The sequence below is a fragment of the Trachypithecus francoisi genome, unplaced genomic scaffold (assembly GCF_009764315.1).
Source record: "Trachypithecus francoisi isolate TF-2019V2 unplaced genomic scaffold, Tfra_2.0 Lachesis_group17, whole genome shotgun sequence".
Classification (NCBI taxonomy): Eukaryota; Metazoa; Chordata; class Mammalia; order Primates; family Cercopithecidae; genus Trachypithecus; species Trachypithecus francoisi.
This window is the reverse complement of record NW_022681462.1, coordinates 69,400,729-69,472,817: the sequence shown is the minus strand read 5'-3', so window position 1 is coordinate 69,472,817 and position 72,089 is coordinate 69,400,729. Positions and strand designations below refer to the sequence as shown.

At 38.8% G+C, this 72,089-nt stretch overlaps 1 protein-coding gene and 1 non-coding gene across 12 annotated transcripts; one reads left to right on the top strand and one right to left on the bottom strand.

Moving 5' to 3' along the window:
* Window positions 1-19,000: 19,000 nt before the first annotated feature.
* On the bottom strand, window positions 19,001-58,541 carry HNRNPLL (heterogeneous nuclear ribonucleoprotein L like). 11 transcript variants are annotated; one of them, XM_033175974.1, is made up of 14 exons: window positions 58,206-58,541; window positions 57,203-57,365; window positions 46,048-46,166; window positions 41,066-41,303; window positions 39,334-39,419; window positions 37,235-37,331; window positions 37,076-37,148; window positions 32,773-32,844; window positions 28,356-28,573; window positions 24,687-24,808; window positions 24,023-24,224; window positions 23,282-23,339; window positions 23,095-23,193; window positions 19,001-19,731 (listed from the first exon to the last, which is right to left on the bottom strand). In XM_033175974.1, the coding sequence occupies exons 1-14, from the start codon at window positions 58,259-58,261 to the stop codon at window positions 19,676-19,678; spliced, it is 1,659 nt and encodes a 552-aa protein (XP_033031865.1). In that variant the 5' UTR covers window positions 58,262-58,541; the 3' UTR covers window positions 19,001-19,675. The 11 variants fall into 11 exon arrangements, with proteins under 11 accessions (XP_033031865.1, XP_033031876.1, XP_033031868.1 ...); XM_033175985.1 differs by lacking the exon at window positions 58,206-58,541 and adding an exon at window positions 57,872-58,043; XM_033175977.1 differs by lacking the exon at window positions 58,206-58,541 and adding an exon at window positions 57,621-57,858.
* Window positions 58,542-71,467: 12,926 nt separating this feature from the next.
* LOC117063206 lies at window positions 71,468-71,574 on the top strand. The gene has a single exon (XR_004428805.1). It is a non-coding gene; the product is annotated as a U6 spliceosomal RNA (small nuclear RNA).
* Window positions 71,575-72,089: the final 515 nt, after the last annotated feature.

Sequence of the window (72,089 nt, the reverse complement as noted above, 5' to 3'; positions counted from 1 at the left end):
TCACTAGTTCTATCAATCTTCTATGTGATTAGCAGACATTCTTCAGTAGAACAGAGATTTTTCTTCATTATCTGGGACCATTTAGTTACCATGAAAAGCAGTTCCTACTGGAAAGGCAAGTTAAATGTTTCTTTTCTTTTCTTTTCTTTTTTTTTTGTTGTTGTTGTTGAGACAGAGTCTCACTCTTTCGCCAAGGCTGGAGTGTAGTGGTGCAATCTCAGCTCACTGCAACCTAAGCCTCTGGAGTAACTGGGATTACAGGCATGCACCACCATGCCCGGCTAATGTTTGTATGTTTAGTAGAGATGGGGTTTTGCCATTTTGGCCATGCTGGTCTTGAACTCCTGACCTCAAATGATCCAACCACCTTGGCTTTCCAAAGTGCTGGGATTACAGGTGTGAGCCACTGCACCCAGCCTGAATGTTTATTTCTTACACTTGGATTATTATTTTCAAAATAAGGAACTAGTTTAATAGCCCCTTGGGCCCAATTTCTGTGGTCCATTTGCAGTATCTCCATCAAGATAGCGAGCACCTTCCAGAAAAGTCTAGTGGTTATAGAAGAACTAAACAATGCCAAAAAGTTTGGCCACACTACACATAGATACGACTGGCAACCGGAAATACTCCACTGGAAATGGTAACCCTGATGAGAAGCTGTGGCCTAAGCTAACTAGTTTTTCACATCTGATCCTCTAGTCACACTATATATTGCTTTTTTTTTTTTTTTTTAGCTCCAGAAGTTCTCGAAGAGTGCTTCGTTTATGATAGAACACACTCTCTTGCCTCTCCAAAAAGAGCTTTCATTAAGCAGAAACAGAGCTGCTCTAGTGAATGGGCTCTCAACAAACAGGAGTACTGTACCATGCAATGGGACAGTGATTCTTTGTGTTCCCCGAATTTGACACATGGTGTAGGACTTTTCAAAAGGGTATTTCTGGTTGGGCACTGTGGCTCACGCCTGTAATCCCAGCACTTTGGGAGGCCAAGGTGGGCAGATCACTTCAGGTCAGGAGTTCGAGACTAGCCTGGCCAATGTGGTGAAACCCCATCTCTACTAAAAATGCAAAAATTAGCCAAAAGTTAGCTGGACATGGTGGCAGGCACCAGTAAGCCCAGCTACTCGGGAGGCTGAGGCACAAGAATCCCTTGAGCCCAGGAGGCAAAGGTTACACTGAGCTGAGATCATGCCACTGCACTCCAGCCTGGGCAAGAGAGCAAGACTGTGTCTCAAAAATATAAAAATAAAAAGAGTATTTCCAAAGGACATACACCTCAGACTGTGGTATATTTTATTTTCCAAAGATGATAGCTATAATCTCTCTTATCCCACATACTCTTCTTAAAACATAATTTTGACGCTTCTCCCAGTGGGAAGTAGAGTGCCCTTAAATCTGGAAGGGTTATGGCATGGATGAAGTGACACTATGTAAGGATATGCCACAATTTGTTTATTTATTCACTTTTTTTTAGATGGAGTCTTGCTCTGTCACCTAGGCTGGAGTGCAATGGCATGATCATGTCTCACTGCAGCCTCAAACTCCTGGGCTCAAGCAGTCCTCCCACCTCAGCCTCCCGAGTAGCTGGGACTATAGGTGCATGCCACCACGCCTGGCTAATTTTTTTTATTTTTTGTAGAGATGGTTTCTCATTCTCTTGACCAGGGTGGTCTCACATTCCTGGCCTCAACCAGTCATCCCCACTTGGCCTCGCACCTCCCAAAGTGCTGGGATTACAGGCATGAGCCACTGCACCCAACTTATTTATTTCCTTTTTGATGACACTTAGTTGTTTCTAGTTTGGGACTATTACAGATAAAGTTGCTATGAATATTTATGTACGAGTCATTGTAGAGACATATACTTTCTTTAGGAGTGAATGGCTGGATTATATGGTAGGTATATGGTTTAACTTTTGGAAACTGTCAAAATGTTTTTGCAAAGTGGTGGTACCATTTTACATTTCTATGAAAAGTATATGAGAGTTTCATTTCCTCCACATCTTCACCATCACTTAGTATGCTCAGTCTTCTTTTTTTGTTTTTTGGGATGGAGTCTCATTCTGTTACCCAGGCTGGAGTGCAGTGGTATGATCTCAGCTCACTGCAACCTCTGCCTCCTGGGGTCAAGCAATTTTCTTGCTTCCTAAATAGCTGAGACTACAGGCACGCGCCACCATGGCCAGCTAATCTTTGTATTTTTAGTAGAGATGGTGTTTCGCCACGTTGGCCAGGCTGGTCTCCAACTCCTGACCTCAAGGGATCCAACTGCCTCGGCCTTCCAAAGTGCTGGGATTACTGGCATGAGTCAGTGCGCCTGGCATCAGTCTTCTTAATTTGGCCATTCTAATACATATAGAGAGGTATCTCATTGTGATTTTCATTTCTATTTCCCTAATAACTAATGAATAATGATGTTAAGCATTTTTTGCATGTGCTTATTGATCTTTTATGTATCTTCTTCATTCTAATCTTTTTGCCAAGTTTTAATAGGGTAATTTTCTTACTGAGTTTTGAGAATTCTTCGTATTTTCTAGATAGAAGTCCTATATCAGAAAGATATGTTGCAAATATTTTCTCTTAATCTGTAGCTTGTCTTTTCCTTCTCTATTAGAGCAGAAGTTTTACATTTTGATGAAGTCCAGTTTATGAGTTTGGGTTTTGGATTTTTTTAATAGACCAATGTTTTTGGTGTCATAACATAAGAAATCATTACCCAAAAAAAGATCACAAAAAGTTTTCATCTATAAGAGTCATAGTTTTAGCTCTTGCATTTAGGTCTTTCACCCACCTTGAGTTAATTTTTGCATATGGAACAGAATATGGCTAGAAGGGGTCTTTTTGCATATGTATTTCCAGTTGTTCCAACAACATTTGTTGAAAAGATGGCCCTTTTTCCACTGCATTATCTTTTCATATTTGTAACAAATCAGTATGCATTATCAATATGTGTGGTTTTATGTCTATATTCTGTCCCATTGATCTATTTTTATTTTACACACCTACCACAGTCTTGATTACTATAGCTGTATAAGTTTTGAGGTGGAACCTTCATGAATGGGATTAGCGCCCTAATAAAAGAGGCCCCAGGCTCATTCTGCCATGTGAGGTTACAATAAGACAACCATCTATGAGGAAGCAGACCCTCACCAGACCCTGAATCAGCTGATGCCTTGATCCTGGCCACTCTAGCCTCAGACAGAGAAATAAATTTCTGTTGTTTAAAAGCTACCAGTTTGTGGTATTTTGTTATAGCAGTCCATCCAAACTAAGACTTACTCCAACTCTGGTTTGTTTTCAAAGTTGTTTTGGCTATTCTAGGTCCTTTGCATTTCATATTAATTTTTACAATCAGCTTATAAATTTCTACCTTAAAAAAAAAAAAAAAAAAAGACCTGCTGGAATCTTGACAGAGATCGCATTAAATCTATAAGTCAATTCAGGGATAACTGACATTTTAACTGTATTGAATCTTTTGACTCATGAACAAGATATATCTCTCAATTTATTTAGGTCTTTAATTAAGCAATATTTTATAGTTTTCCAGTATACAGGTCCTGCGTATCTTTAACTTTTTTAATTTCTATTTTTTGTTGTTGTTGAGATGCAGCCTCACTCTGTCACCAAGGCTGGAGTGCACTGGCACAACCTCAGCGCACTGCAGCCTCCGCCTTCCAGGTTCAAGTGATTCTCCTGCCTCAGCCTCCCGAGTAGTTGTGATTATAGGCGCCCACCACCACACCAGGCTAATTTTTGCATTTTTAGTAGAGACAGGTATTCTCCATGTTGGCCAGGCTGGTCTCAAACTCCTGGCCTCAAGTGATCCGCCCACCTCGACCTCCCAAAGTGCTGGGATTACAGGCCACCATGCCAGGCCTATTTCTAATTATTTGTTGCTTATATTCATTGACTTTTTAATTCTTTTAATTTTTTTTTTTTTTTTTTTGAGACAGAGTCTCGCTCTGTCGCCCAGGCTGGAGTGCAGTGGCCAGATCTCAGCTCACTGCAAGCTCCGCCTCCCGGGTTCCCGCTATTCTCCTGCCTCAGCCTCCCGAGTAGCTGGGACTACAGGCGCCCGTCACCACACCCGGCTAATTTTTTGTATTTTTTTTTTAGTAGAGACGGGGTTTCACTGTGTTAGCCAGGATGGTCTCGATCTCCTGACCTCGTGATCCGCCCATCTCGGCCTCCCAGAGTGCTGGGATTACAGGCTTGAGGCACCGCGCCCAGCCAATTCTTTTAATTTTTATCGTTTACAGTTCTTTATGGTTTTCTGTCCTTTTTTATTTATTTATTTATTTTGAGATGGAGTCTCGCCCTGTCACCCAGGCTGGAGTGCAGTGGTGCAATCTCGGCTCACTGCAAGCTCTGCCTCCCGGGTTCACACCATTCTCCTGCCTCAGCCTCCTGAGTAGCTGGGACTACAGGCGCCCACCACCACACCCGGCTAATTTTTTGTATTTTTAGTAGAGATGGGGTTTCACCGCATTGGCCAGGATAGTCTCAATCTCCTGACCTCGTGATCTGCCCACCTTGGCCTCCCAAAGTGCTGGGATTACCGGCGTGAGCCACTGCGCCCAGCCTCTTTTTTATTGTTTAAAAGCATCCCATATTTATTTCAATCATGTAAAATCATCTCATCGAAGAAGGTAAACGTTTTTGCTTTTTAATTTTTTTCTGCTCCCTGCATAGTCTGTTTTCTCTAGGTTTCTGTCTTTCATGTTAAAGGATTAATTTTCAGCAGTCCATTCATAATTAAGAGGGACACACTAAAAAGCCAATTAGCAGCTCTGCATGCATGGGCAAGGAGGGTTCAGTAGTAGCTATCACTATAACTGCCCATTTAACAAGAAACCCTACAAATGTCAGAATCCGTAGTATTTTTGCCTTTGGCTAGACAGCTTCTCCAGAGAAAAATCCTCCAATCTGCTTAATGAGCTATAAGCTGATGGCCAGAATTCTGGGAGCCTAAGGGAGCAAGAAGAATGAGGGTGGGCAGTCTCAGTCTTCCATGTATAGATTCATTTTCATTTTCCAAACGGTGCCTCAGCGCTCATTCTGTCTGCCTTTGTTTCTGAATTTGATGCTTCTCTACTTGAATTTCTCAAGAAAATAAGCTTCCTTTCTTGTTCAGAGGTAAGGAAGAGGTAGCCATCTGGCAGGGTCGGATATGGAAAGGGATCTGTGGTTTTAACTCTTCCTTATGTTCTTTCAACAAGACTCTGTTATGAGCCCCTCTCACCTCCAGCTAGTTAACACAACGGAAAGGTTCCGATTCTTGAACCTCTCAGAGTAAACTTTGTAGACTGGCATGCCTACTGGCATTTTCTCTGCAGGCTACTTTCCATTTTTCATCGACCACATTTTTCAGTTTGTTGACAGCACTAATTTGCTGGTTTCTTCTATCTTAGGTGGATTTTAAAGCATGCTTATTTTTTGCACAAATGTGCAATCCACAACATTTATCTAGAAGTCGAAATAGTTTTGAATTACCAAGTAATAACCCAAAGTAGCAGTCCTGACCCTTCATGCCAGCGAGTGTGGCTGCAGAGTTCTTACGTCTAAGGAAGGGAGGGAGGCTGAAAGGTGGGGTCGGATTCACTCAAATTAGTAATTTTAAAACATATTGTCATTTGTAAAGATATATAAGAAAGTATAGATGACTATTTTCTTTTTAAGAGATAGTGTCTTGCTTTGTCACCCAGGCTGGAAATGCAGTGGCATGATCACCGTAACCTCAACTGCCTGAGCTCAAGTGATCCTTCTACCTTAGCCTCCCAAGTAGCTGGGCCTATAGGCACACACCATCATGCTAAAGTGAGAAGTGCTTGAAGCCAGGAGTTCAAGACCAGTCTGGACAGCAGAGGGAGATCTGATGTTGTTTTTAAAAATTTTTTTTGTAGAAATAGGCTCTCCCTGTGTTGTCCAAACTGGTCTTGAATTCCTGGCCTCAAGCGATTCTCACTTCAGCATCCCAAAGTGCTGGGATTACAGGCGTGAGCCACCTCACTCAGCCAATTTCTATAATCCTCCTATGATGGCAAACCAATATAAAAGTAAAAATTAAAAATTGCAACATCAGACAGAATTGCACTTATATAAAAAGAATGAAAGAATAATTACAAATCAATAAAAAGATGAGCACCCAATAGAAAAATAAAGACGGTTAAAATATGTGAAAATAACATTTTTCACCTATGAGGTTGACAAAATTTAATACGCTATTTCTCGAATTGAGGGGTGCAATTTGCAATTCTCTCGAAATGTGAAATGTGATTACTGTTTTTGACTAAGAAATTCCAGTTCAGGAAGTATCATGAGCACATAAATGGGTGCTTGAAAAGCTATATGATGGGTAAGCATAGACAGAGAGTAACAACAACAAAAAAAGAAAAATAAAGAAAAATTAAGAAAAGCTGTATGGCAAAAACCCATCAGCATGGGATTGATGAAATAAGTTACCATTCCATCTCACAGTGGGATACTCTGTAGCAATGAAAAAATGATAGTGGGGAGTTGATTTTCCTTTTGTTTAAACCTTTTTGACTTAATCTTTTCTAATAAGCATGCCTTACTTTTATAATCAGAAAAATCAACATTGCCATTTCGTTTTATTCACTTAGAAGCGATTTTGAATAGTAGTTGAGAGTATGACCTTGGGAACAAAATTGCCTGGGTTCAAGTCTGAGCACCACCCCCTTTTAAACCTTCAGCAAGCTGCTTGATGTCTTTGCTCCTGTTTGCCTGTCGTTTAAAGGAATATAATAACAACCTCATGAGGTTGTGGTAATAATTAAATAAATATATAAGATATTAATACTTGGAACCTACCTGGCTCACAAAAGGCAGTTGGTATGTATTAGCTATTATTATTTCATTTTGGAAACACAAAGATTATTTAATGATTTGTATTTAGGCTGTGTCAAAATGTCTCTGATGTCAAACAGCTGTTTTAAAATGCCAGCAGTCAATGGAGAAAGACAAGAACCAAGTGATAGGTTTAAATATTGGAAAGGAAAAACAACATGTAATTATTTGCAGATGATGCAATTGCCTACCTAAGAAAATCCGGGAGAATCAACTGAAAAATTATCAGGATGAGTAAGAAAATTCAGTAGAATAGAAGAATAAAAGAGACATATTCTGAATTCAATAGCCTTACACTAAACTAGCAATTAGAAAATAAAATGGAAAAAAAAGATTCAATTCACAATAACAAAAAAATATAAAACATCTAGAGGAAAGTTTCACAGAAATGTATAAATGCACACAAAGAAAATCAAGGTGTTGGCTCCTTTCTGGAGGCTCTAGGGGAGAAGACATTTCCTTGTTCATTCAGTTTGTTGGCAGAATTCAGTTCCTGCCAGTGACAGGACTGAATTTACGGTATGCTGGCTGTCAGCTGAGGACTGTTTCCAGTTTCTAGAAGCTGCCCACATTCCTTGGTTTGCAGCCCCCTTTTTCTACCTTCAAAGCCAGCAACAGCAGGTCAGTTCTCCTCATGCTTTGAATATCTCCTTTCATCTCCTTTTCTTTCAAAGAAGATAAGAAAGTTTCTCACTTTTAAGCGTTCATATGATTAGATTGGGCCACCTAGATAACCCAGGAAACTTTCCCCATCTAAAGGTCGGTAACCCTTACTCACTTCTGCAATGTCCCTTCTGTCATGAAGGTAACATATTTACAGGGGCTGAGGATTAGGATGTGGATATCTTTGGTGGGACATTATTTTGGGGGGCTGTTATTAGAGGAGTGTCTGCTTTGGAACCAAACCTCAGGGTTTAGAATCCTGGTTTCACCATCTAATGGCTGAGCAAGACTGAACAGGTGACTTTACATTTCCCCATCTTTATAATGGCTTCAGCCTCATCCATCATAAGAATTACATAACATGTATATTTAACAGGATGCCTAACATACAAGTGCTCAATAAATGTCAGCTATAATTATTAATAGTCAACTTAAATGAGGAACATTTTCTGATCCCAATTAGGTTTCACCTTGTTTCCAACCCAGGGCTGCAGCCTGTCGAGAGAGTTTTTAATCTTGATTCTGTGGTTTTCAGTATTGTAACTTCCTTCTAGATTTGTGTTATCTTCCCTTTGATAGCATGCTTGCTTCTTAATCTCAGTCACAAAGTCAGGCAGGGTCACCCTGTGGCTTTGGCACAAATGGAGACAGTTCTCATCTGTGAGAACAACTTTACATAGGAGACCCTGACTACATGGGCAAGGTGCTGAGAGGAAGCAGAAAGGAAATACAGAGTTCCCTGCTGTTACAGAGTTCAGAGACGAATGGCTGTTTTAACAAAACAATAGGAAAAAAATGGGGTCACTGCAGTGGCACCCAAGGCCTACTCTATGCCACTCAATTTGGGTTTAATGAACAAATAGATAAATAAGAGAGATATTATCACTATTCTATAGATTAACAAAAAACTGAGGCTCACACCATCGTTAGGACTTGTTCAGGCTCATATGGCTAATAAAGGGCAGCATAGGATGCAAATCCAGGATTTCTGACTTTGCTAAGTCCTATGCTTCCTCCCCTTGGCACCTTCTTTCTAAGGATATGGAAACCAAAATGGAAAACAGTTTCCTATGCTTATCTAAAACTGGCATAGGGTCTGCCACTGGCACACAGTTCTGTTTGCCACATCTGAGAATCTCAAAAACCCCAGAAAGTGGACAACTAAATGATGGAAAAAATCCTGGGGCTTTGATGAAAGAGCTACTTAATTAGAAGAAACTAAAAAGGATAGAAAAAAAAAAGAAAGAAAATTGAGACTCATCAACCTTGAAATGTTATGGTTAAGAAAAGAAACCTATCAAATCCAGACTGACAGAACTAAGATGGACAGGGACGGTTTATGATAATCTAGTTGGCACTTTTCAAACACTTGTTAAAGTACTGCTTCACAGACCAGAAAACAAACTTATCAAACTCTGCATCTCCACAGAGTGCTGGCCAGAAATATTCAGGCAGGCAGTCATGCTAGTGAGTTCCTGGGAAAAAATACTAAGTTGAATCTTTAGGAATTAAATTGTGTTTTCCCATATGAACAGAAATATGAAGGGTCCTGGCCAAGGGGGTATCACGTCAAATAAACCATATATATGGCCAACGTAATATTAAAATTCAATGTTGTCTCTGGAAAACTCCATATTCATTAAAAGTAAAAGGCTCTTTATGTACCATATCTTGGTTATATGGTTAAAAAAAATTTTTTTTAACAGTGATGGTGTCTCACTACATTGCCCAGCCCAGGCTGGTTTCAAACTCCTGGGCTCAAGCGATCCTCCCACTTCAGCCTCCCAAAGTGCTAGGATTACAGGAATATAATCCTAAAATGATACTAACTTTGCCTGTCTTTAGAATTTAGGAGGGTTCTTACTGATGTTATATGAATGAGGCAAGAATTTTTTGTGTGTGTTATGTGAGCCAGGATCTTGACCTATTGTCTAGGCTGGAATGAAGTGGTGCCATCACAGCTCACTGCAGCCTCAACCTCCTGAGCTCAAGCAGTTCTCCTACCTCAGCCTCCCAAGCAGCTTGGATTACAGGCACACACCACCATACCCAGCTAATTTTTTTTGTAGAGATGGGGACTCACTGTGTTACCCAGGCTGGTCTCAAACTCCTGGGCTCAAGTGATCCTCCCACCTAAGCCTTCCAAAGTATAGGCAAGGTGTGAGCCACTGTGGCTGTCCGGCAAATCTATAACAAAAAAACAAAAGCCAGGTGCAGCAGCACTGTGTCTGTGGTTCCAGCTACTCAGGAGGCTGAGGCAGAAGGATCACTTGAGCCCAGGAGTTCAAGGATGCGGCACGCTATGATTGTACCTATGAATAACCAGTGGACTCCAGCCTGGGCAACATAGGGAGACCCCATCTCTTAGAAAAAGCTGTCCAGGCAGGTTGGGATAATTTGAATTGCCAACTTGCTGTTATTTTCTAGTACCTGAGCTAGACTACTTTTTTATCTATAAAATCCATTTGTATTGCAGAAAAACCACGGATTCACAATGGCAATGATTGGATTGTGGCAGCTGGTATTTTCTATTGTGGTAGCATAGGGACTCTCTGGAACACCCTTATCTCTTCTAGAGATTTGTACTGAATGTCACCAAAAGTACTTTTCTACATAGTATTTCATTATGAGATCAGTTGGTCCTCAGGTATTATTGCTGTTCCCATTTTACATGAAAGGAATCTAAAGTTTAAAAGTCACCTTAAATGACTTGCTCCCAGTCACATAGCTCATTAGTGGCAGAGCTAGGATAAGCAGCCAGGTCTTACAAAGTCCTAACCCAGTGCTCTACTACACAACACTATCTCAAAATTATTGGGAATTATTTTAGGCTCATCCAAAATGACCAGAATGTAATGAGTTGTTTCTGTCCCTTCTTAACTCCACCACATTATCTTGGGCTACATATAAATTGTATCTTAAATGAAAAATACTACTCTTTCCCGCAGGATAACCAGCAGCTGTCTGGTTATTTTGGTTATATTTCTTCCAAGAATCTTTGGGAGCTGGCAAGATGTATACATGGCCAAGGCAGGATTTCTAGGTAATAACAGTATGACCACAATCCAGACAGTAGACTATAATCCAAGTCTTCCCAACAAAGTCTTTCCTATTTAACCAATCTGGTTTTTTATTTATTTATTATTTTTTTTTTTTTGAGATGGGGTCTTGCTCTGTTGCCCACGCTGGAGAGCAATGGTACAATCTTGGCTCACTGCAGCCTCGACCTCCTGGTCTCAAGCAATCCTCCCACCTCAGCTTCCCCAGTAGCTGGGACTAAGCGTGTGCCACCACGCCTGGCTTTTGTATTTCTTTTGTAGAGACAGGCTCTCACTATGTTGCCCAGACTGGTCTTGAACTCTTGGCTTTAAGTGATCTTCCCACTTTGGCCTCCAAAAGTGCTGGGATTACAAGCATTGTACCTGACCAACTGATTTTTTAAATGCCTATGATCACTCTCTCTCACCACCAGATGGCCAATGGCATAGTGAGACTTTCTTCTGACTACAAATGCTCTGTTCAGATTTTTCTCAAAGCCACGTGACTGCAGGGGGAGTAATTATTGAGTCTCTTCTTCCCAAGTCTTTAGGATCTGGTATACCCCGGATTTCTTCAAGCTCAGAAAGGCCAGTCTTTGAAGAACACAGCTTTCAAGATATCCAAATCCAATACCTAGGTGTGCAAACACCGATTTCACTCCCTGCATCATAGCAACCCAATCTATCTATAATCTATATCCTGCCCCCATCCACCTTACCCATAACTTGACTAAGAGGAGGTAGTTGGTGTAAATTGGGAATCCTATGGGATGGAACCACTGCTGCTCAACAATCATTTCCTCAGCTATCTTCCCATAGGGTGGGATAGCAAGTTCCCAGTCTGACCTATCTCTCTGACCTATACCAGCTTTAAGGATCCTCACATGAGCATTTTTCATGATGCAGGGAATTGGCAGGCGGCCAATTGCTACAATGCAGAGTTACTAGGGAACAAAAATATTATTAAATTAACTTGATCAATTTAAAAACCCTATATGGATAATTCAGGCAAGAATAAAACCTTTACTCAATAGCAGTTTTACCCATTTTATCCAAAGAACTTCAGCAGCCCCTTTCCACACGTGGTAACTAACTGCTGAACCAGAAAAGAATCAGAAAAAGTATGGAACAGAACCGCATTCTTAACAAACCATGCCATGTAGCCTAACTTCTACATTATATAGATGAGGAACTAGACCTAGGAACTAGTTGCCCAAGACCAGTGACAGAAATTACTAAAATCCAGACCTCGCCCCTCAGTCTCTGCCCTTTCCCTTGTCACATTTTTTTTTTTTTCTTGAGACGGAGTCTCGCTCTGTCGCCCAGGCTGGAGTGCAGTGGCGCGATCTCGGTTCACTGCAAGCTCCGCCTCCCAGTTTACACCATTCTCCTGCTGGGACTACAGACACCCGCCACCTCGCCCGGCTAGTTTTTTGTATTTTTTAGTAGAGGCGGGGTTTCACCGTGTTAACCAGGATGGTCTCAATCCCCTGACCTCGTGATCTGCCCGTCTCAGCCTCCCAAAGTGCTGGGATTACAGGCTTGAGCCACCATGCCTGGCCTAACCTGTCACATATTCTTCGTTGGAAGAGCATCACGACCCATCACATGGCCCTGAGCTTCATCCCATGTGTCACACCTGGTGGCAAGAGGTTTGAGGATGGGACTCCAGAATGTATTCCTTGTGCACTTTCAGTGTCTTGCGCTACAGTTTATAAACCATGTGGCCTTCATTCACACATAATGGCAATAATTTGCCAAAGCAGTCTCACCTTCCTCAGAAACATAAACAAACTAACAAAAATAACAGGTTTTACTGATCCTGAGTCAAGTGTTTAAGAGGCAAAACTGCAGGAAGCAAAGGGTTATTACACAGCAGGAGGAGGTACAACAGGTGTGGAGCTATTTTAGTCTTTTTGGTTAAGTGGTGGAAATTTTGGCTCAAATACTAGTGCCTTGCTGAGAAATACTGTGGGATAAGTGATCATACTGGGCCTTTGTGGGACAAGCTTGAATTTGTATTGGCAAGTCATATAAATATTACTTACCCTTGTAACAGTCTAGCAAGAAAACCTCTATCATGACTGAGGTGGCTGACACTGGCATCAGTCCTCTCAATTTTCTATTAGACAGAAAAATCTCAGGTTTTATTATGACAGGTGCATAAAACAAAATGCGTTAGCTATCTCATTTTAGATTTTTTTTCCAGAAGATTCCTAAAACCCTCTAAAGGATTTATAAATACATTGCACACACAATTTTTGTTTTTATGGATTTTTGTCTATATAAATCAGTCTCTTACTGAATTCCTCTTCAAGACTTTGAAGCAGCTATGTATATACATTAGCATACGTGCCAAAGTCTAAATGAAACTGGGTAAACTGGATAAAACAGCCTCTTAATTTTTCAAGAAAATGTGAGTACATTCATGAATAGGTCCTCTTGCAGGCTGAGACTCAGTGAGAGTAGCTCAAAATTAGTTAGGATAAAGTCTGTAAACTAAGCAACCAGAACTTTACTCAGGCTTCAGAATACAAGAGAAATTCTATTTTCTATTCATGGAATCATCCCCTCCTCACCCTCAAATCCTCTTTCCTGTCACTGTGTACAAGACCTCAGTGGGCTCTCTTCCCTGGTTCTAATCTCTTGTCCCATAGTCCAAGGTGACCAGAAGCAGCCAGCCACCCAAGCAATACAACCATAAACCAAACTCAGGATCCCATCTCCTGCTAGTGTGGGAGTGAACTAACTCACAGATTCTCCCTACACACCTCCCCCAGTGTATCTAACCGGCTACATTTAAGCCTTGCAGACCCATATTAGCCCTTATTTAAACTAAAGGATTGGTGGGCTAGACCTACTTTGTTACTGCAGTAAAATAAAATTACTATTTTAACCTTTTTAAAGTATACAATTCAGTGGCATTTAGTGCATTCACAAGGTGTACAACCATCAGAACATTCTGATCACCCAAAATATATCTTGTAGCCAATAACAATCACACCTCCATTACCCCTGGCTGGCAACCAGAATTTTGCTTTCTAATCATTTACCAAAGCAGGTAACATTGCTTAGGCTACTACAGCTTATACTTCTACTCACTGAGAAGAGCCAATTATTTCAGTGACTCAAAAGGGCTTTTGTGTAAGATTTTCAGCATTAACATCTGGATTCAAGTCATTATATCCTCGTTTATTTTGTTAAACTTGGGCAGATCACAAAAACCTGGGCCTCTCACCCCCAGTTTGTGAAACGGAATGATTACACAGCCTTCGCACCCCCACCACAAGTGCTGATCATTCCTTGACCTTATTTTTTCATCTTATAGTGGAATTCATAAAAGCTGTAAGATTTAGATTATATTACCCAAAGACTAAAGACTCACTAATCAATTTTCAGTTCCTCTTAAGGATTTAGGAAATAGTCTGCCTTGTATTTAGAAAGAAGGTTTAGCCATTTTTCCATTGCTTCCCTTCTAAGCTCAAATGAACCTACTGACTTTTTAAAGCTAACCATCTGCCTGAACTTGTATTGTCTGGCATACTAAGTGCACTTGATAGAAGCTGGAATAAATGCCTGAAATAGCCAAGAAGCCAAATGGTTGCAAATGACACTAGTGAAATGGTTTTTGTAGAAACTGAAGGTTTTTTGGTTTAAAATTGTCATTATTTGAATTTTTAAGTTGCAACAAAAATATTATCTACTTTACATTCATGCTTTGTGACGTCAAAAATCAGATATTTTAAATGGAAATCAATGAATAAAATTTGCTTTGAATATATACACACATAGTCCAAGTCAGTCAGATTCTGCAGATTATCTGGGTTATCAGTATTTTTTTAAAGTTCCCCATATGATCCTTTTTGTTAGTCATGAAATCATCTCCCCACAAAATAAAATGTTCCTCTCCTAACTGTTGAGAAGCACTGCTAAATATCACTGTGCAGCACAGGCATTAGCTATCTACTTTGTTTTTCTTCCCCTACTCGCCTAAGAAAAGGTTATTTCACATAAAGTTACATCCAAAAATCACCTTAATAACCTAAACTTCACAATCGTAAGTTGTAATCAAGTTTCACACTCCCAAGCTATCCCACCGGTACTGTTATTTAATATGCTATACTAAAATTATGGTAACAATCCAAATCTTTAAGGTCATTTACTGATTTTCCGGGCTTTCAATAAACTATGATTACTTCCCAGAAAAAAACAACAACAACAACATTGCTTCTTAATTTCTTTTGGTATTACTGGGGAGAAAAAAAAGGAAAAAATAAATGACCAGATTATAATTATCAACACAACTCAAAGCAAACATTTCAAGGTTGCTCTGCAGCTTAGCCTCATTACTGTGTCACCCCACAAGGGAGGTGTGAAAGTTTCCAAATCAGAGATTGCCACTAATTCAGTGCTTTTACTTTATTAGCAGTTCTATATCACTTACAAGGGTTTAACGTATACAATAGAGATTTCTAAGTTACATATAAGTAAGCTTTCTGCTCTTAAAAATTAAATGATCCTACAGTCTATTTTAAATGTTCTCACCACAGAACGTAAGTATGTGACATAGTGGATGTCAATTAACTTGACTGAGCCATTCCATAATGTATACATTATACCCATATATGTAATTTTTGCCCATTAAGTTTTAGAAACCCTCAAAAGAGCCATTAACACATCTACACACAATACTTTCAGTAAGTGTCCATAAATATTACATCTATGTGTAAACTTTGCAGTACCTGACAGAAGACTACAAGGTAGTCTCACGCCTGTAATTCCAACACTTTGGGAGGCTAAAGTGGAGGATCATTTGAAGCCAGGAGTTAAAGACCAGCCTGGCAACAGAGTGAGACGCCCATCTCTACAAAACAAAAAGTTTAGAGTTACCAAAAAATAAAGCCTATGGTTGGCAAAAAGACAAAGATATATCATGTTTAAAATAGTGCCTTTTGTCAAACAATTGTCAGTGCTTTCATTTTATTGTGTTGTCTGTAGATTAAACTGCTGAAGATGAGATTTAGGCAAATGGAGACCCTTAAAATACATAGGTTGTGTTTTCAAACTCAAAAGAGAACTCTGAAGATGGGTGTATTGTGCACAAAATACCCAATGAGCCTATGCTCAAGGTGGTTTCCACGGTGTATTCAATTTTTCTCTACTAGCTAGTTTCCCTCAAGACATCAAAATGGCTGTAACAGTCCCAGGCCTAACCTTACACAAGCAGACCACACCCCTTAGCAAGAGCACTTCCTCATCCACTAGTCAACAAATCCTAGGTGTCATTCTCTTTGGATCAGCCTAGGTTACCTGTTCAACACAGAATCGGATTATTACCTTGTTTACAACAATGGTTCCCCACCCAATCTGATATCCTTTTACTATGCTGAAATAAAATTCCTAGATAATACCTGCCTACACACAGCTTAAAGAAAAACCAAATAAAACTCTAATTGTTAAGGGAGAAATAAAATTTATGATAAAATATACATTGTAATACATAAATGCTCAGGCATGGCTACAATAGAAGACAGAGATGAATGTGACGGCTACAAATGAAAACTGACCCTTGTGTATTATAATGGCAATTCCAGTAATACGTTGATGATATAATTTTCCAAAATGGCTAACAACTCTTGAAAGCATTCTAAACATTATTTCCTTGGTTTATAAGGTAGTTGTATTGCTAAAAATTCAGTGTACTGCATATTAAAACCACACAAAAATATTTTGCATTAATATATTAAAAAGTCAGACTCTAGGATCAGATCATCATAAACAGGTTTTTTACCTATTTGAGTATCTGATAAGAAATCGGAAAGTCATGTAGGACAAGGGATAATTCTTCCTGGTCCTACCCATCAAATTGTTTGCAGTGTCCCCTAAACACTGAAAAAACACCCCTACAAACTGTCAAAATACCCCTCTAGGAAGACCTGTCACCCTTATGAAGAGGTACTGAGTTAGAGTGATGAGGCTAAGTCAATGAGGCTCACTCAAACCTTGATTACTGCTAAAAAATAGGGGAGAGTGGAATGGAGCATAGAGAAAACAATATCCAACATTACTAGCTTCCTCATTTGTAAATTAAAACTCAAGAGAATTTCAAGTGTTCCCTCAAATGAAGGGCTTTCTATGAAAGTAACTAGTAAAGCAAAGTCCATTTTATTTGTTCAAGTTCAAAAAAAATTAGAACTAAGATCCCTAGAAGATGGTATTTTGCTCAATAAAATATATTAGGTTTTAATTAACACTTGAATCCATTTGATGGAAATGCTAGGTTTTAGGCAAAAGCAACGATATTATGGATTAAATATCCACTATTTAAAATCCAAAATATCCACGGATTTAATATCCCAAATAATTTATTTGGTTTAAATAGTATTCATGCCTGCCCATTCACTTACTTTTTGGTTGACATTGAAAATCATCATGAGCAGAGCCTCAGTACTATGAAGACAAAGGCCTGCTACTCTTCACATGAACCCTCAGTGGACTAAAAGTCTCTTAGACCAAACAACCACATGGAGATAGGAAGTTCATCGCTGTTATCTTAAAAGCACTTTTGTTACCTTGAAGAGAAGCAAAGCTCCTTGTGCTTCAGATTCCTAAGTATGGGAGAATGTTCTACACTCAATTTCTGTATTCCAGAAAGAGTATCACTGACAGCTACTTTGCAGTTCCCTAGCAGCCTATCTGTAAAGAAAACATGAAACAACTGACCCCATTTAGTCATTTTTTCCCCTCTTCTCAATTCTGTTCAAGACATAGTTGAGACAACCAAATCACTAGGATGTTTGCAAAGTCTCATGTTGGCTACAGTTGCAAATATTTTTATTTGGTGAGAGGCAACACCTTCAGCAGAACAGGGATTTTTAAAAGGCAGCTCATATTCCATAACTCAGTTTGGCAGATTTATTATCAAATATGTAGTAGGATTTGGATACAGAGATGGGATTTCAATATTTTTTTAAAGAAACTCAAAGCTAGTATTATTTCTTTACAGCTCTTAAATCTGATTTTTCTTGTTCTTCTAAAAGCATAAAGATAGCACAGAGAAGAATGTTGCCAAGGCTAAGGAAAGAGGGAGTATTCACAAAGCAAACTTCATTAACAGCAGTCATCCCTAAGTAAACTATCAAAAACATTAGTGACAGCAGCAGTATAGGGCTTACACACCAGTGCATATATCTATCAGCAAAGCCCAACTTACCAACTAGTTTACTCCCAAAGAATTCACTTATTTTGGTGGAGAGAGAGCCTTACAGATAAAAATCATTTCTACAAGTCAAAACTAATTAAAATCTAAATGAAATAAGCCCTGCCAATACCTACAGGTTTATTTCTTAAAATCTTAGGCATTAAAAAGTCTGTAATTCTGAGAATCCACATTCATTTTCAGAGGAGGAAAGAAAGTACACAACTATTACATAAACCAAAATTAAGGCATTTCAATTTTCCACAGAGGTAGGAAAGTATTTATAGGGGAAAAAAAGCTTTGTTTATTGTAAAGTTAGATAAACTTAGGTATTAAATTGGCAATGAGTAAGAAACATACATAGCCCAGTATCGAGCACAGTTCACACAGTTACCCTTGGCATAACTTACTGGGTTCTGTGATAAGGGTCTAAAATATTTCTAGGTTAAAATTTAATTTTTTCTTTATCTTTAGAGGAAATGCTGGTCCACTGCCATCAAAAGGAGGGGAAATAAATGTTAATGTGTGTTTAGTTTCCATCTAAACTTTCTATTAAATAGCTCTAAAATTGTAAACACGTGCCTTATTTATAAAAGGATTTTTTATATTAAAATTTAAAATAAAGTCTTTACAAAAGATCTAAATGGAACTTTCATTTACAAATTTGTTTAAAAGTGTCAGGATTACAAAACTGCTATTACCAACTATTGATATCAGTTATTCTAGGTAGATGACACATATTCTCCCTTCTTTTAAAGATGAAAACAAAATGGCCACATCAGTTTTTCTATTGTAAAAAAGCTGTGAACTTGATAACAATCGTGCTATAGTCTCTTAATACCATGTTTGGTCCTTAAATCTCACTTGCCTATGTATAAAATCTATTATTTTAAAAAGAAAAAAAAACCAGATCCAGTGGGAGAAAGAATGTTTAATAAATGGTATTGAGACAAATAGCTATCTGTTTGGAATAAAAATAAAATTAGATCCTTAAATCTTGTACCATATAGAAAAATACATATTACTGATGGATTCAAGAGTAAAAAATAAAAATGTAAATATCCAAAATTCTACATACAATTTTAGGGGGTACACAGATTCTCTGAAGCCCACCCATAGATCCCAGAGTATTATCTATAAGAGGAACTGTTAATTATAACCTCTATTAAAATCTCAATGCCAAATACTAGCTGTATTTAAGATTTAAGTCACATGCAACAAATGAAAATGAACACATTAACTCATTGTTATAAGTTTATAAAATCTCCAAACTGGACTAGAAACAGAGGCATGTCAATACAAATGGACACTGACTTAAAAAAAATACACCAATTTAAATAAGTTTGAATGCATACTGTACAAGTGTATCCATGTCTGTTAGCCTTTCAGAAATATAAAATCAGTTAAATCTGTAGTACTTAAAATTCAACATATGTAATGTTATTCTCAAACTTGATTAAAATAATAAATACAAGTTATGTTTAATATGAGTAACTGCAACATACTTAAACATCTAAACATATAATAGGAATTCTATATTAAAATGCAATACTTTCACCTGCATTAATCTCTTACACAATGAAAAAATACTTGCAGATAATTAGCATTAAGAATGCAAATATATTTTTACTGTGGAAGAAAAATTACAGTAATAAGGTTAGAAATTCTATATCTGTATAATCTACAATGAAGCTGTAGATAGTCTACATTATGATATTCTATCTTAAAATGAAAACAATTCAATATTTAAGTTTACAACAAATTTACTCAAGGCAAAATATGTTTATTACAGAACAGGATCTTAAAGTAAGCAAGGCAACATGAGATCAACCATTTTAGATTTTTTTAATGAAGTGTAGCTTTGAAATTGTTAATAAAGGTGAACATAAATTCTAACATGCTCTTCTCTTCTTATAAATGGGATGATGTAGAAAAGCAAAGCTTCAATGTATAGGGATTGGAACCATCTGTAAAAAGTAAAAAACAGAGTTAATATTTCACTTCATCAAACTTTCAAGATCACTTTGAAGTACCAGAGTAAATTATTTCACCTTTTTATACTAAATATAAAGAATACGGTGAATATAAAGCAGGAATATGAAGAAGTAAAACTGACCAGACTTGGTGGCTCACCTGAACTCAGGAGTTCGATACTAGCCTGGCTAATAAGGCGAAACCCCTCTCTACTAAAAATACAAAAATTAGCTGGGTGTGGTGGTGTGCGACTGTAGTCCCAGCTACTCCGGAGGCTGAGGCAGAACTGCATGAACCTGGGTTGGGAGGTGGAAGTTGCAGCCAGCCGAGATTATGCCACTGCACTCCAGTCTGGGTGACAGAGCGGGGTGACAGAGTGAGACTCTGTCTCAAAAAAAAAAAAAAAAAGTAAAATTTCTAAGTAGGGTAAGGGGAAGATTTTTATTCATATTTACTGGAAGGTAAGCTCATGAAGGCAGGGACTTTATTGACTGCTACATTTCTATTGTTCTCAACACTGTCCGGCACTCAATTTTTTTTAGTGAACTGATCATTAAAGAATAAACAGTATCGGCCGGGCGTGGTGGCTCACGCCTGGGAGGCCAAGACGGGTGGATCATGAGGTTGGGAAATCAAGACCATCCTGGCTAACATGGTGAAATCCCGTCTCTACAAAAAATACAAAAAAGTTAGCCGGGCATGGTGGCGGGCGCCTGTAGTCCCAGCCACTCAGGAGGCTGAGGCAGGAGAATGGTGTGAACCCGAGAGGCGGAGCTTGCAGTGAGCCGATATCAGGCCTCTGCACTCCAGCCTGCACTCTAGCCTGAGGAACCGAGCGAGACTCCGTCTCAAAAAAACAAAACAAAAAAAAGAATACATAGTATCAGGATTAAGCAGCAAAGTTCACATTGCAAAAATATTGCCAGCAGTTAACTCTCTATAAAGTCAATTCAGGCCCGGCGCGGTGGCTCACTCTTGTAATCCGGGCACTTTGGAAGGCCGAGGTGGGCGGATCACGAGGTCAGGAAATCGAGACCATCCTGGCTAACACGGTGAAACCCTATCTCTACTAAAAATACAAAAAATTAGCCAGTCGTGGTGGCAGGCGCCTATAGTCCCAGCTACTCGGGAGGCTGAGGCAGAAGAATGGCGTGAACCCAGGAGGCGGAGCTTGCAGTGAGCGGAGATCGCCCCACAGCACTCCTGCCTGGGCGACAGAGCGAGACTCCGCCTCAAAAAAAAAAAAAAAAAGTCAATTAAAATTCAAATACAGTTTCGGAAGTAGGACAAAGCTGGAATGTACATGAAGACATCTGTAATCCCAAAAGGTTCCAGGAAATCTAGTATTAAATCTCTCTTCATCAATGGGGCATGTAAGTTTTGAAATTACTGAAAAAAAAAAACTGGGTATACATCACAAAAATATTTCTATTTTGTAAATTTTTCCTTAATTTTTCAGACCAGGGAGAAATAGCTCTTCCTCAACTGCATATATAAGAAATCAAAGCAAAGAACTGGTTTTGCTATCTTAATGTATCACAATTTTAGTATTAAAAGCTGTAGTTCATTAAACAAAAAAAATTCCTGTAAGGGGAAAAGCATATGCATCAACAAGTGTGTACAAGACACTGCAGAGGATAAAAACATACATAATTGTCCCTATCTCCAAATAGTTTACAATTTATATACTATCTCTAATGTATTTCATATAACTTTAAAGCTTTTTAAAACTGTGTCTCAAAGATTAAGCCTGACTCACTACTTAATAACATTTCCCTTTTTCTTTTTTTTAAACTAAAAGTAAAATGAGAAGAAAGTCGACATTGTGGCTTGTGCCTACAATCCCAGCAACTTAGGAGGCTGAGGCCAGAGGATTGCTTGAGGCCAGGAGTTCAAGACCACCAGCCTAGGCAATACAGCAGGACCCCCTCATCTAAAAAATTTTTTTAAATAAATACACATCAATAAGCTGGGCGTGGTGTTGCATGCCTGTAGCCCCAGCTATTTGGGAGGCTGAGGTGGGAGGATCACTTGAGCTCAGGAGAAGTTGAGGCTGCAGTGGGCTGTGATTGCACCACTGCATTCCAAGCTAGGAGATGAGCAAGACCCTCTCTCAAAACAAAACAAAAAAAAATAAAGTGTTTCTTACTTAACTTTTTATTAAGGAATTTTCAAACATACACAAAAATATAGATAGGTTTAATGAATCCCCACATACCTATCACCCAGCTTCAGTAATTTGCAATATTTGGCTGTCTTACTTCATCTACCTACCCTTCACACATAGTTTTGAAAGCCAGAATATTTCAAAGCAAATTTCAGATGTTATTCCACCCATAAATCATTCAGTGGTTTTTTTTCTCTTTTTTAAACCATCATTCATCACCACACCCAATAATGTTCTCCTATTATTTAAATACCCTTTAGATCCAGGATCAAAGTAAATTACACAGCACAAAGTTTCAAAAATTAAACTTGAGTTTTCTCATGCCTGTAATCCCAGCACTTCAGGAGGCCGAGGTGGGCGGATCATGAAGTCCAGGAGTTTGAGACGAGCCTGGCCAACATGGTGAAACCCCGTCTCTACCAAAAATACAAAAATTAGTTGGGTGTGGTGGCAGGTGCCTATAATCCCAGCTACTTGGAAAGCTGAGGCAGGAGAATTGCTTGAACCCGGGAGGCGGAGGTTGCAGTGAGCTGAGATTGTGCCATTGCTTTCCTCTAAAATGATCAACAGGGATTGTGGAAGCTATAGCTTGAAGGTGATTCCAACCTCCTGGTACTCCCACCCCATATAGTCCCCTCCAACACTCACTGTACTATGTTTGGTCTCTGTGATCAAAAAAATTGTAACGTTAAGTTATGGTACGCCATCACTTAATGTTAGGTTATAAAAAACATTGTTGATTTATCTCTTGGATCACTCAGAGAGAAGTCAGCTACCATGAAAAGGCCAATGTGGCTTGACTGAACCTGCACACAACAACACGAGTGTGCCTGGGGGTGGATCTTCGGGCTTCAGTCAAGCCCTGAGATTACTGCAGACTTAGATAACAGTTTGACTGCCAACTTCATGAGAGATCCTAAGCCTGAATCACCCAGCTGAAATGCACCCAAAATACTAACCGTCAGAAACAGTAAGATAATAAATATTTGCTGTTTTAAGATGCTAAATTGTATGGCAATTTGTTATACAGCAATAGATAACTAATACAGGAATTAATATGCCTTTCGTTTTTGTATTTATCTGTATTTTTTAAGAAGCCTATTAAGTGTTATTTTTATATTACCATAAATGTTTCTGTGAAGGTAACTCCCACTAAATAATTATGACACAAATACAGCATTTTACTTACTTGGGACTCTTATCTGATAGTGATTCAGTGCCGTCAGGGCTTCTACTGCATCAGTTTTGCACTCCCATTCTAATAGCCCAGAAAGTGTTTTGGCTGAAGCTAAAACAAAAAAACACAAACTCAGTTATTATTACTTGCTTATCACCAACTTAACCAGAAAACTTTAAAAGAGGGACTGTTCACTTACGTTTTGCATCAAACACTTTATATTTGATGAATGTAAGAACTTCATGGTCATTACACAACTGCCGAAGAAAGTAAAACTTCATTAAAAATATAGCCAAAATAATATCCCACTTTTTTACAGAAAGTAAACTTTATGGCAGAATTTAAGTTTCAATTCTGGAATGAATGGATTAAATCAAGTATGTTTTTTACATACTTTCTCAAGTTGTATGAGAAAATCAATTAAAAACAGTGAAATTCTATAAACTATGTTAAGTAACTTAGCGCCGCACAATAAAATCACAGATTGGTTAACTAAAATACATATTCTCAGAGTTGACCAGGATTTATCTAGTACTTAAGGTAGGGAGTAGAGTTCCAGAAAATCATTTATCTGAAGCATTTCTTACAATTCTTACTTAGCATTTTCTAAGTTAGGGGAAACAATATGGATAAAATTTTGTTGTGGGTGAGATTTAAAGACATGATATGTCTTTAAATAACTTTCTGAATGCAGGAGTAAGACGACCTCATTCTAATTCCAACTCTCAAAAGGACTGAACCACACATCAACAAAGACCAATGAGGAATGGAGGCCAGAAAAGTACAATGGTCAAAGAATAAACTATCCAGTACCAAGTAAATAAAATACTAATAATATCAAAAGCAAAAGAATGAGCAAGACGACTTCCAAATGAAGCTAAAACAGATTTTAAAATAGGAAATGGCAACATTCTATACACATTTGTATTTCAGTGCCTACCTTTGTGAAGGTCTCCTCTGTGACACACAATGGAACATTATAATAATGCAAAACACAGGAGGGTGGCTGGATTATATTCTTAGATGCTTGGCCAGCACTTGTAAAGCGATTATTTTTGCTCATTGCAAAATCTTTGTAGCTACTCGTACCATCCTCCAGCTCAAATATTTGACTTGGAACAACTGAATGTTGTTTAGACACGCTAAAGATTGGAAAGAAAAGACATACAAAAGTACTTTGTTAGATAAAAAGCAGCAAGTAGTTTCAGAATGCTGATACATTTTGCTTGCATAAATCTTAACCAAAAAAGGCATACATAGAGCTATTTAAATAGAGGATTTAGTTTGGGTTATAATCAATCACTCTTGTAGTTTAGACATCAATTAGAAAGAAAATCTATTAAATATATTCTCATATTAGAAAACTTTAACATAAAAACTTACCCATTTTAACATGTTTTATCATCATAAAACTAAAAAACAGGTATAGCTAAGCAAAATCTGGTACGACCCTAATCCTTATCTAAAATAACAATACTGCAGCTGTTGTTTCAGTGCCCTCAGTTACATTAAAATATTCTCAAGTTGACCTTAATGTCTCTAATAAAAAAGGATAAAGATTTTAAAATATTTTTTAAAATTTATCATTTAAGATAGATAATTACCAAACATTAAGTCTTTTCCCAAATAATTTGACATTATTAAGGTGTGTGACAGCTCTTTCTACAGCATACTCATCACCCATTTCTACCAGTGCTGTACCAGGAATGGTCTTCATAAATTTTACCTGTAAACACAAAATCCCAAAAAGGTGACCATTTAATTCCCTTTTACAGTAGCAGAATTTTTAAAAGACAATATGACCTAAGCGGTTAAACTAAAATACAGAAGATCACCTGGATTTTAACTATATTCTGCCATGTTATGAGATACCCTTAACTCTTACCAAAATTCAGTAGTTAAAAAGGAACACTATACTACTATTGTATAGCCCACTGAAGAACAGCATAGGCTTACCCTTACTCTGTTATGTATTAATTATGTGATTTGAGGGCAATATACTTAACTTCTCTGAGCCATGGATTGTTGTTGAAAATGCAGATAATACCATCTGGCAGGACTCATTAATATTTATTCTTTCAACAAATATTTATTAAGTGTCTAATATGTTTTGATAAGCACTGTGGTAGGTACTGGGGATTTAATGGTGAATGTTAACAGACATTATCTTCCTGAACCTTATATGCTAGTAATTAAGTCAGAAATGTAAAAGAAAACAAATAGTAATTACAAACTATGTAGAATTCTATTAATGCAACAAACAAGATGCTATAAAAGAAATAATACAAAATAGCCTTGAGATAGCATGGTCACAGGAAGGCCTGTGCAACGTAGGGGAATACATGTTATTTCAGGACAGTTTGGGCAGAGGCCATACTTACTCTCTTGTACTATTTCCAGTTTTAGAATATAATGCTGTAAGGGTTAGAATGTATAAAGTATGATATCATTCAGCATAGTGCTTAGTCTTGGGAAGTCCCTAAGTAGCTATTAAGTACAGTAGTTCCCCCTTATCTTTGAGGGATACATTCCAAGAACCCCAATGGATGCCTAAAACTGCAGACAATGCCTGGTGCAGTGGCTCACACCTGTAATCCCAGCACTTTGAGAGGCCAAGGTGGGATGCTTGTTTGAGCCTAGGAGCTTGAGACTAGCCTGGGCAACATAGTTGAGACCTCATCTCTACAAAAAAAAAATGCAAAAACCAGCTGGGCATGGCGGCATGCACCTGTGGTCCCAGCTACTCAGGAGGCTGAGGCAGGATTGCTTGTGCCTAAGAGCTACAGGCTGTAGTAACCTATGACTGTGCCACTGCACTCCAGCCGGGGCGATAGAACAAGACCTTGTCTCAAAAGCAAACACACAAAAAAACTGCAGGAAAGGGAAGGGAGGGGGAGGGGAGGGGAGGGGGAGTGGGGAGTGGGGAGGGAAGGGGGAGAGGAGGGGGAGGGGGGAGGGGAGGGGGAGGGGAGTGACAGAGTGAGACTCCCTCTCGAAAAGAAAAAAGAGAAGGGGAGGAGGGGGAGGGGGAGGGGGAGGGGCAGGGGGTTGGGGGAGGGGAGGGGAAGGGGGTGACAGAGTGAGACTGTCTCGAAAAGAAAAAAGAGAAGAGAAAAAAGAAAAGAGAAAAGAAAGGAGGAAAGAAAGGAGGGAGGGAGGGAGGAAGGGAGGGAGGGAGGAAAAGAAAGGAAAGGAAGAGAGACAGATAGAGGTTAGGCATAGTATATACTATATATAAGCATAGCATATATATACTACACTTTTTCCTGTACATACATACCTATGATAAGTTTAATTTATAAATTAGGCACAGTAATAGACCAACAAAATAATAAAATAGAAAAATTATAAATGATCTACTATAATAAAAATTATGTGAACATGCTCTCTCTCTCACAGAATCTTATTTTACTGTAGTCACCTATTGCTGGAGCAGTTAACAGTGAGTAACTGAAATCAAAACTGTGGATAAGGGAGGCCTCCTGTATCAATGGCATAGACGACACCTTGAACGTATTTCCTTCTTATCTATTGACCTCTGAAGAATACTGAGAATGTATTTACACAACAAATGCAACATGGCATCTATTTCCATCACTTCAACTACCCACTTTAATAGGATATACTACACCTGTACTTGAACAAAACTCAGTTGTAACAGGATTTTTCAGCTTTATTTGAAATCTCTTGTCTTCTCATGGGCAAAATTCTCTCCCTTGATGTAATCCAATGATTATCTACAAATCTAATAGTGACTAAATATACACATTAAATATGTGGTTCTTGTATAGGTAAATCTTTAAAAGAAAAAAAAATTAACTATATATGGATCTTTAAAGGATTATGATAGTTTGAGTTCAATGTACCATAGCCTATCATTTCAAACGTTTTAAAAACTTGGGAGTTGTAGAGTAAAAGAGACTAGAATTAGTCAAATAACATACAGAAAATCTAAGTTTCATCAGAAAAAGTAATTTGAGTTTCTAAATCATATGAGACAGTTTATAACACAAAAGACAAAGATCTACTAAGGATGTTGATTAAATTGCCTGATTCTGATTGTCTGCATATGTGAAAAGCACAAAAAGAAAATATAAAGAAAGTTAAAATATACATTAAAGCCCATTTAATCATCAAACATGCAGTTCCCTCCACTTGACTTAACACTTGGGTCTAAGATAAAATGTCTGTGTGAAAATAATACTTCTCCCAATGCTACTAAACCTATCCCATGTATTCTTGGCCAGTTACACAAGCGTAAGTACCCCATATGTTATCCCCCAGACCAAATGTGGAGTTTTCTTTTTTTTCTACTGTGATCAAATGGTTGACAAAATTCTTGTTTCAGAATTTTGAAGAGTTGCTTCCTTTGATCAAGGAGGCTTTAGAATTAATGAACTAAGAACTAAATGTAGCAACTTTCCAAGCCATGTTCCCTTCCCACACAGTGACTCACATGCTGCAAGTACTTATTGTTGCAAAGAACACTGAAATCACTTAAAACAGGAAAAAAACACATTACTACAGTACTAAAACCCAAATTAGCAAGTGTATCAAACAACTGGTAACTTAAGACTACCATTCATTTTCCTAGTTAAATTTTCCATGATTCTTTCAAAAACTATTTATCTCACATTTGTGAGAGATCAATAAATAAAATGTCGCAGATTTGGGGAAAACACAGTTATTTGATAATAAAGTTACAATTATTAAAGACCTCCAAAATATGTAAATTGCTAGACAGAAAGTTTTGGACACATTCTATCAAAGTGGGTCAGTTTCAAATACTGATTGAGCTAAATGCACATGGTTCCTCTGAAGATAATAGAACCCTGGCATTTAGGAGGCAAGTGCATAAATTCTAGAACTCTTCTGACATTCACAACTTCTGGCTAGGCTCTTAAGCTTGTTTTTATATATACCCTCCATGAAAGTAACTGTTCTTTCAACATTTTAAATGCTAGAATCTCTCTGAAATGAGATCACAAAAATATAGACTTCATGCCTCTCATACCATAGTGGTTGATTACTACTGCTTTAGACTTTTTATATTGGTTATTTAAAAAATATTTGTAGTATCAACAACCTATACTTATTACTTACCAACAAAAAACATTTTCCAGAGTTCCTATATAATGGATTTTTAGCTTATGTGGGTCATTACTGAAAGAACTTGGATATTCCTGATACAAAGAGAAGACACGTATTTGCAGCCTTTTCAGAATTACTACTGAATATCCTAGCAAAAGAAACTAATATAAAGAGAAACTTACCTTCTCAATATTTCCATATAAGCAGAATAGGTTGAAGACTCTTGAACAATTCATTTTTAGTTGATGTAATCCACTAACCATTACAACTGAACCAGAGGGATTTCCTCCATGCATGTAAGAGGAAGAAGCCTGCGGTAATGGATAAGCAACAAGCTCAGGTGTATCTCGAGAGCCCATTCTGTAACGACTTGGCAAAGGCAATAATGGACCATGGGATCCTATAAAAATGATCAAAATAAACAAATTAACTAACATATACATATAGTTCTGTTTATAAATACTTTAGGAGATATACTGCACCACACAAAAAATAAACTCTTAATCTTAGCTAGTTTGATGTACAAAGAAAATTTAAATGTATGGATATTTCAGTATAACCCAAGGAAAATTAATAAAATTTGTATTCATTTGCACCAGATACAATATATATTGACCTATACCTGCATACACCAGGCTATGAGTTTATATTTTTAAAAAATGATAGTTTAACAAAAAAGGCAATGGGGTGGGGGTTAAGAAAATGAATGTAAAATTTGGGGCCACTGTATATAAATTATACCTCAAATTTAAAAAATATCACACACCAGGTTCTATTGTGGGGAGAGGGGGGGCAGGGATAGCATTAGGAGATATAGCTAATGTAAATGACGAGTTAATGGGTACAGCACACTAGCATGGCACATGTATACATATGTAACAAACCTGCACATTGTACACATGTACCCTAGAACTTAAAGTATAATAAAATAAATAAATAAAAAATAAAGCTCCTGCCAATGTCTTTTGGAGGAGTAATAATATTACATGACCAGTGAAATCTAGGAAGCTATCTCTATACAGATATAATAAAAAGAACCTCTTCAGTCCCACTGAAAAGTTGTTTCCTTGAATATATTTTACTGTGTACTTTCAGGTGGGTATCTTATCCCCCTAATTCTAATTTAGGGAACTAAAACCCTATATTTAGTTAATAACTCAACTACACACAGGTGTCTTATTACTCTACAACTTCCATTTTTTGAAACAGTATCAAAAACCCAGAAGGAAATAATGCCTGAGTATCTAAAACTATTTCAGCAGAAACACACACACAAATCTGTGTTTCTTACATTGAGAATCCTCATTAAGAATCAACTTGCTAACTTTAGAGTAGCTTTAAACAACTTTATCTGTTTTTCCCATCCATAATAAGAGTAACAAAAAATAAAGCGAGAGTGTAGAATGAAAAGAAATGATGGTGGAGAAACTGACACTCAAAGTAGGCATAGGGCACATTTTACAGCAATAAGGAGACAGAGAAACTCAAAAGCAGCAACTAAGAAGGAGACATGCAGCTCAGAAACAGAAACCCTACACATCTTAGGTGCTCCTAAGTTAATTATAACAGAAGCATCGTCTGGGGTACATGCAAAGGTCCCCCTGATGTGCAAAACCAATCCAAAAATCCAAGTCCTTTCTCCATTTCTCAAGAACGAAAGAGTATGCAATGCCACTGAGTTGCACTTTTCGTAAATAAGACTAAGGGACAACTGTCATCTATCTACTAAGTGAGTTACTAAGAACTACTAAATTTTGGTATTCATAACATACTATTAGAGCTTATGGTGGACTCCAATTTTTGGTATTCTCATAACAGCTGCCATTCATAACAACACAGTAGCACTACCACCAAACACACGCAAACACGGTGTGAATTTCGGCAGTTTTAGGGAGGAATGCTTTATCAATGTATCATCATCAGTGTCTCCTTAAATTGGTCATGGATTTCAACTACTCCTTTTACTGGCAATTGGTAGTTTAACAATACAATCCAAATGAGCGACTGTTTAGTAATTACATATTTTAGCCTCTTAGACTGTTATACACACACCAAGATTCAAATATCAATTATTCTTATTCCTATTGCAAAAGTACATATACATAATATACTGCCTCCCCACCACCTACCATTTGCTTGTACAGTAATGACACTTCACCATCATCACACTGAATTTTCTTTTTCATGGAAGTAAAAAGACACATGGTAGATAGGCAGTGGAAACTTTTACTCTATGTATAGTGGCTAAGGTCCAAAACCTCTGAGTTCTACAGCCCTACATAACAACCAAAATCAGTCCAAAAGAATAATTGATGTTTACAATTACGACTTTGAACCATCATTATTAAATTACCTTATCTATACTACTTAAATTATTACCTATATTGTTTAAGATAAGAAAAATCAGAAGTCTTTTAAAAGTTTTCTATACTAAATTGATAACAGAAAGTCTGGGTGTTCAAAAAACTAATGCTTCAAATATTTAAAAAACTGACGTGGAAAAATAAATGGTATATTAACATCTTGAAGACATTTTTCATCTTTTAAGCTTTAAAATCTTTGGTCAACAAACTATATCCAAAGATGCTACTACAAATTAATATACAAACTCTTCTTGAGCTTATAGCAAATAAATCTATACATCAATTTCTGCCACGGTTCAACTAAGAAAGCTTCTACCAGCTCATATCATTAAGTCTGGGCTTCCCAAATTAAAAGATGTAAAGAATTGTGATGATTCACATAGATTTCATACTGCTATAATAAACCAATGAATAAACTTACTCTGATGGAATCTATGGGTCCTGAACCATAATTAACTCTATTCCCTTATAGGTCATCATATAGGAAAAAGAAAGGTCATCTATAAGGTGATTCCAAAATGCAAGGTAAACCTGTTTTGCTGAACTGCTGATCTGAAGGGATATATTTGTGATTTGCAATATTTGTAAAAAGGCTCAATATCACTAGCACACATCCCCATCTTTGCTTTTTCCCCTATTACTCATCTTACTTCACTTCTCTGCCTCTTTATTCACTCTCTTTCCTCCTATACCCCATTTTGCTTACTTCCCTAGAAAAGTAGAACAAATTAACCTCAGAGTTAAATATCTTAATGGAGACAGGTCAGAATGGATACCCTCCCTAACACAATCCCACAACTCTCAAAAAATTTCACAATAGGCTTTTTAAAAATAAAAAATTTTTGCAGGGTATATAACATTTTGTTTATACTATTTTTCGGTAAAAATTTTATAAAGGAAGGCAGACTTATACTAAGAAAAAATGTGTTTACACACTACTATAGTAGAGTTCCTTGTCCTTCATTTATTCTTTCACAAATGTTTCTAATCCCCTTTGGCAAAATATTTAAACAGGTTTTAGCCTTCAGCTGACTGCCATGACTCTACAACTATACTACAAACTTGTAACGGCAAATTTTTTGTAACCCTCCATTATCAAAGTGCAAAAGACACCCAATGTTTCTTTATTGCAGGATCAGAACTACCCATACAACCATGTTTAATATTTACTGTGTTACAGGAATAAGTCAGAAAAATAATCAAGGTACACATTCACTAAACCAACTGTAGTAAGATTTTCATTCTATACCCCACTTACTGTTTTGACAAAACAGAGATGGTTTCAATCTTTTCTGCCATATAGACTATGGAACCTTGAAGACACACAGACACACACACACTCTCCTAGAGTTCAAAAGAAAAACACTAGAAAATAAGCTAAAACTCACAGCTAAGAATGGTCGTTAAAGTAAATATGTAGGCAATTTGAACCATTTAGGACAACAGGCAATACCAGGTGCTTTTCAGTGACCAATCCCAAGACTACAACATAGCAATTTCTATTTTCTGCCACTTTTAATAGTATTGTGCTTCAACTTTAAAGCACAGAATAGGCAGAGTCAATAACTACCACTAAAAACTAAAGAATACTTTAAAACCATTTACAGCTAGTTAAAAGATCTACTTATAAGAACAACAGTTTGATACCTAATGTTACCTAACTTTTTCCTGGGGCAGATTATTATTCTAGGTTCCATAACCTTGTCAACGTAGCAAACAGTAAAAGCTGAGAAGTTTTAAAAGGGGAATAAATATGAACAAATTTAACTGAAGCCAAAATACCAGCTATAGAACTAAAAGGTGAGTCTAACCAAAAGCATGTTTCCTTTTTGACAAATACCCTATTCTTTCTGCCTTTATTACTCAAAATTCCTCTTTGTTCCTAATTGCTGGAATGAAAGAAAATACACTTACTGAACAATAATTCTTCTTTCTGGTCCTCTTACAAGCCAGAACCCATTAAAAATCAAAACCAAACCAAAATATAATGGCAAAAAAGTATTCAATCCCCAACTAGTAGCTCTCACTTATCTCAATGATTTTTTTTAATAATCAATATCCTAAGAAAACAAATTTTGGACAAGTCCTGGGAGTACATTATAAGGGACTGATCCCATATAAACCGAGGCAGATGCACAGGAAAAATACAGAGACAAGAAATGTGCCATACTTCATCAGAAATGCAGCAAGTCAAACAGTTCATCTATACTACCTTCTTTCTGCCTTGACAACTTACCATAGCCATCATGTCTAAACGAAGAAGGGTGTTCTCCCAAAATGGCTTGTCTCTGGCGACCCTTTCCTCTATCTGACACAAAAGTAGAAACATGATTTTAACAATTTTGACCCAAGTACTTAACAGAGTTCTCAGATGGGAAACACCCATTCAAAACATCCAATACAACAATTCATAAAAGAAATATGATTCCTGGTTAACTTTAAACATCCATTCATATCCAATTTAAATACAACACCAAGAGTGTAAAAAATTAATTCTATCTAACAAATTCCACTTAACTTGAATATATCTTTTTGGCAAATGCCAAATACAATCACACTTTCAAATTTAAGGAAGAATGGATACTTTTCAGAAAGTGAATGTACACAATGCTAGAGGTTTGACACTGTACAGAAGTTTTTACCAATACATGTCTTTAAAACAAGCTTTAAGTGCAGTACTTTTGAAAGACAGTACCTGAATCATACTATTAGCTTCAACAGCAACACATTTTCAAAGTGGGCTTCTTTCAAGAAGTTTCAGCATAAGCCAACAACAACCTGTATTACATGGTTTCACAATCAGTAAACACAGAGTATTTTACATGTATATGCACATATTTACAAACATCTGACTTGAGAGCTGAAAATGTTCACATCACTGGCTCATATTATATCATGAATAGGTCATTGTCTATTGACCTTAACACCAGGTAGGACTATGAGCAACCCCCAAACTTTAAAGATGCCAAGATAAAGCTAACCAAGGGGGCTACATTATTGGATGAGAATACTACAATACTCTAAAGGATAATTTTTATTCTAGCTACATTTTCAGAAAAAGCATGCCAATTTTCACAAATCTAATTAGAGACATCAACAAAAAAATTACAAGTTTCTAAAATAGCACCTCCCATGTTGGTTAGTAAATTTTAAAAATCATTGTACAATACTTTTAGAAAGTTTGCTGATGAAATTACAGTGCCCAATAAGATTTTTAAAAATATGAATCTTAAGACTCTGGTCATTCTAATCCTTGAAAATTCAGAGAGGCTTTACCTATATCCTTAGTCACTTAAACAAATGAGGTTTATGGGAGATGAGAAATACTTTAATTTTCACTTCAGTCTAGAGAAGTAGAGTTTTAATCATGTATTCCAAGTTATTGTAGCACTGAAATGGACTGACACCATCTAGTTTAACTTTTATTCAATGTAAAAATTCTTTTTACATCATCTCTGTCAGTTGGGACCATTTAGCTTCTGCTTACCCAAAACCAATAAGAAGATTTCCAGATAGCCCCAAACTGTGAGAAAATTAATTTTTATATTGTATAGAAATTGATCCCCTACCCATATTCTACCCCATTTGGGGCCTTACTTTTGGACAATTAAGTCATTGTCCAAAACTTCTTCTAAATGCTCGAGAAGTTATTATGACTGTCCCCCGACTCCATTTCCCCAAAGTCATTTCTTCTTCAATCTTAACATTCACAGTTCCTTCTACTACATGGCTTCTAACATCTCTCATCATGCAAGTCTCACTCCTTTTGAGCCAATCTAGCCTACTAATCCATTCTGTTAATGTTCCTCTGCTTAAGCATTTGCCATCAAACACTAAATACAATTCCTTATCTGACCTAGGAATCTTAAAACCACAACCATAATGTCTTCATGACTCAGTTTTACTGATACAGTTAACAGTGTGCCATAAAGGAAAGAGAACTGGGTAAGGAATCAGATGATTCCAATTTAAACCACTAGTTTGCTGTATAGTCACAGAAACAATTTTCATTCATAAATGAAGGGGTTAGATTATCTTCCAAGGTATCTTTCAGCCAAATATTCTCATTAGTAATTCACTTCACTTGAAGTATTCACTACCTAATAGGTCATGTAAAACAGAAGTGAGCAGAAAGCTGAACACTAAATATAACAGTTTCTAAACAGTGGTAAGCTTTCCTAGAGACATCTGATCTGATGGAAGCTGTGGACCTTCTCCCCAAAAAGATGCACCTATCTACAGGTTTTAAGATTTCTGGAGGGGTTCCCTGGCATCCTGGTTAGGGATTCTTTACACTAAAACGTAACTCAAGCTGAAAAGGGCTTTGAAAAAAGTGAAGTTATGTTTTTAAAATAGCTTTTTTTTTTTTTTGGTAAAAAAAGTTTATGAAGGTCTTTATTTGGGGATAGCAACCTAACAGTTTCAATAGCTATCAACTTGAGTGTAAGCTAAGAGCTCTACAGAAACAAAAACATAAACTGTTATGGTCTTGCAAGACAAATATCTGTAAGGAATTAGAAAACAAAAAAATTTCCTTGAAACCATAAACTAAAACTCTTTTACTTGCTTTAATTATAATTCACTATTCACTGATCTACCTTACACATTTCCAAACTTATCTGACCAACCAGAATTATATGAAGAACTAACCTCAGCTGGCTTTGTGTAAATTCAGACCTTTCAAAAGAATAAATGTAAACACTATTAAAATAAGCTTATCTATACCTGTTTAAAGAGACCCTGAGAAAACCGCAACCAAAACTATTTCAAATGATTTTTTTTTTAAAAAAACCAAAACCGAGTGGTCAAAACCTGTAAATTGACAGAAGTGAGAGATTCCTCATCAACCACTTGTCCTGTTGTTTGAGTGCTAAGGATTTGCTTTCTAATACTGACATCAACTGCACCAACCCTAGCTAGGCCAAGCAGATTTCCATAAGTAGTGAAAAACATGGGGTCTAGCCAAAGCTGCATTACAAAACAAATCTATTTGCAATTTCATGCATGAGGCAAGATCATTTCCTGGGAATTGAGAGTTAAAGGAGCCAATCATGTAGAAGTCCTAAATATGCAAACATGCAAAAGATCAATCATCACATTGTCTTTTTCTTGTTGCTAGAGTACATGCACTATAGAGTACCCACTGCCCAAGATATATTGTATGCCATAAAATTTTTTTCTAGTCACTGACTTTTACAGACATACTTATCTTGAGTTTTTCCAACCTGTGGTTCAAACACTGATATTGTAGTTAAGATGTAGCCAATACTGCAGCCCCCTTGTTTTTACAAGATCCACATTTTAATTTGTATATTCCAGAATTGCTACACAGTTAGTTGAACAATTTTATCAGTCAAATTTATGCTCATGAAATCTAGCACTTATAGGTGAAGATGCATCTCAAATGAAATGCTCTTATTTTCAGATTTATCAAGTTTAAATATATTCTACCTTGAACAGACATGTTACTTTCACCTACATTTGAAATGTCAAAATTTCTAGTTACACAAATTGACACAGTGATAACCTTAAATTGTTACAAAAAGTGACAACTTATAAACAGCCACTTTACAAAAATCAAACCACACAGAAGAACATCTTTCACATATAATGCACCTTTTCATTATGTTAGAATTTCTGTTCAGTGTCCACAATTGAGAAAAAAACAAAAAAATTAAAAAGTAAACAAGTGCAGCAATTGTGCACCTTTCTAATCCTTTTATTTTTACTATCTGTGTGGATTGGTTGAGCGTTACCAATTCCCAAGACCTGTTAATAAACTGGTCCTCATTATTTGCCAATTAACAATTTGAATCTAAGCTGCAAACAGTTACAGTAATGGGCATTAAGATTTACAACATTGCAGATGAAGTCTAGTTTCCGTTAGTGGAAAGTCTTAATTTCTACAACTGAAACCTTAAGGGAAATCAGACCAATATATACATACAACTTGAATAAATGGGCACAGTCTATCATGGTGTTCATCCCATGCAATTCTGAAGTACTGTTAAGTGTCCTCCTTTAAAAACTTGGGGTGATGGTGCATGCAGTATGCAGTCAAGGTGAATTGCGAGTCTGAGTTTTTCAGAGGGCTTTTTGCTGATGCCGATGTTGTGCATGATGAAGTGTAGAGTCAGCCTGCTGGAGTCCTCTATCCTTCTTAATGCCTCGTCCAGCTTGGGGGAAAGTCCTTTCCATAGAGAAGCAGTGTGCAAGTTTGCAGTTTGTAAGGAATATTCTGAATCAGTTTCCTCTCCTCCAAAGAGAGAGAGCTGCTTGGAGAAATGGAAGTCCTTGAACTGCGGGCGTGCCTGAATGTGTGGGCTCCTTGTTGAACTAAATATAAATAGCTCAGTACATACCAGTAGGGGGCACTAATGTTCAAGGTTATTTTCCAGCATTACATGGCCTTTTGCAACAAAAGCATTCATCAACAAGGTTTTCATTTGAACTAGCTCATCTCAGGAAAAAAAGAATCTAACTGCATGTAAATATTTGTCAGCAGATTAAGTACATTCTAAAATGCATGAAATACCTACCTCGTCTTCCCAAATATGGTTTAGTGTAGTCCCAACTGTCATTGTCATTCCTAATAACATTTAGACGAGTTGGCTGTTAAGATTGAAAATAATGTAAGTTCAAACTGTATATCCAAAGCATAAATATTTCTTTGGTAGGGTGTTGAAAAAAATATTTACCCGTGCATATTCAATTTTTAGTGTGCAACATCCAGCATATATATCAGCTCCATTGAGTGCTGCTTTAGCTTTCTGGGCACAAAGGACTGATTCAAACATAAGCTCTATTAAGGAAATTTGCTTTAAGGTATCTGATACTTAATCATTATTCACTCCCAAAGGACAGGATTGAAAATAATCAGAAATAGTTCTTTTATTTCTGGAAATGTTTTACCTATTTCAGGATGAATTTTAACAGAATTGTCTGTTTTGTTTTGTTTTTGAGACGGAGTCTTGCTCTGTCGCCAGGCTGGAATGCAGTGGCGCAATCTGGGCTCACTGCAACCTCCACCTCCCAGGTTCAAGCAATTCTCCTGCCTCAGCCTCCCGAGTAGCTGGGACTACAGGTGTGCGCCACCACACCCAGCTGATTTTTTATTTTTTTTAGCAGACACAGGGTTTCACCATGTTGGCCAGGATGGTCTCGATCTCTTGACTTCGTGATCCACCCACCTTGGCCTCTCAAAGTGCTGGGATCACAGACGTGAGCCACTGCGCCTGGCCAGGAGAATTTATTTTTAAGATCAAGGGTGGCTGGGCACAGTGGCTCATACCTGTAATCCCAGCACTTTGGGAGGCTGAGGCAGCTCAGGAGTTCGAGACCAGCCTGGCCAACATGGTGAAGCCCCGTCTCTACTAAAAATACAAAACTTAGCCAGGTGTGGTGGCGGGTGCCTGTCATTCCAGCTACTCGGGAGGCTGAGACAGGAGAATCACTTAACCACCCTGGGCAACAAAAAGCGAAACTCTGTCTTAAAAAAAAATAATAATCAAGGGTACCAAAGAAAACAATACAACCAAACTATCTACCTTAATTCTTTTAGGTCATCATTAGTACTTTATAAATTGGAAAGCAGAGGAGATAATGGAGCATGGTCCCATTCCCTAGCAAAGGACAACTTGCAACCTTGAAACAGAAAAGATTTTACTCTTTAAGAAGAACATTACAAAGAGCCAAAATAATACAAAACAAAATACATGATTTTTATATATATCTGAGAAGGCAGAGTTTTATAATACTTTATCTAAAATTTTATCAGTGTTTTAAAAAAATTACTTAAGCCCATAATTTTAAAAAAATAAAATCACAAAGGTATATAAGGCCAAAAAACAAAAAAACAAAAGTGCCTTGCCAGAAGTAAGCACTATTAAAGAGTCTGCTGTATATCCCTACCTTTTTCTATGCATACACATGCACACGTAGGTTGGGGTTTTCTCTTATTATTTTTCAAGATGGGTCCAGCTTGGGGGAAAGAGTATTATCTATACTATTTTGTAAAACTTGCTCTTTTTACTCAACGTATGACAAATTTAACATAAAGAAGTTCTTACATAAAACATTACCATTTTAAAGGTTCAATAAAAAAAGGTAAGATTTTACTGACTCTAAAGTTTTGGTACTTCCAAACTATTTTATTTTATTTTATTTTATTTTATTTATTTATTTTTTTTGAGACGGAGTCTCGCTCTGTCGCCCAGGCTGGAGTGCAGTGGCCAGATCTCAGCTCACTGCAAGCTCCGCCCCCAGGTTTACGCCATTCTTCTGCCTCAGCCTCCCGAGTAGCTGGGACTACAGGCGCCCGCCACCTCGCCCGGCTAGTTTTTTGTATTTTTTAGTAGAGACAGGGTTTCACCGTATTAGCCAGGATGGTCTCGATCTCCTGACCTCGTGATCCGCCCGTCTCGGCCTCCCAAAGTGCTGGGATTACAGGCTTGAGCCATCGCGCCCGGCCTTCCAAACTATTTTAAAGAGAGAGTCAGAAAAGTTCACTTGGGATAAATTCCAAAATAGTACAAGTGTACATATCTTCAAATAGTGTTATTTAACAGCTTAAAGAGGAAGCACTAGATTCCTTTCTGGTAGCAAGTCATTCTTATAAATAGTAAAATTCCCTATGAGTACTGCAGTTTCATTTTTTAAATCTAAGTCACGTAGATTTTTGTGAGAGGAGAAAGTAAACTTTCTTTCTTTCTAGAAAGAAAGTCTAGAAATGCTTAAGCCAGAAAAAATAAGATCCACATGAATTACACATCAATAAAAATTTACAAATAAAGGATATTCAACCATTGCTTGTATCCCATTTCTTTTGAATATAACAATACGCTGCACTTTGCCAACAGGGTTGCAGACAGTATATAAAACATCCTATGAAGGAAAAGAACAAGATTTCTTCACACTTTACATTTGGAAAAACATTAATGCTATACTTCGTTTTACCTAAAAACCATCAACTGTCAAGATGTCATTTCTACTGATTAATAAAATTAGATTTTTAAATTATTACTTTTTTTTTGAGACAGGGTCTCACACTGTTGCCCAGGCTAGAGCGCAGTGGCATGATCACAGTTCCCTACAGCCCTGACTTCCCAGGCTGAAACGATCCTCCCACCTCAGCGTCCCGAGTAGCTTGAGACTTCAAGGCATGCACCACCACACAAGGTTAATTTTTCATTTTTTGTAGAGACAGAGTCTCACTATGTTGCCCAGGCTGCCTCAAACTCCTGAGCTCAAGGAATCCTACTACCTCAGTCTCCCAAAATACTAGGATTACAGGCATGAACCACCATACTGGCCTAAAATTATTACACTTTAATAAATCTTAAGTTATTTCTTCACCTACCCAATACACCCACATTAAAGAAGTTCCAGTGGAACATTTGAAAAGCACTGTCACCTATTTCATCTCCTAAATGAATCCTCAATTGTTATTTTCTTAATAGGTGACTAAAATAACTTCTGATGATATAAAATAAACCAAAACTATAATCAATGAGTATTTTTTCCAAATATGACTCTGAAATGTTTAATATTATAATCACTTGCATTATAGTAATAAATATGTATTAAGAGCTAATATTGGAACAACTCTGGTACTCATTTTTCAAGGGATAATGGCTATAAAGAAAAGACCCAAGGAAGACCAAACAGATGTCACTAAACAAGACGCCTGAGTCATCTAAGATTCTAAATACCTACTTAGGAGTAATTATTCAACTAACACGAAATTTCTTGAGCACCTATAATTTACAGTTGCATTGTTACACACCAGAGATATAACAAAAACCAGAGTACCTACACTGTATTACTTATATGTTTTCCCAACACTGAATATTATAAATATATTAATACTATAGATTTATAAGTCTATATTTAAGATACAAAATGTCTAAGTAAATCTAAAGAATATCTTATGCTTTAAGTTTACGTCCCAATATCATATGCCCAGACTACATATGATACCAACTGAAGTTTCGCTTACTATGATGTTCTTCTATTCATTACAAAAATCAAGTGTCTGTGTTACTAGCTTATCACCAGTAACACTTTTCAAAAGAGTAAAGAAGCAGGGAATTTAAAGTAAATCAAAGACAGATTTTTAACAAGCTGTTGCAAAATAGTTCAAAATGATATGTGCATCTTACCGTAACATGGGATTCTGTCATTACCTAGTAGATGTTCTTATACATATGCTGGCATATGTGTGACAGAGATTTTTTGAACCATTTCAAACAAGTCTCTATAATTCCTTATTATCAAAACCAACACTGGTACTGATTATACATTAAAAATTTCAATGTGCCTATTTAATTATGACAACTGTGCTTATCTTTTTAACTACAGTGCTCAGCATTTTTTCTTTGTTCATTAAACTTGATAGTCAAGATTAATTTTCAAAATTAAAAAAGCTGTTTTCTAGTATCTAGATGGTAATGGAAAAACTACAGATCAGTCACTCTGGACACAAATTGCAAAATCACTTTTAATTTCATTTGTCATACTGAAACACATACCACTGTAATTGGATAAAGCGGATTCTGAATTGAGAGCAGAAGAACTTTGTTGCCTCCTGATGGATCATCAGTATTTCCTGGCCTAGTGATCCTTTTGCTTGTAGAATAGTTGAAAAAAGCCTGTTGACCAGCAATGTACACGGGTTCATCTGCAGCAAATGTCACACATTCTTTGGCACTATCTATGTTTTCAAATTCCACTAGAGCCTGCCGTTTAAATGGCATCATCATCACATAGCTGAAAAGGGAGATAAGGAGGAAACACAAAAACACAGGAAGTTCCATTAACATTATTTGTTCTCAATTAGGTAAAAGCAGACTTTAATAAAAATGTGTCAAATCCCACAGATTAGTACTCTTCACTACCTGTTTTCAATGGAAGTCAACTTTTTTTTTTTTTTTTTTGAGATAGAGTCTCTCTCTGTCACCCAGGCTGGAATGCAGTGGCGCGATCTGGGCTCACTGCAAGCTCCGCCTCCCAGGTTCACAACATTCTATTGCCTCAGCCTCCTTAGTAGCTGGGACTACAGATGCCCGCTACCATGCCCAGCTAATTTTTTATATTTTCTGTAGAGATAGGGTTTCACTATGTTAGCAAGGATGGTCTCGATCTCCTGACCTCATGATCCGCCCACCTCAGCCTCCCAAAGTGCTGGGATGACAGGCATAAGGCAAATCAACTCTTAAATCATCCAAAGAATTGTGGTACACCAGGTAGATGTACACATATGAAAGCTTATCTCCCAGTGATTAAGTTTATCTACCTCATGATCTCCTCAAAAACAATTACCTGTTATTAGTTACTAACAAGACAACCCAGTTTATTCTTTGGGGTGCTACTCCGAAGCAGTATTAGAAAATTTCAAAGACACAGAAACCAACGGAGACTAAACTCAACAGAAGGTTGGCAGGGAGAATCCCTACTTAACAGCAGAAACTACTAACCTCTCTTGAATCTTCTTGAATAAACATCCACACTAACAGCTAAGAACTGACTTTACTTTTAAAACAGATATAAACGGAAGCAACTATAGACTGACCAAAGTTCCAAAGTTCATACAAATAATCCCCTCCGAAACATTTTTACCATCCATGAAAAATTAACCATCCATGAAAAATATTCATTAGAATATGGCAATCATGATTGTCTATGAGCAGGAAGGTAAGATGTTTACTTTTCATAGTATACTCTTTACTAGAGAGACAAAGCAGCCAAAAAACCCCAAAATACAACACATTAAGTAATTCTTTTTGGAGGAGATACATTTTAAAACAGGAAATGAAGAATAAAGAAGTAAAGGAAGGGTGGAAGGCAGACACAGCACATGGATCACAATGGGGGAAACATGTCCTCTATTCACAGGAACAAGAACCTTAAAAATGCTTTAAAATACAATTAAGTGGTTTTAGTAACAGCAGAAGGTCAAAGAAATGTCGGGTCCAGTACTCAGTGACATCACTGTTTCTCAATCAGGCATCCAGGACCTACTGCTACACTGTGGAAACTGACAAATGGTACGGTATTAATAAGAAACAGATCACCTTACAGCCTGGCAAATTATTATTATAATAAATGTCAGCCTCTTCATTGATAAAACTTGGAGAATTGTCAAGATTAGAGTTACTACATACAAACTGCTAAGCAGATTGCCTTGCACATTGTACACCCTCAATAAAAGGTAACTATTACTGTATTATATTTTTTTAATCTTTCCTCATTCATCTTTATGTCCTCAGAAGCTAGAAACAGAGGCTGGCACATATTTGTTAATCTAGGGGGCTTGTTAGTTTCCCCCCCCATATCATTCAAACTTAAAGAAGTACAAAAACAAGGTGTTGGATTTAAGTATTTACCAACTAAAAGTGCAAGATATAAATCCCAGGAGACATTCCTTTTAGAAACACAGACGCTTCACTGAAGTTCTAAAGTCTTGCACATGGAAAACAGAAAACCCTGGTATCAGGTCTATGCTAAAGAAATTCAAGAAGAAAAAATCGTCTTTCACAAAATAAAAAAGTTAGTTATTAATATCTAAATGTATTACTAAATTTATGTCATTATGCTAATAATGCCATATGAAAACAGAAAATTATAAAGGTACTGATATGGTTTGGCTCTGTGTCCCCATCCAAACCTCGTATTGAATTGTCATCACCAGTGTAGGAGGTGGGGCCTAGTGGGAGGTGACTGGATCATGGGGGTGGTTTCTAATAGCTTAGCACTATCCCCCTAGTGCTGTATCCTGACACAAGATCTGGTTGTTTGACAGTGTGTGACACCTCCCCCTTTGTGTGCGCGCTCTCTCTCCCTCTCTCTTTTTTTCTCTCTCTCTCCTGCTGGCTATATAAAGACGTGCCTACTTCCCCTTCACCTTTTGCCATGATTCTAAGTTTTCTGAGGCCACTCCAGAAGCAGAAGACTGTATATCCTGCAGAACCATGAGCCGATTAAATGTCTTTTCTTTATAAATTACCCACTCTGAAGTACATCTTTATAGCAGTATAGCAATGTAACAACAGACTAATACAGGTACAGAAGTAAATTATTTATTGGCCTGTTAGAGACTTAGAATATATTTTAAATATTCTTTTGATTGTAATTCATACAGTATAGAAAAATAACAAGTTAACAAATACAAACAATTTTATCCTGACACAACACAACCATTCTTAGTATCTTGTTATATTTTCTTCTGAGCTTCTTTCCTATGCATCTAGTTTCTAGATATAAGCATACTATATATTGAACTTGGTAATTCACCATTTTAATATAAACAGTTTCTATACTGTTTATAATCCCACACCTTCCATTAAATAAAGGGAAAGGTCCCAAATTGTAACATTTTGAAGCAAAATTTCTACTGGAGTCTGTTCAAGGTTCTTTCAGCCTTAATAGCAGCCACCTCTTATGCAAGTTCATTTCATACAACTGAAACTCCTATTATACTTATTTATGCCAATTAAGCTCTTAATTACACACTAATTTGTTCCAATTATTTCACAGACTTTTCTAAACACATAACTACCAATCTTGAGGGCATATGACGCAAATTAACTGAATGACATTCACATACAGAAGACTTTAGCGGAGACTAAGTATCAAACAACCTAGAGGCTAAAAATGCAAAGGCCACCCAGGAGTAATTCAAATTACTAACTTAAAATAGTTCTTTCTTTAATCCCTAACCTTCAGGTCATGGTACTAATTAACATCAAAATAGTTACTGCTTCCCAAAGTTTCCATTTGTATTTGCTCATCAACTTGTTTTCTGACATCTGCCTAAGAAAATAAATTTTAAAGCCCTAAATATACAAGAATAGAAGAAAAATAAACCACAGACACCCACCTCTTTATAATTCCACAGGACAACGTGCCACTTATATAATCATTAGAAGGTCCTTATAGAGACTAGGGTTAGTCTACTGCCAACAGCAAGACTAAAGGTCTAAGGAGTCTGTCTACTTAATATGTAACTCTCCACACAGATTTAATTCCAATATCCACTCCAAATGACTGAGAATTGATATAATCAACTTAGTGATACCCTTTCAACATACAAACTTTACTATGCCCACATGGATTCTCAATTTGTACGTCCAAGGTTAATGTGTGTTTGCCAAGTCATTTACTTCTCAATGAGGTCACCCAAGAAAATAAAATTATACCATGATGGAAGGTATCACCTAACACTACTATTCCTTTGAAGAAATAATCCATTTCTGCTGGATATACTCTGCTGGATACCTCTGATCACTACCTCGCTATCTATGCATTATCCTCTCAATACTCAAAAACTTAACCATGAATTTTTATAAAATTGAAGCAGTAAGGGTAAGTATCTGAGAAAATACACTGAAATTTCTCTTCTATTTATATACTTCAACTTGATCTGTGTCTTCGGTAGCTATAATAAAAGCTCTAAACATATTCATCAAGAAAAAAATAATAAAATCAACTCTAGATTATCTATACTAAGAAAAGAACAACAGCCGGGCATACTCCAAAAATAATTTAGAATTTTTGAGTGTCTATTTTTGGCAGCAGATTCACTTTTCTAATTACATTTTCACTTAAGTTAATATTATTAAGCATACACCAGGTGTGGGAAGAGACAGGGGGAACCTGTGTGAATACAACGCACAAAAGGAAGACAAACTAGGATAAAATATTGCTCACGATTTGCATTAAGAACTCAGAGCCTATAATCCCAGCACTTTTGGAGGCTGAGGTGGGAGGACAGCTTGAGTCCACGACAGCAGCTGGGGCAATGTTAAGAGACCCCCATCTCCACAAAATTATTTTTTAAATTACCCAGGCATAGTGGTATGTGTCTGTAGCACTAGCCATTAGGGAGGACAAAATGGGAGGATAACTGGGCTCAGGGGGTGGAGGCTCCAGTGAGCCATCAATGTGCCACTACACTCCAGCTTGGGCAACAGAGTGAGACCCTGTCTCAAAAAATAAAAAGAACTCATAGTAGTATGCACATAAACAAAAGAATTTACAGAAATATGCACCTAAACAAATAATGTCTACCCTTAATCTACTTACTTTTAGTTGCCAATTCCTAAATATTCCAAAATGAAGAAGAAAAAAATCAATATTTAAGCATCACTACTCAAAACTCTCAAGATGAAGCGTGTAATCAACTCACTGGTTTAAAGAGTGTTTGAGCAGGACTCATGTACTCATTTGAAAATCAGATGAAAAGTGCACATAATTTCTTTATACAACTTTGCTGGGGAGTGAGAAGTGATCATAGATAGCTCCACAAAAATACATCCATGCATCACCCAGGAAGGTTAAAAATAGCAGGCTTAAAACGTTCCAAAGAAATACAGTCATAGGCAAACAATAGATCCTACTTTGTTTATATATACAAACAATATTTACTATGCTAAACATCAAGGCTTGTAACAAGCAAGCAAGGATTATTCTACCACACTGTTTTCAATCTACATGAAGTCCCTATCGTCCTTACCATATTGTCCCAAATTTTTCCAGCGCTTCCACAAGGTCTGCTTCCACCACAGATTCACAGAGTCCTCGAACATGGACGACGGGTGAAACAGAAACTTTATGATGACTTCCACCTGCCTCCTAGCAAGAGAAAATAATTTCTAGTTAAAAATTTTTAAGTCTAAGGCTGAACGCGGTGGCTCATGCCTGTAATCCCTGCACTTTGGGAGGTCGAGGTGGGCGGATCACTTGATGTCAGGGGTTCAAGACCAGCCTGGCCAACATGGTGAAACCCCATCTCTACTAAAAATAAAAAACTTAGCCAGGAGTGGTGGCACAGGCCTGTAGTCCCAGCTACCGTGGAGGCTGAGGCAGAAGAATGGCTTCGATCCGGGAGCTGGAGTTTGCAGTGAGCCGAGATCGTGCCACTGCACTCCAGCCTGGGTGACAAAGTGAGACTCCGTCTTAAAAAAAAAAAAAAAAAATTTTTAAGTCTAACTTGAATTGCATCTTTTAGTAAATTCAAATCTGCTTAAAAAGTAAACATTTTTCCCAGAACTCTGGGAGGCTGAGGCGGGCGGATCACGAGGTCAGGAGATTGACCCCATCCTGGCTAACACAGTGAAACCCCGTCTCTACTAAAAATGCAAAAAATTAGCCAGGCGTGGCGGCGGGCGCCTGTAGTCCCAGCTACTTGGGAGGCTGAGGCAGGAGAATGGTGTGAACACGGGAGGCGGAGCTTGCAGTGAGCCAAGATCATACCACTGCACTCCAGTCTGGGCGACTGAGCGAGACTCCGCCTCAAAAAAAAAAAGTAAAAAAAGTAAACATTTTTTAAATCCCAAACCAAATCGCAATTCACAAGTTAGCAAAAGGATATGAGAATAAAATAATCGTTTGTTTTAAAATGTTTATTATCTAAAAAGGGAGCATTCTATCTCAGTAAGAAGTACAAAGATGTTATTTAATAACATTTCAACTTCAAGAAAATCTCAGAAAGAAAATTTAGCAGATACACAGGGCATGCTACAACTGGAAGCATATTTGATACTCATTATTTCAGTCTCACCTCCATAAAATCAAAATCTCAACTAGTCCAAATGAACAAAAAGTTCCAATTAAGTTTTTCCTCAACATGAAGATAATATACTTATCTTTCCTGTAATGTAGATTTGTATCATCTTTTGTTCTTGTTTAATTCATTATCCAGTCCCACTATAACTTGAAGATACTCACTTAGCAGCATTAATTAATTAAACACATGACAACTTAAATTTATACAAGGGTACCATCTTTGCAAGGCAGGAGGATGAACAAGAACTACTCAAAAATGCAAGCTCTCCTGGGCATCTACGGAATATTGTGTATCTTCAAGTACACAGGGCAGGATGTTTCAAAATGTAAGAATATGGTCTTAAAGTTTATTTTTAAACGTAGTATCTGTAAAAATTACTTTGAAAATGCAAATAGCTTTCATTTACTTGAATTCAAGTTCCATTAAGACAAAGATCTGTATTTACAAATGCCATCAGGCACTTCTCTTGCATCGTAACTTCAGAAATGACTTCCACCATGTACATCCTTGTCTATACAAAAAAAATTTTAAGTTTTTTTCTCCTATAACCAGACTAATCTGAAAGCACTATTTTGCCATTAAAATTTAACAATTGTTTTAAGAAAATTAAATCTCATTAAGGCTATTTTAAATGACTCACCGATTTTTCTTCATTATAAAGACTGTTAGGAAAATACAACAAATGGAGTGCCCTGCCAGTAAAAATTTATGTCACAGCTGAAAGAAAGGAACTGATTTAAATATATGAAGTAACCAGAGAACTACTCAGGCTACTGTCAAATCCAAAAAATAAACTCAGTTCTTTGCCAATACTAATTCAATTCTTGGAATTTATTTGAATTGCTTATGCCCCATCTTTCCTATGGTTAAACAGATAACCCATATATGCCACTAAGTTTGAAATGAATCATTCTGACTATACCCTAAGTAAATCAACACTTTCTGGTTGGGCGCGGTGGCTGACGCCTGTAATCCCAGCACTTTGGGAGGCCAAGGTGGGTAGATCACGAGGTCAGGAGATCGAGACCATCATGGCTAACATGGTGAAACTGGTCTCTACTAAAAATACAAAAAAATTAGCCGGGCGTGGTTGTGGGCGCCTGTAGTCCCAGCTACTCAGAAGGCTGAGACAGGAGAATGGTGTGAACCTAGGAGGCGGAGCTTGCAGTGAGCCGAGATCACACCACTGACAAGAGATTCCGTCTCAAAAAAAAAAAAAATCAACACTTTCTTAAGCAACATTAACAATGAACAATCAAATGTGCATATCATCATTACATTCTTAAATATAACTGGAAATGAATAAAGCAGGAAGAGCTCTAAATAATACCTACCTGCCAAACAGAGCGTGTATTTAAAGTATAACAAGTTTTACTCTCAAAATAATTAGACAATAATAATCTGCAAGATATAATTAAGAGAATAATTTCAGTCCATTCTTAGAAATCAGGTGACAAAGGTAAATTAAAAGGGCAACAGAAAACTGTATTGGCCTGGACTCTTCAAAAAAGTAGTATCAAAAAACAGTGGACGGAAGATTCCATATGGAGACTAAGAGACACAGCAACCAAATGCTGGGCCAGGCATGGTGGCTCACGCCTGTAATCCCAGCACTTTGGGAGGCTGAGGTGGGTGGACCACAAAGTCAGGAGTTCCAGACCAGCCTGGCCAAGACGGTGAAACCCCGTCTCTGGCATGGTGGAGGACGCCTGTAATTCCAGCTACTCGGGAGGCTGAGGCAGAGAACTGCTTGAACCCAGGAGGCGGAGGTTGCAGTGAGCCAAGATTGTGCCACTGCCCTCCAGCCTAGGTGACAGAGTGAGATTCCATCTCAAAAAAAAAGAACCAAATGATGGCCGGGCGCGGTGGCTCGTGCCTGTAATCCCAGCACTACGGGAGGCTGAGCCGGATGGATCACGAGGTCAGGAGTTCGAGACCACCCTGGCTAACACAGTGAAACCCCATCTCTACTAAAAATACAAAAAAATTAGCAGGGTGTGGTGGCAGGCGCCTGTAGTAAGTACCAGCTACTCGGGAGGCTGAGGCAGGAGAATGGCATGAACCCAGGGGGCAGAGCTTGCAGTGAGCCGAGATTGCGCCACTGTACTCCAGCCTGGGCGACAGAGTGAGGCTCTATCTCAAAAAAAAAACCAAAAAAAAACCAAATGCTGTATGTGAGCCTTTATTATACAATAGTTAAAACTACTATCAAACGCATACATATTAGGGACAACTAAAGAAATGTGAATACAAACTGGATATTAGGTTAACATAATAGAATTAATTATCACGTAACAGAATTAATTATCACGGTCTTTAAGAAAACAGTAATGGTTATGTAAAAGAACATCCTTATTCTTAAGAATGTTGCGATATTTAGGCATGAAATGTCATCATGTTTGAAATTTACTTTCAAAGAGTTTAGGGGGAAAAAGTATGTATATAAATATAGATATGCAGATGTAGAGATAAAACCCCACACAGCAAAAAGTTAAAAACTGCTGAATCTAAGTGAAGGGTATACGTAAGTTGAACATTTTATATAATAAAAAGTTGCAGAATTATTTTATAATATTTAAAGCCTACAAAAAGGTATGAAGAACTTTATTAAACATACCCATGGCCAGGCACAGTGGCTCACACCTGTAATCCCAGCACTTTGGGAGGCCCAACACAGGCAGATCACCTGAGGTCAGGAGTTTGAGATCAGCCTGGCCAACATGGTGAAACCCCATCTCTACTAAAAATACAAAAATGAGCTGGGAGTGGTGGTGCACGTCTGTAGCTACTCAGGAAGCTGAGGCAGGAGAATTACTTAAACCCAGGAGGCAAAGGTTGCAGTGAACCGAGATCACACCATTGCACTCCAGTCTGGGCAACAGAGCCTCTGTCTCAAAAAAAAAAAAAAAAACCCATGAACCCACCATCCAATTTAATAAATAAAACATTGGCCAGGTGCAGTCGCTCACGCCTGCAATCCTAGCACTCTGGGAGGCAGAGGCGAGCTCAGCAGTTCGAGGCTCAGGAGTTCGAGACTAGCCTGGGCAACATGGCAAAACCCCGTCTCTAGCAAAAACACAAAAAATTAGCTGGGCATGGTGGGGTACGCCTGTAGTCCCAGCTACTCAAGAGGCTAAGGTGGAAGGACTGCTTGAACCCAGGAGGTGGAGGTTGCAGTGAGCCAAGATCGTGCCCCTCTAGCCTGGGTGACGAGCAAGACCCGGTCTTAAATAAAAAAAAAAAAAACAAAACAAAAACCCGTAAATTGATCGCATCTCCTCTTACTATCCCCTTCCTTTCCCATTATAGGTAACCACTATCATGAGTATCATGCTAAAAAATATAACTATTTTTCAAATTGGTCTTCTTACAAAGAAATGGATTATACAATTGATTTTTAGATCTCTCAAAAAAATCTCATTTTAATATATTATTATTAAATTATATTTCCTAAGTAGAATAAACTGAAACCACAGTCATCACTTAAAAGCTGGATGATGTGGGCTGGGTGCAGTGGCTCACGCCTGTAATCCCAGCATTTTGGGAGGCCAAGGTAGGAGGAACACCTGAGGTCAGGAGTTTAAGACCAGCCTGGCCAACATGGTGAAACCCCATCTCTACTAAAAATATAAAAATTAGCCAGGTGTGGTGGCAGGCACCTATAGTCCCAGTGACTTGGGAGGGTGAGGCAGGAGAATGGCATGAACCCGGGAGGCAGAGCTTGCAGTGAGACCTTGCGCCAATGCACTCCAGCCTGGGCGACAGAGCGAGATTCCATCTCAAAAAAAAAAAAAAAAAAAAAGCTGGACAATGTTAAATATACTCAGTATGGTAATTAGGGGAAGATATGATTGTCTCAACCTCAAGGCAGAAAACTCACCCCCCTTGTATTTCCCTTATTCCCACTCAATGAATCTGCCATTCATAAGTTTATCTACCTTGATACTTGTATTTTTAAAATAGGTCCCCTTTTCTTTAACACACAATTTTCTCATTCCTTCTGTAGTGTTTTATTACAAAAAACAAAAAAAAACCTATGGTTGTTTCCAAATATAAAACTAATATATCAAAGAGATCTTTTCAAACTATCTGTCTACCATCCTCTCCTGAGCTTCGTTTTCCCCCTTTTTCCCCCAAAATACTTGTACTCTTCTTAAATCACTTCTTTTCTTTACCTGTACTATATACTGCTGACAAGAAATCTGGTGTCATTTGTAAAGTCTTTTCTTTTCTTTTTTTTTTTTTTTTTGAGACGGAATCTCGCTCTGTCACCCAGGCTGCAGTGCGGTGGGGCGAGGTCTCACTGCAACCTCTGCCTCCCAGGTTCAAGCAGTTCTCCTGCCTCTGCCTCCCAACTAGCTGGGACCACAAGCATGCACCACCACACCCAGCTAATTTTTGTGGTTTTAACAGAGACAGGGTTTCACCATTTTGGCCAAGCTGGTCTTGAACTCCTGGCCTCCAGTGATCCACCCGCCTCAGCCTCCCAAAGTGTTGGGATTACAGCTGTGAGCCACCGCGTCCAGCCTGTAGAGATTATTTTACCTACTCTAAAATAACCTCTTTTAAGTATCATACTATGAAGCTGATTCCTAAACTAGTGAATAAATCAGTCTTGTTTTTACTACCCATCAATATATTAATATTGTGGTCACATCTTCTCCAGCTTAAGGAGTCCTTTTTTAATCCTTCCTCATACAGGAGCCCAAGCTATTTCCATTTCAGATGTTTAGTTACCTAGGCTCTCACGTTTCTATATCTATTGCTTACCAGACTACAAACAATATCCCAGCTGCGTATCCAGAAAAAGAAGGTATGCTTGCAACATATATTCACTTTACAAACTTGCATGATCTCTTCTTTAGGTCAATTGGGTTAAGTATAATAGTGGCATTATTTGGTCTCTACTACAGGCTCTAGACCTGTTTACTTATAGACATTTCAAATTCTCAGCCCTTCAAAGGCCATTTCAGGAACAAACTCTTAATAATACAATTTTTTTTTCACTACTCCCTCTTCACAGAAATACTAATGTTAAATGCTAATTTTGACTACTGAAGATTAAGGACTAAACTCTACTGAAGAGAAGAAAAGCTCAGTACAGTATAAAAAAGGTTCAATAAACATTAGTTAGCACACCCTACCTCATCTACATTTCCCTCTTCTACATAATCTTTCAATTATCAATATTTGTAATGATTTATTAAGTCACACCTAAGTTTACTCTTCAGGCGAAATATCCTCCAGGTTCTTCTGTCACTGCTTTTATGATGCAATTTGCAGTGCCTTCTCCATTCCGGTAAGCTTTGTCTGGATATATTAAAATTTATCAATGTAGTCCCAAGAATGGGTACAGTATTTCCAGACATAAAACCATCGCCTATCTTACTCTGGACACTTCATATAGATCAAGGGACAAAGTTTTAATGGGCAGCTGTAAAATGTCATTTTAACCCACACAATGTTTAATCACATTTTTTCCTTACTAAATTAAATAATTACGTCTCCTGGTCTTTTCCTCTTTGTAAAGAAGCACATCTACAATATGGGGAAACTAACTTTCCTATCCTAAGTTTTTTGGTACATTTGATCACATAACAGAGCAAAGATGTAAAAATCATGGCCATAAGAGTGAAGTAACTTTTTAAAAAATAAACTTCTTTTGTTGTTCATATAATAGAAATCATTTGGTTTTGCCTACTCAGAATTCCTTACCCCTTCTGCTTAAAAATAAAAACATGCAAAAAAACCCCAATAAAAACAACTCCATATTATTATTATACATAGGTATTTTCAATCACATGGTCATGCCTCCTCAACCTCAAAGGTGGCCTGGTGATTAATTAGATGGGGGAAGAGGGGAAGATAAAAATGCTTGATAAGAAGGGATAAATACAGGCTGGGAAAGACAGGATGCTCTTTAGCTGCTAGCTATAAGAACGTCAGCCTAGCTTTACCACTACACAAGAGAAAAGGAGAATTGAAACATGGAAAGAGAATCAAGTCCCTATGACATCATCTAAATCCCTGAATCCAGCCATTCCTAAAACCAGTGTCACAATTTGGCTTTCCCAGTTACACAGGCCAATAAATCTTCTACCCCGCTCCCTTTCTGTTTTCCTTAAGCTCATCTGAGTTGTTGCTGTAAGTCCTGAAAGTTGGATTCAATTTCAAAGAAGCAAAAAATGCAATACATGATGTAGAACCACAGATTTTTAGATATCTAATATTTTTTCACTATCATAGCCCCATCACCTGATATATGGTAGAAGCTCAATTATCATGTTTTAAATGAGGTTAGAGATCACTGAGTTCCAGGAAGGTTAAATGAAAAAGCTTGTTAACAGAGCCAATACACTCGCCTTGATTGTGCTACTGGCTCTATGAACAGCTCTTTTCACCGTAACGTACTAACATGAAGAAACAGTCTAAAACCAAAAGATGGTAAAACCTTCTACTTTTCATGTCTTTCCCCAAACTAGGCCTAAAAATCCTCATTCTACTAGAACAGCTTATCTGGAGGAGACACAAGACACTACTGCTATGCAAGCTTCAGGCTCTGGCACTTACCTCTGGGGCACACATCCTTTAACTATTTTATTTCCAGGAAGTAGTTACTACACAGTCTTCTAAACTTCTCCTGTGGGAGCTAAGTGACCTCATCCCATCTCCCAACCCATATGCATCTAATAGTTCACAGTAATATTGCTATCATCTGTAATATACATTGTGCAAGTATAACAGAATAGTGTATCTTGAATTAAAACTGGATTTTCTATGTGTTGTATATTTCTTTGTTTCGAAATCCCAGGAGCTACAATTTTATCTTGGCATTTTGCCATCTTTCACGTCTATTTATTAAAAGTTGAGAAACGAATTTTCACTTCATCAGCAAACAAACCACCTAATATCTGATTTGCCTATTTATTCACTAGCAGAAAAAAGAAAAACTTTAAAATCTCCAAAATAAATTAGCACTCCATCCCAATTCCTCAAGTGGTTTTGCCAAGTGAAGCCTTAATATTTTCAAGTCAAGCTGCCTTCTTTTATTAAAAGTAAGAAGATACAGAAACTTACTATTAATACGATCTTGAAGGTCATGCCTATTAAATTTAAGAACACTACCCCACAAGAGAAAAATAACTGTATAATATGTCGCAGGAACCTCTATAATCAAGCTTTATTCAACAATGCAGCTCAGTGAATGTGAAAAACCCTAGGAGTTTTTTGCTCTATTAAAAAAAGGTACCCGAAGACATAAATCTGAAGGGTGTTTTATTTCTCATATCTAAAGTACTAACTCTTCTCTCATTTCTCTTTATACCTTCAACATAATGATCACTCACAATTATCCATTAATTTTTAAGTTAAGAGCCTTTGTAGAACCACTATGTTTTTCTTAAATACTCATTTTCCTCTTTAAATCTAGTTAATATATTATGAAAGCATTCAAGGTTAATCATAAAAAAACCAAACAATGTAAATCTTCAAAGGCTTACTTTGCACTTTACAAACTTTCAACTAGAGTTAGAAAAGAATGCCATCATTGTACCTAATCTGCATTTACTTTAACAGTCTGACCATAAGTATTTCTTCTCTCGGCTGAAGGACCACTGAAGTTGTGCAAAACCCTTTTCAGTTACAATGAATTACCAAATCTCCGAACGAAGAAGCACAAGACAGTAAACTTCTATCTGGGGAATGCCTATCCTAATAATAGAATTTTATTATGTATAGGTTTCCATAGTTGCCACGATTTCAAAACAGTACCAAAAAATTACATGAAAAATATTTAAAAACAAGATAAACAAGGCTTCATTAGATTTCATAGTACAATAATGGTTTTACTGTTAAATGAAAACAATTCACCCTTTCCTAAGAAACATATCAGCAGTAAGATAAACAAAACATTAAAAGTTATACCTCAAGCTGCTTATATCAGTTCCCGCCTGGGAAACTTAAAAGCAGCATTAGCATTACGTTAATCACTTAACTATAGCTTCGGGTAAAAAAGGTATGTGTTTCAACCTTCATATTTTACAGACTAAGAGAACTCAGAGTAGTAAACTGACTTTCTCAGACTCACATTAATTGTATGCTAAGGCCAGGTGCTGTGGCTCACGGCTGTAATCCCAGCACTTTGGGAGGCCAAGTCAGGTGGATCTCTTGAGCCTAGGAGTTAAGAGACTAGCTTTGGCAACATGGTGAAACCCCTTCTCTACAAAACACAGAAAAAAAAAAAAAAAAAATTGGCCCGGCGTGGTGATGCGGGCTTGCAGTCCCAGCAACCCGGGAGGCTGAGGTAGGAGGATTGCTTGAGCCAGGGAGATCAAGGCTGCAGTGAGCCGTGATCATGCGCCACTGCACTCCACTCCAGCTCCGGGCCATAGAGAGAGAACCTCTCAAAAAAAAAAAAAAAAAAAAAAAAAAGTATGCTAAGACTAGACTCTCGACCATCCCCAAACCCTACTCAGTGCCATTTCCACAGCTCCATACACTTCGCTTTGGATACGTTAATTATGTTATTTTCTTCCCAATATCCAAAATAATACTACTGATTTAATGCTTTATCTGTTTTCAAAAACAAATTTTTATAAACTGATTTAAGTATTTTTCCAAAATGCCTGAAGACATTTCATGATGCTACACAAAAACTCAAGCAAGATTCCTAGCAACGAGGTACACTGAACAAATACATCTAAGTATCAGTTATATTCCTGTTATCAATTTCCACAAGAGTTGGCTTTGAACTGAAACTTCCTAAGAAAAAATGCATTTCCTTCATTCACACTTCCAAGTTACATTTTGAATATTTCAAACAGCTAGGCACAAAAATCTAAAGTAATAGCTAACACCGTAAGACTGAGAGAAAAAGTTCCTTTTTTAAATGTGTTGCAAAGTTTGCCCTCACATCCTGGTAACTGGAAACTGTAACGCTGGGGACTACTGACCAGCCTTTTTTTTTTTATTTAAAAATTCAAACGGCTATAAAGGGCTTCTAATGTGCGTCTTGTTTTTAAAAGGTAAGGTAAAAATCCTTTTAACCTAATAGCAGGATATATGTGTAAAATTTCGTAATTCTGCTAAAGTTTGCAGAATTAATCACAATTCACATGAGTTAAATGTTTAAAAAACATCTAAGTCATTAAAACAGCTTAAGTGCACCAAAAAAGGGCAATAACGCTTGCTCCGCTTTGTTTCCTTAAAGTCTCCATCCAACTGAAGCTAACTACTTGCTGTGGACAAAATGATCACATTCCTCCTGCCTCCCGCTAACATTTCTGGTTAAGAGAAAGACAAGGCTCTGGGAATTTGCGTTTAATGCAGCCCTTAGTTCAGTTCATCCTTTCATGGGGCAAATCTGGAATAAATTACCAATGAAAATCTTTAGTAATTTTAAGATTTTACCTGAAGGTAGGGGTGTACCAACAGCTGCCAACACTTCTGTTAAAGTGTTGTAACCGAAGAGGTAAAAAGTGCACTGAGCAATCATCACAAAACTGGGTAGAGCAAAGGATGCACGCCATGCTTATAAAGAGCTTAATTTTAAAAATTTTTAAATGAAACCTTCAAAGGAACTAGCATGTGAACGCCAAGGTATAATCTGTTATTTAATTACGGCTCTCCATAGATGCGAGGCGGAGAGCCCCCGGTGGAACCGACGCAAACATGCCGGGATGGTGACCAGCGCGCGGATGCTGCGGGCAGAGGGGCTGAAGGGAACCGGTGGTCCCGACGCTGGCCCCGAGCCCGAGGAGTTACACTAACAAAGAGCTCTCCGAGCCGCGAAACCCCCCCAGAGCGGAAGCGACGCCTCCCCGCCGCCGCCGCGCCGCGACCCTCCCCAAGTTCAGGGCCCAGCAGTGGACTCGCTGTGGGGCCTGCGGCCAAGACAGGGCCGGCTTCGCAGTCGGGATGCGGGAAACAGGTAGAGGCCAGAATACAAGCCCCAAAGAGAAGAGTGGGCGCTTCGCCAACCGGGTCGGCGCAGCGGAAAAGGCTAATGAAGCGAGCGGGAGGCCCCGCACCGAGGCCCCGCCAACCAGCCCTGCTTCCCGGGGAGCAGCCAGGCACAGTGGACAGGGGGGCCGCGCTTTGTTACCGGCTGGGAGAAGCTCCGGCCGCCGCCTCCGCCATCGCCCCCGCCCCGAGGCGTCGCTTCCCGGCGGTTCTCGCCTTCCTCGGCCGAGTAGTCGATCTCCCCCTCCTCGGTCTTGAGACGTTTGGCCTGGCTCTCGTACTCCCGGTCCTCCTCGTACGTCTCCCTGGGGGAGGAAGAGGAGGAGGACATGGCGGCGGCCGGAGGGACCGGCGGGCAGAAGGGTGGGGGTGGCGGTGGGGCGCGCGCCTCGGATGCCGCCGGCCAGTCCTCGCCGCCGGCAGCGCCTCTTCTGCGAGGGTCTCCGCGGCCCGGCCGTCCGCGAGGGCTGCGCGGCCAGGAGACGGGCGGCTGAGAAGCGCGGCGGACTGAGGGGGGCGCCCCGGGAGGAGGCTCCGGAGCGGCCGCTCCCCTCAATTACCGAGCCAACATCCAGCCTCTCCCTCCTCCTCAGCCTCCGCTCCCTGCCCGGAGGAGCGAATCTAAGGATCGGGACGCGACCGTGGCTTCCGGTCTTCCCTCCTCCCCTAAGCCGCTCCCAGCCGCGCAGGCCGAGCCTCCGCCCCCGCTTTCGCGGCCGTCGCTCAGGATCGAATCCAGCCGCAGCCTGCGGGAAGCGCCCCCCCGCCCGCCCGGGTCCTGCTCCCTATTGGCAGGGGCGGGAAAGTCGACCGGGTTTTCCATTGGCTCTGAGGGCCGTTCGTCAAAAGCCGCCCGCGGCTCGGCCTCGCCTCCCTCCCCGCGCCTTCTGAACTCGCTGCCGACCTGAGAGGCCCGGCGCGCAACGTCCGCCGCGCGCCGCCTGGGAGGCGTTGCGACCCCGCGACCGTTGGCGCTGTGCGGCTCCTACCCGAGGCTAGGCGTAGAGTGAACACGGACGAGCGACGAGAAGTGCAGGGAGGCCAGGGCTGCGGGTGTTAACCGCCCTACCGCTAATTTAAATGCTTTGTATCACCTCTTCAAAAGAGAACGAGGAAGAAAACCTCTAAAATCCCTGCAGACATACCCCCCGAAGAGCCCCAAAATTGCAGGCGATGAAGGCAGAAAACGGCTTGGAGCCATGAAAGTGGTCTTTCCACTGTTTTGTGTTCAAAATCTGGTAGAAGTGGGCGGACTCTCCCGCCCCTAGCTGGGTGTTGGAAAACAGCTGTCAGCGTCGACTGAAGGCTGCGAGGCGCGCGTCGTCAGGAGGCGCTGCACGCGGGCGCGCGTAGGTCTGAACAGTTACAACTCGTTTGTAACCTGCGCCCTTTACTGACAATGTAAGGGACTTGCCTGTCCCTGTAAGTCCCTGCTCCAGTTAAATATGTTTTAATCCTTCCATATAAAATCTCATCCTCCATCCCAATTCTTTCTCTTCCGGACGGTGTTGTATTTCACTTGATCATTTATTGTCGAAAGATACAAAAGCCTTTAGAAATTACACAAAAGCCTTTGGAAATTATGTGACCACAGCTTGCTTCCTCTGTGGCGTCCTGAGGGCTCTTCCAAGATTTTAGTTGCTGCTCTTTTTGTAACAGGGCCCCTTATAACTCCCTCTTAAGATGTTCTGTTTTAAAAACTCTGGGAGCGCCTGAAGACAGGAACTGTTGTGCAATTTTCATTTTCACAAGCCCAATTCCTGTGCAATCTCCAGCACAATTTAGGTATTCAACAATGCTGAATGAGTAGTCCTTGGGAAATAAAAGTCCAGTGTATCTTTCAGGAGAGAAACTGGCAAATCAAGGTAATCTAACTGCCCCCTGTCAGGTGCCTCTTGGAGGATTACCTGAGATCAAGAGCCTCTTGTGTTTCTGTTGTCCTTGTCCCTCAGATGCTTCCCTAGATGTGGCTCTTCCTTTCCTAACAGTGTAGATTGCTTCCTCCTCCAGCCTAGTTCTCTCCAAAGTTATTTCCTCCTCCAAAAAAGCTATTTTTATTTATTGCTGAGAGTGTTTTAATGTAACACTTTTGTACTTTGTAAATTACACTGCCTGTCATTTTGGAATCCAATTGCAAGATTTTCCATAGTATGCAGCTATAATCAAATGTATGTGCGGCTGCAGGTATACATTGACAAAACAGAACTAAAAAAATTATAAATTTATTTTTTAAATTAAAATGGAAGTCGACAGAAGAAATAGCAAAAGGGAGCCGCAGAGCTGGCTGCGGATGAGAAAATGTCATTGGCAAAAAGCTCTGCAATGGTTTGGGAAAGTAAAATAGCAACAAGGGAAACAATGATACAATTCTGCTTAAAATATGACCTATGGATTCATATGTCCCCTAACATGTTCAGAATGCAGACATTACCTGGCCTTCAGAAAGCTGAAGATACCAAGGGTCAAAAAAAAGGTCTAACAAACCTACTTCGTGTGTTATCTTTAGCATCCATTGTCCTTTTTACAGCTGTCTCAGTTTCAAAGATCAGGAAAGGATGAGTGAATTAATAAACTTGATACAAAGGAAACTTCTTTGATGAGGTGAGATGGGCCATTCCCAAGATATTTTTAATTTGCTCAAAGTAAAAGAGGCAGAAGAGCTGAGAGCTTAAAACAATTATTTTTTTGGAGAAAGAAAACAATAGAATATTATGTGAAATAATTGAGAGTGATGAGAAGCACTAAATATCTTTTTGTTAAGTATGAGCAACTACCTGTTAATTTTGTTTTATGTACATTTTCATATGCTAGGTGAATTTAGTTTGGTAAATTCTATTCACCCACAACTGGATTTACTAGGCCTTATACAAACTTTCCAAATATTTCTTGTGAAGATGCAAATATTTTAAATTCTCAAAGCCCTGCATTCAACCTATGGATTATACCACATTACAATGCAACTCTCACATCAATGGGTAAGGAAACCCAGCCTTGCCAAACCTAGGGCTGCTGTGCTCAGTGTTCACAAACAGCAGGTGGAAGCCAATATGTACCAGTATTAAACTTGTTCTTTTTGTGATAGCCCAGTTGAGTACAAAAAAAAAAAAAATTGAAGAAGTAAAAGAAAGCATTTTTAAAGGACTTCAGTCAGTTCGTTGACCACGGGTGAAATGTGAGCTTGTTGCAGATGAGTTGTTCCAACAGTGATAGTAGGTCCTTTGATAAGGAAAATACTAGCTAACTCATCACCGTGCCATGAGAAGAGCTAAAGAGGGAGGACATAAATTATATTCTACATGATTTCACCTAGGTGAGACAAATTACATACTGCCCAGTAGCCACAAATACCTAAGAAAAGCAGAAACAGCTCCTAAATGGCATGAATGTCTGGAACCTCTGATGCATTATGGCCTCAGACCTTTGACTACTTTCTGAACGCTTGATTGAATTGGCTGCTGTCGAGTAGGCAGCAGCCAAGAGCTCCCATTGCCACAGCTCAAAGGGGACTCTGGTTATACTGGAGTAGGAGACAGGCTTGGAGCAGGCCTAGGGAAATTGAGAGTCAAAGGCCTTTATAATCAATCTAGCCTCAAATTACCCTTTAGTTTTAAATCTTGTTACTGACCTATTACATTTATAAGACATTGTGCTAGGTGATGAGAGGACTATGTGAGAGGGTTCCTGCCCTCTCAAAGCTTGTAATCAAGTTGTGGAAACAAGGCTTATACCCAAGAGATAGGCCACAAGCATACATATGTAATAATACACATACAATAATTAATAGCACATTTAAAGTGCCAGTCACTGTGCTAACCACTGAAAGGGTTTTGTCAAATTCTGACAGAAGCCTTCTACCAGAGGCATTATTATTACTCTTCCCATTATACAATTAAATAAACAGTCTAGGGGAGATTAAGAAACCTGTTTTAGGACAGGCACAGAGGGAGGCAGAGGCAGGCAGATCACTTGAGCCCAGGAGTTTGAGACCAGCCTGGGCAATGTGGCAAGACCCTGTTTCTACAAAAATTTTAAAAATTAGCCTGGAGTGGTGGTGCGTGCCTGTAATCCCAGCTACTCAGGAGGATGAGGTGGGAGGATTGCCTGAGCCCAGGGAGGTCCAGGCTGCAGTGAGCCGTGATTGCACCACTATACTCTAGCCTGGGTGTTGGAGTGAAACCCTGTTGAAACAGAAAAGAAAAGAAAACAAGTAAACCTGCCCTAAAGCTGCAGTTAATAAATTGAAAAGCCAGAACCGGAACCCCAGCAATCGGGTTCCAGAGCCAGTACTCATCATCAGGAGACCAATGATTTAATTATTGTGTTGTTTACTACCATGGACATACAGATCTCATTTATAGTCACTTATTATATAATGATGTTAATTCATTCACTAATTTCTCCTTTTTATTTATTTCTTTATTTGAGACAGGATCTCACTCTGCTGCCCAGGCTGTGGAGTGCAGTAGCACAATCATAGCTAACTGCAGCATCTACCTCCTGGGCTCAAGCAATCCTCTCACCCCAGCCTCCCAAGTAGCTGGGACCATAGGCATATACCACTGCACCCAGCTATTTTTTTTTTATAAAGATGGGGGTCTCACAGCTGGTCTCAAACTCCTGGGCTCAAGAGATCCTCCTGCCTTAGCTTCCCAAAGCGTTGGGATCACAGGCATGAGCCACTGAACTCAGCTTCATTCACTAATTTATACCTGGGTTTATGTAGCTATAATCCTGCGAAAGGCTGAATATAGTTTTCATCATTTGCATCTGTATAAGGAAATTCAATTTACTTCTACAGGAAATTACAAATATAATGCACTGTTTTGTGTTAATTTTTAAATTTTTTTTTCTTGGTTTTTTGTTTTTTTTTTTTTAGACAGGGTCTTGCTCTGTCACCCAGGCTGGAGTGCAGTGGCGCAATCTAGGCTCACTGCAAGCTCCGCCTCCTGATCCTTGTGCCTCAGCCTCCCGAGTAGCTGGGATTACAGGTGTGTGCCACCATGTCTGGCTAATGTTTGTACTTTTAGTAGAGATGGGGTTTCACCATGTCGGCCAGATTGGTTGTGTAAACTCCTGGCCTCATGCAATCCACCCATCTTGGCCTCCCAAAGTGATGAAATTACAGGCATAAGCCACTGCACCTAGCCTTAAACTTAATTTCTGTAGAAAACCCCAGAAATTATGTGGAAAGTGTTGCCATTTTCTGATGGATGCGTTATTTGAATAACTAAAGATGCAAATTAGTTTTTCATACCCAAACTCAAGTTCCAATATTGCTGCCATTTCATTGAATAGGCAAGACTTTTGTTTCCTGCCTCAACTCCTGTAAAAGTCCAGTAAAATCTTCATGCACATCTTATTGTGAGTCACACTTCCAAAGGATTAGAGCCATAGAGGTGTGTTATGATTAAGACAAACATACTTAACATGAAATCCAGCTATTCAGAGACAAATCAGTTAGTTTCTATGAATTTTTGTTAAATCCAGAGTGCGCTATTTCTGACGATGCCACTTGTTTGACAGAGATCACTGAGAAAGAGCACTGTGGCACTGTTGCTGAAACTAACCCCTTTAATTCAACCTATATTTGCTTAGTTATGGTCAAAAGAAGCCGCAGTTCCAGGAGGATGCTCTCTGCAGGAAATGCCTCAAGCACTATTAGCTCAAGATGTAGTCAAGTGTAACCACAGTGGTCTACTCTATCAGGAACTGTCATGCACAGCTGCTCTGTGAATCCAGCTGCCACAGTGTTTGACCTCTTTAAAAAAAAATTATGATAAATCTGCAAAAATAAAAGATTAACCTTAGAAGTGCTCACTCATATATCAGATAATGAAAGGTAAAATTCAGGTTTTGTTTTTTTTTTTTTGAGACGGAGTCTTGCTCTGTTGCCCAGGCTGGAGTGCAGTGGCACGAACTCAGCTCACTGCAAGCTCCGCCTCCCAGGTTCACGCCATTCTCCTGTCTCAGCCTCCCAAGTAGCTGGGACTACAGGCACCCGCCACCATACTCGGCTAATTTTTTGTATTTTTAGAAGAGATGGGGTTTCACTGTGTTAGCCAGGATGGTCTCAATCTCCTGACCTTGTGATCTGCCTGCCTCGGCCTCCCAAAGTGCTGGGATTACAGGCGTGAGCCACCACACCCAGCCAATTCAGGTTCTTGTTATTAGTTACAGCCATTTGACCTTAGTTTTAGAAATAATATTTAAATTATTTTCACTTTTCCCTCTGACTTGTGTGACTTGATATTGCTTTAGACGTTTAAAAAATAATGTTAATACATTATAATTTAATAAAGAACAAAATGATAGCATTTCTGTCCACAGTTGAGAGTGAACAGAATTTGCCAAATGAAATTCACCTTGCATATGAAAATATGGATAAAATTAACAAATAATTGCTCATACTTAACGACAAAAAGATAGAAAGTGCTACTGATCATTCCCAATTATTTCACAGAATATTCTATTGTTTTGATTCTCCTAAAGAAAAATAATTCAGGCCGGGTGCGGTGGCTCAAGCCTGTAATCCCAGCACTTTGGGAGGCCGAGATGGGCGGATCACGAGGTCAGGAGATCGAGACCATCCTGGCTAACACGGTGAAACCCCGTCTCTACTAAAAATACAAAAAACTAGCCGGGCAAGGTGGCGGACGCCTGTAGTCCCAGCTACTCGGGAGGCTGAGGCAGGAGAATGGTGTAAAGCCGGGAGGCGGAGCTTGCAGTGAGCTGAGATCCGGCCACTGCACTCCAGCCTGGGAGACAGAGCCAGACTCCGTCTCAAAAAAAAAAAAAAAAGAAAAAAAGAAAAATAATTCAATTTTAAGCTCCCAACTCCTCTTTTCTGTCTCTTTTAATTTACGCAAATTAAAAATATCTTGAGAATGGCCCATCTCACTCCATCAAAGAAGTTTCCCTTGTAAGCAAGTTTACTAATTCGCTCATCCTTCCCTGATCTTTGATACTGAGACCCCTATAAAAAGGACAATGGACGCTAAAGATAACACATGAAGTAGGTTTGTTAGACCTCAGTTTTTTCACCCTCCCTATCTTCAGCTTTCTGAAGCGGGCAATATCTTTGCATTCTGAATATGTCAGGGAACATTTGAATCAATAGGACATATTTTAAACAGAATTATATCATTGTTTCCCTTGTTGCCATTTACTTTCTGAAACTATTGCAGTACTTTCCTCACCTTCACCCCTAAATCCAGAAAATTAATAGGTCACTGTATTAGTCCATTTTCACACTGCTAATAAAGACCTACCTGAGACTGAGAAGAAAAGGAGATTTAATTGGACTTACAGTTCCACATGGCTGGTGAGGCCTCGGAATCACGGTGGGAGGTGAAAGGCACTTCTTACCTAGTGGTGGCAAACGAAAATGAGGAAGAAGCAAAAATGGAAACCCCTTATAAACCCATCAGATCTCGTGAGACTTATTCACCATCATAAGAATAGCACGCGGCCAGGCGTGGTGCCTCCTGCCTGTAATCCCAGCATTTTGGGAGGCCGAGGCAGACAGATCACTTGAGGTTGGAAGTTCAAGACCAGTCTGGCTAACATGGTGAAACCCCATCTCTACTAAAAATACAGAATTAGCTGGGCATGGTGGCCTGCACCTGTAATCCCAGCTACTCAGGAGGCTGAGGCAGGAGAATTGCTTGAACCTGGGAGCAAGAGGTTGCAGTAAGCCAGGATCACACCATTGCACTACAGCCTGGGTGACAAAGTGAGACTCCATCTCAAAAAAAAAAAAAAAAAAAAAAAAAATGAAGGAGAAAGACAATAGCACAGGGAAAACTGGCCCCTATAATTCAATTACCTCCCCCTGGGTCCCTCCCGCAACACATAGGAATTCTGGGAGACACAATTCAAGTTGAGATTTGGGTGGGGACACAGCCCAAACCGTATCAGTCACCTTTATTTTAAACAGGAAAAAAAGTCTTTTTACCTATGCATCTTTTCTTCGGTAACCACAAGTCATCTACTAGGTTTGGCCTAGACCTGTGTTGTCTAATATAGTAGACACTGGTCACATGTGGCTATTTAAATTTAAAGAAATTAAAATTAAATAAAATGTAAAAGTCAATGTCTGAGTCATGCTAACCACACTTTAAGTGATCAATGGCCACATAAAAATGGCTACCTCATTGCACAGGATTGGACTGGACTGATCTCATTCATCTTTGTGTCTTCAGCACCTAGAACATTGCCTGGCTAGATGTCTGTTGATCTAAACTAAGCTTCTCTTTCTCTGCCACAAGAAAAAGAAGCATATGAAACAAAGCATGTCAGCTTTGCAAATTATGTCTATGAAGATGTCTCAAAATACTGATCTATAATATGATCTGCTCCTCACCCATATTTGAAATGAAATCATTTTTAAAATATAATTCCATTTTTCAAATAACTGCATAGATATGGTTCATTTTGTGCACTTGATGTACCAAAATGCATATCATTTACATTTATAAATCAGTCAACTGTAATAAATGTGAGAGATGGATTTTAACAAAAACTTTCCTATTGTGAATATTTTCAAAAGTGAAATTCCTTTACAAAGTGAGTAATTACTCTCTGATTTACCTGTAAGCACATCATTATATAAAAATCAGAATTTGGGCAGGAGAAGGGAGAGCATCAGAATAAATAGCTAATGCATGCGGTGCTTAATGCCTAGGTGATGGGTTGATGGGTGCAGCAAACCACCATGCCACATGTTTGCCTACGTAACAAACCTGCACATCCTGCACATATATCCCAGAGCTTAAAATTAAAATAAAACTTAAAAAAATAAGAAATTGCCCTTAATTGAGGAATTAGACAAACAAAAAATAGTTTTATTTGAATGTGCTATTGTAACCATCTGATGTAAAAAACTTTATAGAATAAAGTTACTATTATTACTAACTACAAATAAATAACCAGCACTGTATTGCACTTTACTATGTTCAAAGCAGTATCACATACATTGCTTAATTTGATTCTCACAGAAACTGTATAAGCTAACAGGGAAGGTCCTTACTGTCTCCATTTGGCAGGTGAAGTTCAGAAAGACTAATCTTTTGTCTCTAAATTCTCGTCTTCTTTTCACTATACCAATAAGGACATATGAACTATCTATGGTAACTACATTGGAATTGGAACTTTTAATTTTTCTGCCTTATTTAGATGGAAACACTTTCCTAGAAATATAACTTTTTTTTTTTTTTAGACTGAGTCTTGCTCCATTGCCCAGGCTCCAGTGCAGTGGCACAATCTTGGCTCACTGCAAACTCCACCTCCTGGGTTCAGGTGATTTTCATGCCTCAGCCTACTGAGTAGCTGGGACTACAGGCACCAGCCACCACACCCAGCTAATATTTGTATTTTTAGTAGAGACAGAGTTTCACTATGGTGGCCAGGCTGGTCTTGAACTCCTGATCTCAAGTGATCTTCCCACTGCTGCCTCCCAAAGTGCTCAGATTACAGAAGTAAGCCACCATGCCTGGCCCTAGATATATAATTTTTTAAGCAACCTATAATTTGTGTAAATTAAAACTATTGTTTTACACCTCTGAAAAAAAATTTATCTTACCAACTATTTATAAGAAGGCCCTCAATCAATATTTGCTAAAAGATCAATGAATACATGAGTGATCGTGAAAACAAATGGAGCAGACTATTATCAGTCAAAGTTCAGTTGCAAAGAACAGAAGCCAGTCTGGTTAGTTTAAGCTAGAAGTAATAAAGCACTTAAAGAACTGAAACTACTAATGGAGTGACTCACAAAACCATAACTCAGAACTGGGGAACCAGAAGAACTGTGCTATTGTTCATTGTGAAGTTGACTGCTCCAGCACTACGCCACCATACCACACTCTGGAAGCCATCACAATCAGGAAGCTGCCACTTCCATGGCCAGCTCCAGAATCACACCATACCAACTATAATCTGCACTGGCAAAGTAGATGCACCGCCCCATGTTTCCTGATATTCAGGAAACTAATAAGTGAACCCTGGAATCTCCAGAACCATTGTTACAGAAGAAAAAATAATGCATCCAAAGCCAAACCTAGCAGCAGAAACAGCCTTCCAGATCTTACAGAGGCTCTGATTGCTGAAACTTAAGTAAAAATAGGTGCAAGAGAGTCTAGAGATGCAATATTTGGCTTACTAGTCTCTGTAGGAGTCGGCCAGTTGGCCAACATGTGTGCTCTTTTTAGAATCTTTTGTTAGTAGCAAAAATTGAAAAAAAAAACAAAGATTCTTGCAACAAATTAAGAGAACTAAAGATAGCAATAATCAACTAACATATTACCAAATCAATTCTTATTATAAGGATTTATTATAAGATTTCAGTACAGGCCGGGTGTGGTGGCTCAAGCCTGTGTTTTTTGTTTTTTTTTTTCCTACAAAAAAAAAAAAGGTTTCAGTGCAAAGAAGTACTAATACACCATTTTATCTCAGTCTGAAAGCAAAGTCTCTAAGATGGCTTCAGCTATTCTGTAACTGGCACCAAAATGACCACAAGAAGGGAGAAGAGAGAAAGCTAATCTGCTTAATTGTTTCCATAGTGCAATGGTTTTTACAGAAAAATAAGTGAAATGTACAAAACATGATTCTTGGAAATGCTTCTGTATGAATACTAATGTGTATATCTGCAATTTAGACGTAATTTTTGGTGTTTTTTGTTTTTGTTTTTTTGAGACGGAGTCTCGCTCTGTCAGGCTGGACTGCAGTGGCCTGATCTTGGCTCACTGCAACCTCTGTCTCCCAGGTTCAAGCAGTTCTCCTGCCTCAGCCTCCCAAAGTGCTGGGATTACAGGCATGAACCACCAATGAGCCTATAATTTTTGTTTTTGGTCCTGTAGACAGTAAGACAAAACTCAAGTCCTTTTAAACTAGGGAAGGCAAAATAGTTCTACCTAGTCAGATTGAGTTATTTTCACAAGCAGCGGCATTTCCACCCCATCATCCAGCTAGTGGTGGGGCACTAGAGGGAAATAATTATTGGGTGAGAAAAGAAGAGAGAGAATTCTGTAGCCACAGCCTTATGTTGTTGAGGGATCCTATGTGCACTGTGGTGTGGCATTCTGAATGGTTGGGGCACCACAAGGGCCCTGTGTGATGCAGTGCCCTTCCCAGGGAAGGAAGATGCCAGAAGAAGAAAAATGAGTGAAGAAAGCTGAAATCACCAAAAAAAAAAAAAAAGTCATCTACTTCACAACTTTAAAACATTAACTCTGCCCAGTCTTGTAGTGGAGAAGGATGATTGCCTAGGGACCTCCAGATTATTAGACCCCAGTCTTTGAGATTCAAATATAAAAAAGAGAACAATGAGTCAAATAGACAAATGATCTAGAAATTAAACGGATTGGAGCATCAGGCCACTATCTATTGCTATTTATTTACTTCCTGGCATTTGGGAGAGATCTCTTTGGAGGCAGCTGTGACATGCCAGGCATCACAGTTCAATACTGGGGCAGATTCAATGATTCATAATCCCAGTGACATCCTTGACACATTGTGAAAGAATTGTTTCTCTTTCTTAGACACCCACAACTACAAAATCAGTTCCCTCATGCCCCAACCCCCTACCCCACCAGCCTTCTTCTGCAGTAATAGAGTTTTCAGCTGGGCATTTGACCGCACAGAGGCTACATCTCCCAGCCTTCCTTGCAGCTAGGTATGGTCATGTGACAAAGTTCTTGCTAATGGAATAGGAACAGAAATGATAGGTACATCTTCTGCATCACTTGCTTCAAAAATGTTGTTTGCCCTCCACATCCTCTCTTTCTCCTTCCCATGTGCAGGAGTATAGAGGTGGCACTGAGTTAGTTTCCACCATGCACAACATATAAGGGATGGCAGAGAAGCAAGATGGAAGGCACAGGGTACCTGGAGGATTTTTACTGAAAAGAGCCACCCCAGTCTGGACCTCACACTTCCAGACTGTTATCTGAAAAAGACAAACTTCTATTATGCTTGTGTACCTTATTTTGGGATTTGTTGATATGGCCATCTTTAGTCAATACCTAACATATCTCTGGTAAGTCTGCAGAGGGGGAAACTAGATGGATTGCTGGAAACTACAGCTTTGTTTTCTCTAGACTATATTCTTTTACACTTTTCAAGTTTTGTGCTACATACATTTATTCTTTTTTTTTCCCAAGTTTTGTGCTACATACATTTATTCTCTGTTTTTTGTTTGTTTTTTTGGTTTTTTCTTTGAGAAAGAGTCTTGGTGTCACCCAGGCTGGAGTGCAATGGTGTGATCTCAGCTCACTGCAACCTCCACCTCCAGGGTTCAAGCAATTCTCCCGCCTTAGCCTCCCAAGTAGCTGGGATTACAGGCGCCTGCCGACATGCCCAGCTAATTTTTTGTATTTTTAGTAGAGACAGAGTTTCGTCATGTTGGTCAGGCTGGTCTTGAACTCCTGACCTAAGGTGATCCACCTGCCTCAGCCTCCCAAAGTGCTGGGATTACAGGCGTGAACCACCACGCCCAGCCTATTCTCTGGTTTTTAAAAATCCATCAATTCCTTAATTTGTTAATGTCTTTGTATCGCTGTTAAACAAAAAACAGGGCCGGGCTTGGTGGCTCATGCCTGTAATCCCAGCACTTTGGGAGGCTGAGGCCGGTAGAGGTCAGGTGATCAAGACCATCCTGGCTAACACGGTGAAACCCCGTCTCTTCTAAAAATACAAATTAAACAAAAAACAATGTTATATTCGTAGAGAATGTTTTTTTCATCCTGGCTGAGAAAAAGAGCCATGTATTTGTCCCCAGACTTTTTTGTTTTGTTTTGTTTTTGAGACAGAGTCTCGCTCTGTCACCCAGGCTGGAGTGCAGTGGCACTATCTTGGCTCACTGCAACCTCCACCTCCCAGATTCAAGTGATTCTCTTGCCTCAGCCTCCCGAGTAGCTGGGATTACAGGTGCCTAACACCGTGCATGGCTAACTTTTGTATTTTAGTAGAGGCAGGGTTTCACTATGTTGGCCAATCTGGTCTTGAACTCCTGACCTCAGGTGATCCATCCACCTCGGCCTCCCAAAGTGCTGGGATTACAGGCGTGAGCCACCGTGCTCGGCCCAGACTTTTGATATCTTGGCTTCCACCACCAATGTTAGCAAATATTTCTAGCAGAGTCTGGTAGCAAAAGCAACAGTCTTTAAATTACTAAGTATAATGATGACTATAAGAACCAATCAAAACACGACGACATTCATGTGTTCCTGAAACCATCCCTATAAACTTTATAAAATTAATCAGGGAAGGAGGGAGGGGAAGAAACGAAAATAAACCAAGCTCACAGCGCATTCGGCGTTAATCATGAGGCCAGCTGCTCTCTGTCTGCTTCCTCATGGTTGCTTGGTGCCTGTTGCCTCAGAATCACATAGAACCTGTTACAAGATTTTAGTTCCCCTTAACTCCTCAATAGATAACAATTGGAACATTATAAAATGTTTAGCTTTATGTTTGAGATATTCTTTCTGGTCCCACATATCAACAACACTACTGACATCAGCTGGTCTGAAGGAACCCCCAGGATCTCACTCACCAAGGAATGCAGTTTTTACATCCTGATTATTTTATTCCCCTTACACTGACTAATCAAAAACTCCAATTTTCCAGCCCCTCAGCCTCCATAATCATCTTAAAAGCCTCAGCCCAGAACTCCTGGGAGAAAAGGATTCAAAGTTCTCCTCCCATCTCCTCACTCGGCGTCCTCTGCTGCAAACCTTGCTGTCCCAGTGTAACTGGTCTGTTACTGTGGATCAGGCATACAAACTTGTGGGTCCTACAACATTGCCAGAAAACATAATAATTGTATGGGAACACACTGCTTCCTCTGCTGTCATCTGCCCCAGTAAAGACAGCTACATTCAGTTAGTCACTTCATGTGTTACCACTCCTACGTTCAACAAACATTTATGATAAACATTTCAACCTGACCCTGTGGTGGGCCCTAATAAAAGAATAAATAAGACACAGTCCCAAACCCCTCTGTGTCCATTCCAAGTACTCATATCTTAAAGAAGGCTAAGGCAGATGGTTATATCCTTTTTCCTCCACAGACTTATGTGAGATTTCAAACACAGTGGATAACACAAATGAGGGTAAAGAGATATCCTCCCTGTAACATGAAATGATGTCATTACTCAAAAGCTAAAACCATGAGCTAGAATCCTCCCTCAGTGCCATGCTTCCCACTTATAAAACAATAGCATTAGAAGTTATAGTCAAAGGCAGACTTTAACTCTCTCTGATAAACTATTAATAACAAACGCATTTTACCAAAGTTAACAAGATCCCCATACCAACTATAAGAGCCATAAAAATGATAATACCCTTTGGCAAAGTAATTTTACTCAGGAGAATTGAAGCTTAGTCCGAACCAATATAGAAGTCATATGTGGTGCTCGCTTCGGCAGCACATATACTAAAATTGGAACGATACAGAGAAGATTAGCATGGCCCCTGCGCAAGGATGACACGCAAATTCATGAAGCATTCCATATTTTTAATGAGATCACCTGGACACAGGAAGGGGGAACATCACACACCGGGGCCTATTGTGGGGAGAGGGGAGCGGAGAGGGATAGCATTAGGAGATATACCTAATGTAAATGACGAGTTAATGGGTGCAGCACACCAACATGGCACATGTATACATATGTAACAAATCTGCACGTTGTGCACATGTACCCTAGAACTTAAAGTATAATAATAAAAAAAAGAAGTCATATGTGTAGAGATGTTCACAATATTATCTATACATCTAAGAGTCAAGAAATCGTTAAATTATGATTGTCAACTAGATATACTGAGCGGTAATTATAAGACTCTTGTGACAATAAAAAACAGTTTATTATTTAATGGAAAGTTTTGAAAAGTCTAATTTTTCTTTTTTTTTTTTTTTTTTTTGAGATGGAGTTTCGCTCTTGTTGCCCAGGCTGGAGTGCAGTGGCACCATGATCTTGGCTCACTGCACCCTCCACCTCCTGGGTTCAAGTGATTCTCCTGCCTCAGCCTCCCAA

Coding starts and splice junctions, on each gene's coding strand:
- HNRNPLL (XM_033175974.1), bottom strand. CDS start 58,261: ATGGCTCCAAGCCGTTTTCTGCCTTCATCGCCTGCAATTTTGGGGCTC. Junction 57,366..58,205: donor ATTTTGGGGCTCTTCGGGGG/GTATGTCTGCAG, acceptor TTCCTCCCCCAG/GGAGACGTACGAGGAGGACC. Junction 37,332..39,333: donor GGGATACAAGCAATGGTTGA/ATATCCTTTATT, acceptor AATAGAGCTTAT/GTTTGAATCAGTCCTTTGTG.